This window comes from Bos javanicus, chromosome 9, assembly GCF_032452875.1.
Source record: "Bos javanicus breed banteng chromosome 9, ARS-OSU_banteng_1.0, whole genome shotgun sequence".
NCBI classification, from domain to species: domain Eukaryota; kingdom Metazoa; phylum Chordata; class Mammalia; order Artiodactyla; family Bovidae; genus Bos; species Bos javanicus.
Window position 1 is genome coordinate 38,854,556 of NC_083876.1, and position 67,375 is coordinate 38,921,930.

The 67,375-nt window shown below is 45.2% G+C and overlaps 1 protein-coding gene across 3 annotated transcripts; it reads left to right on the top strand.

Moving 5' to 3' along the window:
- Positions 1–28,089: 28,089 nt before the first annotated feature.
- On the top strand, positions 28,090–59,945 carry TRAF3IP2 (TRAF3 interacting protein 2). 3 transcript variants are annotated; one of them, XM_061428665.1, is made up of 9 exons: positions 28,824–28,912; positions 36,192–36,298; positions 40,916–41,108; positions 44,550–44,728; positions 46,902–46,990; positions 51,415–51,483; positions 52,545–52,661; positions 56,812–56,886; positions 59,386–59,945. In XM_061428665.1, exons 2-9 carry the CDS (start codon positions 36,283–36,285, stop codon positions 59,530–59,532), a joined length of 885 nt encoding a protein of 294 aa, XP_061284649.1. In that variant the 5' UTR covers positions 28,824–28,912; positions 36,192–36,282; the 3' UTR covers positions 59,533–59,945. The 3 variants fall into 3 exon arrangements, with proteins under 3 accessions (XP_061284647.1, XP_061284648.1, XP_061284649.1); XM_061428663.1 differs by lacking the exon at positions 36,192–36,298 and having other exon boundaries at positions 28,090–28,912; XM_061428664.1 differs by lacking the exon at positions 36,192–36,298 and having other exon boundaries at positions 28,090–28,912; positions 40,916–41,102.
- Positions 59,946–67,375: the final 7,430 nt, after the last annotated feature.

The following is a 67,375-nucleotide window of genomic DNA, read 5'->3' on the forward strand; positions in this document are numbered from 1 at the left end:
ACTTCCCCAGGAAGGGGGTCAGAAGGCTGCTAGTAGCTAATAGCCAGCCAGAAGCTGCAAGGAAGAACTGTCCCTCGTGGGGTTTAGCTGCTGGCTGATTGTCAGCTGAGAGCTACAAGTTCTGGTTTGATAAAAACCAGCTATAGATTTCAAACCTTCTTTTTTTTTTTTTTCTTTTTCCATTTGTGCTCTGAAATTGTCGCGCACTCCAAATGGAACTCAGAAAGCACGCGGGCCTTTGTTCTGCCTTGTTAGGCGCCAGCAGTAGACTCCTCTGCAGTCACTTTGCAGGGTGGCTGGTCGGGGTGAGGCGCAGTGGAGGGGTGGGGGTGGGCTGGAGAAGCTGCACCATGCCTGCTGGCCCATGTGTGACCCTGGGCGAGGGTGGGCCCGGCACAGAGGGCTTCCTGAACGCTCTGAGAGGCAGGCTCAGACTCTGGTGAGGTTTTTTTTTTGTGACAGTAGGGTAGGATGCACTTGTCAGAGTCAGAATTTATTGACTGAAGCCCCCTGAAATGAAATGAGCCACAAGATCCCTGCACCAGGCATGCAATCCAAATCTTAAACCATCCCAGGGCTCCCACTCTTCCCAGAGGCCAACAGTCAAGGATTCTCGGAGACACGGTGAAACTCAGAGTTCTGTGGATTTCAGGGGGTCGGGCAAGAGGAAGGGGGGCAGCAAGAATTCTGCACAACGGTGTGCTTTAAATTCAGATGCTTAGGGGCTGTCATGTGCAATGCATCAATGATGAAAAATAAACACCCAGCAGAAGCTGGCTTGGAGTTAAGGCGAGTGCACAATAAATTTCAACTGGTTAAATTAATCGCTTGCTGCTTGTTGTGAATATTAATCCCAGGGAGGGAGCTGGCTTCAACCCAATCAAAAGACAGGTGAAAACTGCAAACAGAAAAACATTTGGGATCTCCAGGAGGAAGGCTTACCTGTGAGCCAGGCATCGATGCTGAATCCCAAAGAGAAGCAGAGTCTGTGAAACAGCCCCACCTACTTCACAGGCACAGCTCTGCTGCAACAACCAGCCCACCCTGCCCTCGGCCCTCACCTGTCCCCTCCGGGGCTCTTCCGGGACTTGTATGAGAAATGCCTGGCCTGAGGCTGTGGAAGATGAAAGAGCCAAGACTCCTAATTTGCTTTTTTTTTTAAATTGTACTAAAATATACATAACATAAAATGTGTCATTTTAACCATTTCCAGTTTGGTGGCATTAAGTACATTCACAATGTTCTACAATCGTCACCACTGCCAATTTCCAGAATTTTTTCATCATCCCAAACAGAAACTCGGTACGCATTAAATGATATTTCCTCATTCTCCCCACTCCCCAACCCCTGGTAACTGCTATTCTACTGTCTGTCTGTATGAAATTGAGTGTCTAGGCATCTCATATCAGTGGAATAATGTAATATTTGTTCTTTTGTGTCTGGCTTATTTCACTTAGTATGTTTCCAAGGTTCATTTGGGTTGTAACATGTATCAGTACTTCATTCCTGCTTAAGGCTGAATAATACTCTGTCTTATGCTATGGCACGTTTTGTGTATCCATCCATCGAGGACATGTGGGCTCTTTTCATCTTTTGATTGCTGTGAATAGCACTGCAATGAACATTCGTGAATAAATATCTGTTCAAGTCCCTGCTTTCAGTTCTTCAGGGTATATACTCAGAAGTGGAATATCTGGATCACTTGGTAATTCTTTATTTAATTTTTTGAGGAATCACCAAACTATTCCCTAATTTTTTTTTTAATATTCCCCTAATTTCTCATGGAGCAGAAAGAAAAAAATCCTTACAGATAAAATGATGGTCTCTTTTTGTCATTTAAGGAATAGGATTGATCTCTGTAGTAGAACTGTGTTGTTGGAGAAGACTCTTGAGAGTTCCTTGGACTGCAAGGAGATCAATCCAATCAATCCTAAAGGAAATCAGTCCTGAATATTTATTGGAAGGACTGATACTGAAGCTGAAGCTCCAATACTTTGGCCACCTGATGGAAAGAACTGACTCAATGGAAAAGACCCTGATGGCTGGGAAAGATTGAATGCAGGAGGAGAAGGGGGCGACAGAGAATGAGATGGTTGCGTGGCATCACTGAATCAATGGACATGAGTTTGAGCAAACTCCAGGAGTTGGTGATGGACAGGAAAGCCTGGCATGCTGTAGTCCATGGGGTTCAAAGAGTCCAACATGACTGAGCGACTGAACAACAACAACTATAGCAGATGGCTGTTTACAGAATGACTTTGATAGGACATGGCTGACTGTGAAAGGTGAGAGCCCCTTCAGGTAACCATCAGGAAAAGGAGCTAGATAGTGCTGGGCTGGTAAAGTTGCAAGAATATTGTCTTCCCTGGGTGGTGCTAAGACAGAAGTCCAGGGCCCTCAAAAGAGAAGTCTCTGGAGGTAGACGGGGGCAAGTTTTGCACCACCAGGGTCCAGATGTCCTAAGGTAAAAGATGATCAGTGAGATCTTTGCCAATGAACCTAGAATGCCTTGTAGTTGGCTCTGAATCTCTTACTTGGTCTGCCCTGAACTGTAATTCCCCTCCATTGTCTGAAAACCTTCAGCTAAAATCTGTTCTGTGCAATAGAGTTGCAAGAGTGGTCCTGTGAGCAAATTTGAGGGAGACAGAGGTGGGGGAGGGGCCCTCCAAAGTTGGGGGAGATGGGCTGCACCCTATGTTGAGTGGAAGCAGGAACTCCAAGTGTGGGATGGCTGTGGGGCATGTCAGAAATCCCGCAGAAGATGAGGTGGGGGCTGCAGCCACTTGGAGTAGAAGTTGAAGGAAAAGACAACTGCAGATAATGGGAAGACTTGGGGCTTTCCGGACTATCCCAAGAATATGATACCTTTGAGCAGAAAAGCCAGAGCCACCTGAGGTGAAGCCCCAGCCTCATTTGTGGGCAGAATCTCAGCGAATGTTCTACCAGGCCAGAAACAGAGATTCACCCACTTGGAGATAAGCTTTGGTAAAATAAACAGCCTGTGAAACAGCTCTGTGGCTTTCAGGGAGCTGGGTGACTTTGGGGCAGCTTCGTTTAGATCTAAATTCTCATCACCAGGAGGAACATCCCCTAGATGAGTCACTCTAGGGCGATGCGGAGCAGGGACTGGCCTGGGAAGGTGAACTTGCTCAGACAAACACACCTCACACTGAGCCAGGAACTTGCACAGTGCTGTAGCTTCAGTAAGGCCGCCATGGTTATCAGGACCCTGACTCTGATGACTGGACTGGGTCATCTCTGTCCAGAGATTCATCTGTAGAAACACAAGGGAAGTTGCTTTCATCAAGACTGTAAGCAGCGAAAGACTTGTTATCATGAATGAACTGGCACTCTGGAAGAAGAATGAGGTATTGTTCTCATTCATCTCCAGTTACACTTTTACACAACAAACTGAAAGACTCGCTATCATTTTAGTTCTGAGACAAATCCCATGTTTCTCTTAGCTAAGGGTCTGGGGATAGGAGCCCATGTGGTTAAGGGATTACCCTTGGGGCTCCTTGGACTGGTCCCTCTTCTGCAAGTCCTGCCTTATTCTCATCCCACATGGTTTGCTCCGCTCTGGTCGTTCACAGCTGCATCAGGGCCCTTGCCACCAAGTCTCTGTCTCTGCTGATGTAATAGGAAAGGAAAGCAAATGATACAAAAAATAAACCTCTATAGGTGCATGTCTGAATTCTAGAGATGGAGGGTGTGTGGACAGGGTGGGGAAGGGAGGAAGCAGAAGAAAAATGGCTTGATTGTTTAGGAAAACACCTGTTTGGTTATCAAAGGGGAGCATCACAGCATCGTCAAGAAGGAGAGCTCAAGTAATCTGTATAATGAAGTGGCAGGAATTAGGGGATTCCCTCAGGCATCAGGGCTCCCCCAGTGGCTCAGCGGTAAAGAATCTGCTTACAGTGCAGGAGTTGCAAGAGACGTGGATTCAATCCCTGGGTTGGGAAGATCCCATGGAGGAGGACATGGCCACCCACTCCAGTATTCTTGCCTGGAGAATCCCATGGACAGAGGAGCCTGGCGGGCTACAGTCCATGGGGTCCCACAGAGTTGGACAGGACTGAAATGACTTAGCATGCACTCATGCCCCAGGCATCAAGGGAGACTTGCGTCCAGTTACCAAGAATAGCATACAAAGGATCAGATTAGGCTCCAAAAATGGCTACGATCAGGACTTAAGGACAAAAGCAATGCCAGTGAGAAAGTCTCCATGCTGGACAAAGCTGAGGATCCTCAGAATAGTGGTACCTCCCTCAGACTCTGCTTTTGCTATTTAAATTGTGGTCCATAGAATAGCAGGGTCAGTAGCACCTGAGAGCTTGTAGGAAAGCAGAATCCCAGGCCTCACCCCAGGCTTCCTGGACCAGACTCTCATTTCAAAGATCCCCAGGCAATGTATATGTACACTGTTTTCATAAGAGATGTTTTAAAACATTGGTCTCTGGTATGGACAGAGGAGCCTGGTGGGTCCATGCGATCACCAAGAGTCAGATGTGACTGAGCAACTAAACACACACACACTCTGCAGCTTCAGCTGTGCACTGGAATTACCCAAGAAACTTTTAAACACACTGACAGCCCACCACCAGAACTCTCAGGTGATTCCTAATATGTAGCAAAATCTGAGAACCACAGCCTCTAGGACTCCAGTCTGGCTGTGCCCCTGTGCCTGGCGGGAGGCATCCATGGGCCAGTGGTGCACTGACAAACAGGCTCTCCAGGGAAAAAAGTTTGTTTTGTAGATTGAAGTGTTTGCTGGCTTCCATTGTGTAAACATTCCCCCACACAATAGCTGATTTCCAGCTACCAGTTCGATGCCCTGAAAGTGGAGATAGGAAGCAATGATTTGAGTCTCAAGAGCCTGTGCTCACCTGTGCTCATCCCACGGCGTGGGGCCAGCGGGGTATGTCCACACCAGAGCTCTCCCCCTCCTTTAGGACCTTGCAATTCCCTGGTCTGATGAGGCCAAAAGGGGGTGGTATAGGGTTTAAACATGGGCCAGAGTGTTCACAGCTGAGGTCCCTAGTGTGTGGGATATAGCTGGTGTTAGGAATGGTGTGAGAGAAAAGGTGAGGGCTGGGCCGCCAGTACTTTCTTGCCCCTTCCCTGAAAATATGGGGGAGGGCCTGCAGGATAAGCATGCCCCATTTTGAGTTTGCAGCTCTTTCCTGAGCTCTGCTATGGCATGGTGACCCTCCGTTATCACCAGCCATCCCCTTTTCCTAAGAACACACTTAACATGCTGGTTTTGGCTTAGGTGTGCTTTGGGGAGTCAGGGGGAAGATGGTGCCCTTGCCTGAAGACCCCACATGCTGGAGGCAAGAGGACAAGAAGGATTGAGAATTTAATTTAGGGATTATCCAGGAGGATATGACTCACCCTCCACCCCCCAGGAGCCCTTGGAAATGTCGGGGAGGCACTGGACTTCCCACCGGAGGCGGGAGATGGAGTTAAGGCGTTTTGTTTATGTGTTACAGGAAGGCTGATTTCTAAAGCCTGGAAGATTTGGGATGAAGAGTCCAGAGCCTGCAGCTGGATTGCAAGAGTTAAATTCCCAGCTCTACCTTGGACTAGCCGGTGGCCTTCGAAAAGTGGCGGATATCTACCTCCTCAGCCTGGAGAGTGTTGGAGGAGCCAGCGTGCTCTCAAAAGGCAGAAAGTTGGCCAGACCTGGGGCAGGAAAGGGTCAAGGAGGGCAAAGGGCCAGGAGGCAGTCATGCTGGGAGGCCTGGAGGAGACAGCCAGGGAGGAGCTGAGACAGAACAGTCAGCAGCCTCAGTGAGAGGAGCCTCGTGGGAAGACGGTCCCCTGAAAGAAGGGCTCCCAGAACTGATGAAGGGAAATGTTCCATGAAAGGGGGCCAAAGACAAATATCATCTCCTCCCCAGGTTGCTAGCACCTGCCTTCTGCCTCTCACCCAAACGCCAAGCAACATTTCCTTTGAAACGGTCCAAGTGTGAGAGCTTGAGCCCCACCAGTTGCTGGAAACCAAGCCTCTCAGACGTCAGAAGGCTGATGTTTTCATCATGTGCACGTGTGTGTGTGTGTGTATGAGAGACAGAGGAAGTCTTGTGGGTTGTCAGGGTCTCGTGGTTTCCTTGTCAGCATCAGTGACAGTCAGAAGCAGCTTCTTTTTGCTGGTTTCCAACCCAGAACTAGGCCACCTTCAGGGAGTCCCAGCCAGCAACTTCCTCCCTTAGACTATCTTCCCTTCCCTCAGTGGACGTGCCCCGAAAGAGGAAGAGATTAGTATCCCATTCTGTTCCAAGGCCTGTCTTAGTCCTCGAGTCCTTTCTATGGTTGAGCCCAGCGTGATCCTAAGCCTTTGTCCTCACCATAGGCTCTCCTCTACCTCTAGATCCTATGCCTGAGAGAAAGAACAAGAAATGCCGAAATGCTCAACAATTCCCAAAGACAGACTGAACTGAGAGAGACTGAATTATTCTCAATGGCAAACATGTGGCCTCTTCCCCATAATTTAGTGGGATGGGAGTTCATAAAGAGAGATAGGAAAGCTCTAGAAAAAACATTGTGGGTTTCGGGGGGGTTTTGGCATGATCTAAAAGTTAAAACTCTCTCCTTTCTCTCTTCCTCCCTCTCCCCCTCTCTCTCCCTTTCTCTCTCACACACACACATAAAATTTACTGGCCTATTGTTTTTAAAATGAAATTCTAAGAACATCTTTCTTACAGAAAGCACCGCTGTGCCTGTTTACACTTACTTCTATATGCAACCTGCCAGCCAGGAAAAGCTGAAAGGGAAGATATTTTAAATTAAAAGAATACATAATTTTTCTCCTACCTGGAAGGTGTCAGCATCAAGGCAACAAGCTGAGCGAGTGAGGACAAGTCTGCCTGTACAATACGTAAGCTTTCATGTGGCCTGAGAGGTGAAGTGGTCAGTCTGTCCCCAGAACAGAGCCCAGAGCAGAGCTGGCAAAAGCCCTCAAGAAGCACGTGGTTTGACCATTGGTTTTTGCTCAACTGGATCCTCACCTGTGGTTGGATTCTCTGATTTGCAGTGAATTCTCTAACATACGGTACACCCTTATTTAATTGTTAGCATAAGAATGTCTTATTGCTACATATGCATTTTTAATATTATTTACTATTTTGTTGAGTTTTTTCCTTTTCCAGTATTGACTGATCACTGACTCTTGGTATACTAATTGAGTGACATATTATTTAATAGTTATTATTATAACAGTTGGAGAAGGAAATGGCAACCCACTCCAGTGTTCTTGCCTGGAGAGTCCCAGGGACGGGGAAGCCTGGTGGGCTGCCGTCTATGGGGTCACACAGAGTCGGACACAACTGAAGTGACTTAGTATAGTATAGCATAGCATTATAACAGTAGCTAATATTTATTGAGCACAATGCCAGACACTGCACAGAGGTCACTTTATCTAATCTTCATAGTAATCTCAGAAGGCTGCTGTATAGGCAGTTGATGCCTGGCTGAGAAGGCAAAATCAGCCCTGGTCCCTATCCACTGAGCTCTGTGTTCATGCCCCAGGAGGAAAGGAGATGTTTTCTTTACACAAAAGCAGCAACCAGAATCGGTGCATTTGTTCCCTTCATCACCGATGAAAGAGATATTTTATCCCATTATCCAGATTAAGAAACCGAGGTGCAAAGAAGTTACGAACTTCCCTGAGGTTACACAGCTGGCAGGAAGTGGTCGAGGGATAGTCCACAGCCAGACTTGCAGCCCAGGCTCTTATCCCAATGCTGTCGGTGTAATATCTTTTTCCACTCCTGGAAATGCTCAGTCCTAGTCTGTGAGTGCCCAGAAAACAGGCATTTCCATCCCCATGGGCTGCCTTAGGTCCTACACAATAGGCCATGTCACTGAGCACAGACATGCGGGGCATTCTTGACTCTAAAGGAATGATTGCTCAGATCTTTAGGCAGAGACCTCCAGCTACCACACCCAGTTGCTTTAGACTGGAATTTCACGATGCAACAGGAAGGGAAGAGGCAGTGAGAACTGTCAGGGAGACAGTACCCTAGGAAATCAACCCTCTAGATTCTCTTTTCTACGGTGTGCCCAGTTCTGGTGACAAACAAAAGCTTAGAGTCTGGAGGTCAGGCAGCTGGATGGGAAAAGCTTAATGAGAACCGCCCATCTATCCCCCTTGCATCCACACCTCACATCTTCGTGCAGCCTTGAAAGATCAGTCTGTCCGTGAAATACACCTGCCTTCTAACTTTGTGCCTACAGTTTCCACCGTTTAGTGCATTTCTCTGGGTTATAGTGCTCCTACCTGCCACCACACCCTCCAGTTTCTTCCTGCTTGCTCCCTGATGCCTGAAATTCCTTTAACATGGAACAAAGGCTTTCATTTCATAGAGAGTGATGAGGCTTAAAATGCAAGCACCCCTCAGAGAGGTAGCACAATGATTTAAATTCACACCGTGTAACTGAAGTATAAATGAGTGATCAGGTTTCTTTTCCTGAGAGCACCTTTTTATGAGGAAAAGGCAAAAGAAAGAAAAAGCATGCTAGAAAAAGCAGTGTTGAAGAAGGAAGGGTAATCTAGAGAGGTTAAGGGGCATGAGTCTGTGGCTTTAGCGTCCACCTGCCCCAGTGGGTCCTGGATAGCATGGTGCAGGGAAGAGATGGGGCCTTCTCAGGGAGTTGGCTCCGGTTTGAAACCCAGCTATGCAGCCCTCACATGCTACCTAACTTCGTGCATCCTGATTTTCTCACCTGTAAAATGAGGGAAATAAAACCCACCATGCCCACCTGCTTTGGGGGTTATTTTATTTTAATTGTGATGAAATAACATAAAACTTACCATCTTAACCATTTTTAAGTGCACGGTTCAGTGGCATTAACTACATTCATGTCATTGCGTAACCAGCATCACTATTTATTTCCAGAACTCTTTTCATCTTGCAAAACTGAAACTCTGTACCCGTTAAACAGTAACTCTGCATTCTTCCCTCTTCTCAGCCCTTGATAACCACCATTTTACCCTCTGTCTGTGAATCTGATCACTCTAGGTACCTCAGCCAAGTGGAATCAGACGGTACTTGTCCCTATATGACTGGCTCATTTCACTGAGCAAAATGTCCTCCAGCTTCATCCATGTTAGTGTGCACGTCAGAATTTCCTTCCTTTTCTAAGGCTGATTCATATCCCATTGTAGGTTTATGCCACACTCTGTTCATCTGGTCATCCATCGATGGACACTTGGGTGGCTTCTACCTTGGCTGTAGTGTATAATGCTGCTATGACCGTGGTGTACACATTTCTCTTTCAAACTCTGCTTTCTTATCTTGAGGATCTCTCTGAGACCCTCACTTCTTCTGGGTGTATACCCAGAAATGGAATTATTGGGTCATATAGTAATTCTATTTTTAAATTTGTGAGAAATGGCCATACTATTTTTCACAGAGGCCGCACAATTTCAAATTCCCACCTACTGTACCCATAGCTTCCAATATATGTATATTCTCCCGGAAACTCGTTACTTTCTCTTTTTTTATAGTAACCATCCTAATTTTTTAAGTTGAGATATGCTTGATTTACAATATTCTGTTAGTTTCAGGTGTCAGCAAAGTGATTTCTATTTTTCTGTTCTTTTTTCTATTCTTTTCCATTACAGTTTATTACAAAATATTCAATATAGTTCCCTGTGCTATACAGTAAGTCCTTGTTGTTTATCTATTTTATACATGGTAGTGTGCATCTGTTAATACCATGCTCTCAATTTATCCCTCCCAGCTTCCCCCTTTGGTAACCGTAAGTCTGTTCTCATGTCTGTGGGGCTATTTCTATTAGATTCTATTTCTATTAGATTCCACATATAAGTGATATCATAAACTTGCCTTTGTCTCACTTCACTTAATTTCTAGATCCATCCATATTGTTACAAATAGTATTGTTTCATTCTTTTCTATGGCTAATATGCCATCACATATATGTACCACAACTTCTTTATTCATTCTTCTGTTGATGGACGCTTAGGTTTCATCCATGTCTTGGCTACTGTAAACAGTGATGTTATGAACATTGGAGAGCATGTCCAGATATATGCCCAGGAGTGGGATTGCTGGATCATATGGTAGTTCTATTTTTAGCTTTTTAAGGAACATCTATACTGAGAGTTGGACTATAAACAAAGCTGAGCCCTGAAGAATTGATGCTTTTGAACTGTGGTATTGGAGAAGACTCTTGAGAGTCCCTTGGACTGCAAGGAGATCCAACCACTCCATCCTAAAGGAGATCAGTCCTGGGTGTTCATTGGAAGGACTGATGTTGAAGCTGCAACTCCAATACTTTGGCCATCTGATGCGAAGAGCTGACTCATTTGAAAAGACCCTGATTCTGGGAAAGATTGAGGGCAGGAGGAGAAGGGGATGACATAGGATGAGATGGCTGGATTGCATCACAGACTCAATGGACATGGGTTTGGGTGGACTCTGGCAGTTGGTGATGGACAGGTAGGCCTGGAATGCTGCCGTTCATGGGGTTGGAAAGAGTTGGACACGACTGAGTGACTGAACTGAACTGAATACTGTTCTCCATGGTGACTATACCAATTTATATTCCTACTAACAGTGTAGGAGCGTTCCTTTTTCTCCACACCTTCTCAAGCATTTATTATTTGTAGACTTTCGATGATGGTCATTCTGACCAGTGTAAGGTGATACTTCAATGTGGTTTTGATTTGCATTTTTCTAATGATTAGTGACGCTGAGCATATTTTCATGTGCCTGTTGGCCATCTGTCTGTCTCCTTTGTCGAAATGTTAAATTAGTTCTTCTGCCCTAACCATCCTCTTTTTTAACTGGAACCTGAATAAACTCCCCATGTACATGTTCAAAAGTCAAACAATTGAGTACATCCAACTAGAGAAGACTTGGAGAATAATGTAGGATTATTAATTACAGACTTCCTTGAAGGGTGGAGGATCCCTCCTGCTCTCTCATTACCACACTGAGTCTCCTCCATGTCCTCTGTGGACCTCATGCTACTTCCTTATCATCCCTTTCCAAACATCCCTCTCTCATCTGACTTGCCATACTGTGTCCAGCCTCCACAGGAAGCAGAGTCTGGTTTCTATCTACTTTTGTCTGGAATTCTGGTGAGTAAATCTCTTCATTTGTTAGACAGTGAAAATCACTTGGCACACTGTAAATAATAAATGGTAACTAATCTTCTAGTATCTACCTCATAGGGGTATTGTGAACATTGAGTACATAAATGCACACAGAGTTCTTAGAACACTTAAGTGCTATCTGAGGTTAGCTGTTATTATTGTGTTGGTCATACTGGGGAGCCTAGTTTGTCAGGACTTAATCACTTTTGAGCAAGAGATGCTGCCAACAACTTTGGGTCCAGGTGACCACTTTGAGGAAAGTCACCTTGAAGCAGATAATCTTTGGCTTTTCCAGAACTTTAAAGTGTTCCCTTTTAAGGATGTAAATGTAAGGTGAATTCATACCATCGCAGTGGGGAAAGGGAATGACAGAGCTTTTGTAGGCTGACAAAATCTTATACCCTTCATAGGAGAAGGAGATGAACAAATCTATACAGGGCTCAAGGAACCTCTTTTTTTTTTTTTTGCCACACAACATGTGGGATCTTAGTTCCCTGACCAGGGATCAAACCAGCATACCCTGCACTGGAAGTGCAGAGTCTTAACCACTGGACCACCAGGGAAGTCCTCAAGGAATCTCTTAAAAAGAAAAGGAGTGAGAGAGAATCCTTTCCTCATGAGAGTCTGTGTTACTAACAGGACCTCTAGGCTGGATGTGTGAGGTTCTGACTAAATCAGCAGACAGAATCTGAAACGGTTGTAGAGGGCAACTGTCTGAGAAGAAGGGCCCCCTGGACTGGTAGGGGAGGGTCCAGGGGCTCAGTGGGGGTCGGGGAGGAAGGCAGTGAAGAGTTCTGGCTTCTGCCTGCCTCTGGCAGCCCCTCTGAACTAGAAGCATCCCACCGCAGCAGTGGAGAAGAAGTAACCAGTGACTCTACAGCCATGTCTGGTGGCTAGTTTGTTTGGAACTCCCTGTATTTCCATAATTCTTTGCTTCTGAAAGAGACACAGAACCTGAGCATCTTTCAGTTTGCGTGCCTAGCACCCAGCACATGTCCAGAATGAGGCAAGTACTCACTAAAGATTGCGGGACTGGAGTAAGCCAGAAGGGTAGGCAGGACCAGGCGCTGGGAGCCGGGGCACCTCTTCTCTTCTTGCCTCGGTCCTGGAACCCAGTTGTGGGGAGAGTCACCAGTGCTGGGGACTCTGTGAGTGAGGACTATCCTCTGGGAATGAAGGATAGGAGTTTTCTTCTCTTCCTCATGGTGTATCATAGTTTCACTCTGCCTTTCCAGCACTTAAAATCATAGCGTTTAAGAATGGAAAAGGTTTGTCCAAGGAATGAATCTTTTCATCTTTGCCTCTCTTTTCATGGGTTAAAACCATAGTATAGCGAGTCCAGAGCATTAGGTCCAAATGGTTTTGCTTACGAAGGTGGGAAGAGCTGGCCTTTATCTAATTATGCAAGAATACTAAGCGACTCTAGAACCTGGCAAACACCTATCCTGCCTCCTGGACCAGAACAAGAAGGCTGGTCTGCCTCCTGAGTACTCTGCCTACTGTGTGTACAGCAGCCGGCATCGCATAAACACAGCACCATGGTAACTGGCACAGTTTCAGATCCATCCTTTTATTACTTACACCTTTATCCCCCCTCTCTTAAATTGTCAAGAGTTGTGCAAAGAAAGCAAGTTCAGTGTGCTCCACCCAAACACATAGGAAGGGCAGACTTCAGCAGGGCAACCAAGGAAGGGGAGGTAATATCCACCTATTGGAAGTGAGACAGTTCTGGAATTCTCCACAGACTAGCTGTGTGACCTTAGAAGTGACTCTCTGTCTCGAGCTCCAGATTCCTTAAAGGTAAAGTGGGAATGACAGGAGTAAACTCATCTCCAGGACTTTTTGGAGGATTAAATACACTAACAAGTACTGTATGGTGGTTCCTGGGTGAAGAGTTCCTCTTCTGTGGGGGCAGCCAAAGGGCTGTGTGTATCAGCCCGAGAACACCAGTGGGGTCTCCTGCAGGGCTGGAGGTATTCATTTCCCAGGTGCTCCCTGACATTTCCCCTGTCATCCACATTTGACTAACGGCCACAGGCATGTTCAGACGGAAGTTTCTAGTGTTCAGGACCTCCTCTCTAAACAGTTTACATCCTCAGGCTGCTTTTCAGTGGGGCCCCAGCAAGGGCTCGTAGGTAGGACCCATTAACTCCTTCCTCAAGTGCTGCTGTTCTGCTCAGGATAAACTGAGCCAGAGGAAGGCCCAGCTACCAGCAATTATGAGCAGCATTGCAGTGCTTGGTATCTCCCCGCAGGGCCCTTAGGCTCACATCTGGGGAAACAGTTGGTGGGAGAACTAGAAAAAAAAATTCCTCTTGTTCTTCCTGATGGGCTGTATTCCAAAGGCAGTAGTTGACAGGAGCGTCTTCTGGGCTTTTCCCAATCCATTTAAAGGCGTCTAAAAGAAATGAAAACTGTCCTCACCCCACCCTTTCTTTGCTCTCCCTCTTTTTTTTCTCCTTTTGTTGCTCTTTTCTATTCTCATTTCCTAACAGTGATAGCTTTTTCAAAGTATCCTGGTACCAACAGCTCCGTACAAAAAAGCACTGCTAAGCTGCTAAGTTGCTTCAGTCATGTCCGACTCTGTGTGACCCCATAGACGGCAGCCCACCAGGCTTCCCCGTCCCTGGGATTCTCCAGGGAAGAACACTGGAGTGGGTTGCCAATTCCTTCTCCAATGCATGAAAGTGAAAAGTGAAAGTGAAGTTGCTCAGTCGTGTCCGACTCTAGCACCCCACGGACTGCAGCCTTCCAGGCTCCTCCGTCCATGGGATTTTCCAGGCAAGAGTACTGGAGTGGGGTGCCATTATTTTCCCCTAAACTAAAAAAGCCTGTCATAATAATAGTTTTGAGGCAGAAAACTCAAGGCCAAGGTAATAAGTGCAATTTTTAAATCTTTTTTTTTTTTTTTTTTTTTAATGAATGAAGTACCACACACTTGTGGGGAAAGGAATCCAGTACAGACATGTGGGTGTTTGTGTGCTCAGTCGTGTCCGACTCTTTGCGACTCCATGCACTGTAGCCCACTAGGCTCCTCTGTCTATGAAATTTTCCAGGCAAGAATACTGGAGTGGGTTGCTGTTTCCTCTTCCAGGGGCTCTTCCCCACCCAGGGATTGAAACTGCAACTCTGGTGTCTCCTTCATCTCAGCTTTTTTACCACTTTTTTTTTTTTTTAAACCACTTTTTTACCACTGAGCCACCAGGGAAGCCCCAATATATGTATAGTATACATATTTTATGCAATGAATAGGATAAAAGCCTTCCATTCTCACCCCTTCCCTCAACCCTCTTTCCTGGAGGTGATCACTACTTAATAGTTTGATACGCATTCTTCCAGACATTTCTGTCATTTTTTGGTCATTTGGCAGTTATGTCATGCTTGCCTGCTATGTTCTGGGCACAGTGATAAGTGTTAGAAACAACAGTGAATAAATGTATATAGATATACATATCTTTATCTGTCATATCTATTGGCAAAAACGAGATGACCAGGGTAATGGGCTGACCCTCTGGACTCAACTGGCAGGCAGAGCAGCTGGAGCACAGTACACCTGCCCACACCCAGCTGGCCAATGGGCAACTGAGGTCACACCCTGGCCACCACAGCTCCCATTGCAGTCTGCTGTCCTGGCCATCCTGTTTCTAGTGTCTCCTTCAGCAACAAATTCTGTAGGCACCGGTCAAACAAGGAGAAGGAAAGATGAAGAAATAAACTTGAGGACATGAAAAATGCAGCCAGAGGAAGACTGTGTGTGTTTGTGTGTGTGTGTTTTCTTAAAAATAGTCACTTTTTCATGCCTGTGGATGGGGTAAGGAATGTGTGTGTTGGGGTGGGGGCGGGGGATGGGCAGTGAGTCCTCCCTTTGTGATTAAGAGCAGTAAATGCAGTTAGAGAATCTGCCCCACCCCGGTTTCCTGCTCTGGAGTTGCTAATGAATAACCCATCTTACCACCCCTCCCCGGGCACCGTCTCAGGCCTGGGTGCTTCGACAACCGTGAGGTTCAGGGAACATTCCTCAGCAGTTACTTAGCTGGGTGATGGAAAAAAAAAAAAAAAAGCAGCCTAATTGGCTAGTGGCCTTTTCTAGTGAATGAAGGTTTCTGTTTTAAGAAGTAAAGTGACTTCTCAGCGGCTGTTGATTCACTGCCCACAGGGAGATTTTTGAGCAGAGGCTTCCTAGCCTCGGTAGAAATTTGCATACAGCTTCCACTTCCTGCTTCGGAGCCTGTTCCACGGCTTACCTGGGCCGGGAGAGGGTGCAGGGAGGCCTGGAGCGACCCAAGGTAGAGTGGCCCCGAGAAGGAGAGAGCGTGACCACCCGTGGCCAGTCTGTCTGTCCTTGGCGGCTCTAAGGTAAGTGGTTCAGTTGTCACCTGACTGACCTTACGTCTTAACTTCTGATCCATTTTCCAAAACACTGCTTTCTCCTTTACCGAAAGTGCCGTCTCGCTTTCCTCCGCCTGCCTCTCCCCACCTTTCATTTGTTGGTTCGAGTATAGAGAGACAGCTCCGGCTTAGAACATGACAGCTATGTGTCGGCTGTGAGACAGGGCCAGTGGTTTAGTATTTCAGAGGGGAGAGCGAAGATTAACTCTTTGAGGAATAGACACACACACCCACACCCCCACCCCCCCGCCGTGTTTGAGGACTTAGTGTCCCCACAAGTTTTGATGAAGAAGACTTACCCCCCTCCCCCTCCCTCACCCCCCTTCTCCAGGGAGGGAACCGGGTAAGTCAAAAACGAAGACTTTGGCTTCCAGCCCGCGGACGCATCAGCGGCAGAGGTGGAAGGAGAATTCCCGAGTTTTCTTGATCCCTCTTTCACTCAGGGAAAAAAAACCAACACCCTGTTCTTGAGCCAGGAAGTCCAGCCCTGTTCCGTGCTGGCTGTGGCTCTGCCAGCCCCTCTGCCCCAGCCCTCCACCCTCCCACACCACCCAGGCATTTGCTGGCAGAGACAGCCGGCCTGAGCCTTTAGGAAAAAGAAGGAGAGAAGTGCTGTTATTTGATCTTAGAAGCTTATCAAGCTTCATGTGACTGTAAAGTTCAAGATAATCTCTTAGTATAGGGGGATATTTTTAAATGAACAGGAAAATAAATAATAAAAACAGAGGACCTGAAACTTGGTTTCAGATTCTTCCTTCTCTGCTTGCTGACTCTACGCTGCTGCTGCTGCTAAGTCATTTCAGTCGTGTCCGACTCTGTGCGACCCCATAGACGGCAGCCCACCAGGCTCCCCTGTCCTGGGATTTTCCAGGCAAGAGTACTAGAGAGGGTTGCCATTGCAACTCTGTGACTTAGGCAATTTACTTTATTTTTTTTTACTTGGGCCTGGATTTCTTCATCAATAAAATGTGGATGGGGGTGGTGAGCTAAGATTATGTTGAAATTCACTTCTAAGAAAATAAGGCGAGGGTGATGAGAATCCCAGAGGGGTAGTCATAGTGGGCGGTCTTAGAAGATAGTGTTTTGTTTACTGATGATTCAAATATATTAATCTTAACTCTCCTACTAGATAGTCCCTGGAGGAAAAGGACTTAATCCTTCTTTACCCTCTAGCACTCAGAATACTATCAAACACCTTGGGGGCGCTCAGGTTTCTTCCACATAAACTGCTCTGATTCGTTTCACTCATCTATAAAAGGTGAAGCCTTAGTCTGGGTGGAAGGCTGGGGAGGGGTAGGGGAGGGTACTGGGCAGCCACATGCTCTGTGGGAGAGCTGCCTGGAATTTAGGTATTATTTTTGACTCTAGTAAAATAGGAGAACACAGGGGGTTTCTTGAATTAGTTTATGTCCCATTTGGGTTACCCAGGAAGAAATGGCCTGTGCACTTGCCCACAGAGTCCAGGCAGCGCCAGAGAGCTGGCACACAGGCCTGGCTCCAGAAGGCTGTGTTACTGACTTAGCTGGAGCTGGAAATGACTCCTTGGCTAGACCAGTCGCTTTGTGTGGGGCCTTTAATGGGAGGTGAAAGGAAGCTGTGAAGCACGTCCTGATACCATGTAAGGGTGATGACTAGGATCGGACACATTACTAGATGGTAAACACCCTGAATTCTTAACCTTTTCCAAACCACTACTTTGTTAAAAAAAAAAAAAAAATCATTGTTTCTTTTGAGCTAATTCTCTCCCTCCATACAGTTCACAGGGGCCCTGGTTGAGTGGGATGGGCTGACTCAGGGCTTTTGGTATTGCTCAGCTGTTTCTGTGGAATATGAAGGCCCTGGTATGGTCCTCATCATGCTTTCAGATGGCTCTCTCTCTCATTCTGGGATGAGAGGACAGGAATTTCAAGATGTTTCACCTGTGATGCGTTAACTGATTTTTATTTTCAAATAACATGCACCATTATCTGAAATCAAGCCAACTGTAGTTTGCTGCCAGCCAAGCTTTGACCCAGAAAGACCACCCACAGACATTCTTCATCTTGTGTCGTTTGTGATGGCGGCCCCTGCTTTGCTCTGTGCTTGGGGTGAGCTGACTAAGCGTGAAGTCTGGGCGTGTCGGGGAGAAGACTGTTAACTCAGGGATACTCACTTTGGGAGGGTTCAAAGATGGAAAATATTTAAGCCTGCTTCTCAAAATTAAGGAGCTAGTGACTTTCAAATGCTCTGAAAATAAGGAGAAGGCAGTCATAGCTGCAGAAATTCAGAATCATAGTTGCAGGCACTCAGAAAGATCAGCTAGTGCGGGTAGTTTGCCTAAATTAAATCTATGTTTTAAAGAGTTGAAATCTTGGAAATACCCTGAATTCAAATCATTTTTCCATGATGGACAATTTTCGAGTAGCCTTTCAAAACACATATGAATTGCAGGCAACTGCTGTATGGGAAAAAAAAGAGCACACAGATGAGGCATATTAAACTGTAAATTCCTTTCAGATCCAATGAAATGACCCCTAATGTTTGATCATATTTCCTTATCAAAACAACCCTGCAGTCCTTCCGTGAGAAAGCATCTGAGGATTAGAGTCCACCAGCTCTCTCCTGGGCCCCTTCTGCTTCTTCTAGTGCATTGTCACCGAGGTATTTTTAGTTCATGAAGCCCAGGCTGTCCTTCTCCCTCAGACATTCGACATTCTTTGCGTCTCTTGCCCAGCAGGCCTCCTACTCACCCACGTGTACGATGATGCCTGAGAGTTAAGCTCACTCTCTCCCTCTGTGCATGTGTGTTTGTATGCATGTGTGTGTGTATGTGTGTATACACACAGAACTTCCTGGAGACTTGAAGCTATAAACTGGCTGAGGGAGGAAGGTGAGCTTTCATCCCCCTCATGACCTGTGCCAGTCTGGAGTGATTTCCTGATAAGGCCGCTGAGATCAAGTCGCTTGGGACTGACAGGAGCCCCCAGCCCGCATGACGCCCTTCCTTCACCCTGAAGACCCAGGCTGGCTGAGGTCTGGGCAGCTCCTTCAGTGATGATGGGAACTTGGCTTTTCCCACCTCCCTGTTTCCTGCACTAACGGTACCAGTGTTTTTCCTTCTTCCTCTCCCAGGCGGGGTTCCCAGGTCTCCCTCCTGTTGCCCTTCCTTCTCTGTGCTGTTGGCCCAGACTCTTCTGGGCTCAGCAGCTCCCCTCCAACACTCTTGCCTTTTACCTGCACTCATTCTCTCCCTCCCCTTCCAGCTGCCCCTTGTCTTACCCAGCAACACGTCTAAATCACAATTTAAGTGAGCCTCTGTCCTCCACCAATAAAGGACAAATTTTTTTTAACTTTTCCTTCAAAGTTTCCCACTCTTCTGGCTTCTCTTCCATTTTCCTTTCCTCCTTTCCATCCCTTCTTCTCCCTCTCCAGATTTTTTCCTTTCTGCCCCTTCTTCTTCACTCTGGGGTCTGGACTGAATTAAGAATCACAAATGTGTGTTTAGAGAAACCTTATCTGAAACAAACAAACAAAAGAACCCATGGGCTGGTTTGAGGTTGTTCTCTAAACGGTTTTTACTAGCTTCCAGCACAGTGGAGTCAGTCCATTCCCATTAGCCCCGTCCGCCAGTTGAGCAGCTCAGAGGAGTTCCAGAGCGAACTTGTAATCAGGTCGGGTCACGCTGCACTGCCTTCGGCCTGCTGTGAGCTGTACTGTGCAGGACCCGAACAAGGGCAGTAAACGTTCCCTCATCTCCAGGGCTCACCACTGCTTCCAGTCCTCTGGCAAACCAAGTGGAAGAACTTCTCTGTCTGGGAAATTCTGCAAGTAAACTTGGAAATATTTACTCACTGGAATTTGAACCTGAGCCACACAGTTCACTCAAAACCAACTTCCACTAAGCCAACTGACGTTGGGAAAGTTTGCATGCGTTTGGGTAGTAAATGAAGAATGTTAATGAGTTTAAAGTCTTGTTGTTTTTTTAATCCAGAACTTTCAAACACTTATAAAAAAAAAAATTACTCCCTGGAGAATGAAGTAAGACCTTGAGAATCTGCGATTGCAAAGATCTGATCCAAATTGGATCTGAGGCTCTTCCTAGCTGTAAATTTATATATTTATTAATATATTCCCCCCAAAATATTCATGCTGTGTCTCTAGGGCCTTTCAACCCTTTGGGTTGACCCAAAGAATGCTTTAAAAAAAAAATCCAAGCAGTTGGTAACAGCAAGACTTGATCATTTAGGAGCTAGTAATGTGGGTTATTAATTACTCAGGCTGCTCACTCCTGCCCTTCCCCTGCTTCTTGCTCTGCTATTTGTCTTCTTCCAGGGACATAACACCTTCATTAAATCCCATCCGTCCTTGCCTCAGAGGCGTCCCCTGGAAAATATCCCCTCTCTAGATGCATCGCCATTTATCATCACCCTTTGTTTGTGCTCTGTCAACAAGTTTTCAATTTATTTTGAATTCAGTTTATGATTAAAATTTAATGAGATCCAATCAAGTGCTTTTCTCACATCAAGATGCCTCGGCAGTCTCACCCATATCCTCTATTGTAGTGGCATGAAGGAAAGCCATCACAGGTTTCCAGCCTGGCCATTCTTCATAAAACACAGGTGGCAGGTACCCACGCCTCCTTAGCTTCAAGGTGAATGGTTCTGAAACCTATTTATTCCAGAAGCTTCTAAGGTTTACTCAGCTCCTGCCATCCCCTTTCTCTGCTGCCCCCAAAAGCTGTGCAAGTCCATGCTTCCAACCAAGAATCAGGAGGATTCGGTGCACAGGCTCTGCTGCTGAACTGCCTGGGTTTGAACCCTAGCTCTGCTCTTTACTAGCTCTGTGGCCTTGAGAAAGTTACTTAACCTCCCTGTGTTTGGTTTCTCCATTCCTAAAATAGGGCTGACGCAGTGCCTACGAATAGGGTGTCTGTGAGGATAAGGTAATACATCCAAAACACCTGGAACAATATTTGACCTGGAATTACATTTGAACAAAACAGAAGTAAACATTTGACAAATATTAACAATCATTGTTAGAAAGGGTCAGCTTTCTTAAGTATATCCATTTCGTTGAGTGTATATTGATTTATCAGCATAATGTATATCAGAGGTTGATAAACTACAACCCTTGAGCCGAAGGTGGCCCATGGTCCATTTCTATACCTGCCTATTGCTAAGAATTTATTCTTTTAAAGGGTTGTGTACAAATGAGCTAACCTAAAAGCAGAGTATGAGACAAAGACAGTTTGTGCCACAGGAATGAACTATTTACTGTCTGGTTCTTTACAGAAAAGGTTTGCCAGTGTCTGATCTATGTGGTTTAATGGAAAGAGCTTGGAGGTCTATAGGCTGGAATTGGCTGTGACTTTGAAAAAGCTGGGCCTAAGGCTGTCTATAGTAGGAATGGTAGTGATACCACATATCCCTCCTCTGACCCAGCTGTTTCAGGACCAGGTGAGATGATGTGTACCAAATCTGCCGAAAATACACGTTGGTTAAAAAGATACAGACTCCATACACTTTGTTGTTGTTCAGTCACTAAGTCTCATCTCTTTGCAACCCCATGACTACAGCACGCCAGGTTTATGTAATAGTTTTAGCATCCAAGTATAAAACAAGCAAACATGGTCTAGAAAAACAGTTCCAAAGCCAACTATTTGTTGTAAAAATAATAACAAAATAACCTTTGTTTTTGGAGAGCTTGATATGGGCCAGACTCTACAGTCAGCACTTTATTTACACCTTCTTCCTTTATCCTCGCAATACCCTCCTGTGGGGCAAATGCTGTTATCTCCCCTCCACACACTTTACAGATAAGAAAAATGAGGCCCAGAGAAGATCAGTAATTTTCTCAAGGTCACACATCTAATCATGCCACTTCAGTTTAGTTCAGTCACTCAGTCGTGTCCGACTCTTGCGACCCCATGAACCACAGCACGCCAGGCCTCCCTGTCCATCACTAATTCCCAGAGTTTACCCAAACTCATGTCCATTGAGTCGGTGATGCCATTTAACCATCTCATCCTCTGTTGTCCCCTTCTCCTCCTGCCCTCAATCTTTCCCAGCATCAGGGTCTTTTCAAATGAGTCAGCTCTTCACATCAGGTGGCCAAAGTATTGGAGTTTCAGCTTCAATCATGCCACTAGCAGAGAAAGAATCCAATCATAGGGAGCTTGACTCTAGAGTCTGTACATCTAAGTCCTGCATATTTTCCACATCATAGAAATATGTATTGATTCAGGATAAGACTTTCTGGATGGCAGAAGCCATAGTTAACTGTGAACATGGACATCAGATCTGAATATGTGTGCTGAAAGAGACTTGTGTCCTGTGCACAGCAAGGTTAGGGTCTAATCGTGACAGACCTGCAGAAAGACAGGCAGACATGATGGGAGGAAAAGAAGTTTTGGATGAACTATGAGGTGAGAAATGTGGGACTATGAAATCAGACAGATTGATCAGAGGCAGAATGTGCTGGAGGAAAGAAAGTTTGCTGGGAACAGACGTGAGCAAAGACTTAGAGGCAATGAGAGAGAGACAGACAGACAGACAGACTGAATGGGAAATTCTGTGACTGGGACACCAGGGAGCATCGCCACAGGGGATGTCAAAGCTGCTGATGTCTTGATAATTATCTGCAAACCGGACTACTCAGGAAGGAGAGAAAGCAGAGAGGAAGCCAGAGAGACTGGGACAGAAAAACTGACAGATTTGAAGAAAGATGCTGGTCAGAATCTAAGGGCTAGAACCACAGCTCACAGTCCAAAGGGCAGTGAGATTCCAGAGAAGGAAAACTGCTGTCTCTTGAGTCAATCAGATCCAAGAACCAGACCCACATGCATTACTGGTTCACCTAGTTGTATGCACTTGGCGGCAGGGAGCGGCTTTCCAGGTGGCACGAGTGGTAAAGAACCCACCTGCCAATGCAGGTAGACATAAGAGACTTGGGTTCGATCCCTGGATTGGGAAGATCCCCTGGAGGAGGGCATGGCAAACCACTCCAGTATTCTTGCCTGGAGAATCCCATGGACAGAGGAGCCTGATGGGCTACAGTCCATGGGTGACAAAGAGTCAGACACAACTGAAGCGACTTAGCACGCACACACGTGGATCTGGGGCTAGTCTTCCATTCCTAGCTCGTGCCACTCCAAGTCCACCCATCCCCACTGCGGACAAATGTCTTCACCCTCTGCTAAATGGTCTTTTGTATTTTAAGGAACAGTTTACTCTCTCCTGGGTGGTCTCAGCAGTGCTTCTCTCTCATTGACTCTTAATCTTTGTGGACATCAGAATCACTGGTGGAGCGTTTCCTTTTCCGTTTTTATCTTGTAAGTAGATATACAGGCACTTGGTACAAAACTTAAAAGGTAAAAAAATGCTCTGAAAAGCAAGTCTCCCGCCCGCCTCCACTCCCAGTCACACAATTCCCTTCCTGGAGGCACCCTCTGTTCCAGCTTTCTGACCACCCAGCGTGGGCACAGACAGACTTAGATTGGACAAAGGATAACATATACTCTACACACTGTTCTGCTCCTGCCTTTTTTAACTTCACGATAAATTTTGGAGATAGTTCCAAATCAGTTCACACAGCACTTCCTCAGTCTTTTCAAAAAGATGCGGAGTATTCATTGCAAGGCTGAACCACAGTTCTAAAAAAGCAGAAGCTTTTTGGATGGGTGAGTCCTTTGCAGTCTTTGCTGTTACAAACCTTGCTGCATTGCCTATCTTCAAAGCCTCTTTGTTTTTACCAAATAAGTGCATCTCTCTATAGAGGAAATTCTTGGAAATGAAATTATTAGGTCCAAGGACATTAGATTTAAAAATCCCGATAGTCATGGCTAAATCGTACAGATGACACTTCCCTTGGTAAAATATGAGAGGACCTATTTACCTGTGGGACTTGGTGGTGGTGGTTTAGTCGCTCAGTTGTGTCCGACCCCATGGACTGTAGCCCGCCAGGCTCCTCTGTCCATGGGATACTCCAGGCAAGAATACTGGAGTGGGTGGCCATTTCCTTCTCCAACCTGTGGGACTTAGAAACAAAAGGGTGCTCTGGCCTTCTCAGAATCTCAAGGGGTGGGGCCTGGGCATCTGAGTTGTGAGCCTCAGAAAGCGCTTCTGAGTCAGAAACTCTTCTGAGGTCCATGGCTGGCCAGCCCCTCCCTGTCCCCAGGGATCTGAAGCCATGAGCTAGACTTATCTGTCGGCTGCATCCCCAACAGCCTCAGCCTCTCCCGGCTTTCTGAGCTCAGTGTCGTGCTGATGAGCTGAGACTGCCCAGACCACGGCCACCAGTGGGGTTCTACAGGCCCTAACTGGGAGGTCTTCTGTCCTCCTTGGGATCACAGACTTCTCTAGATCATGGCTAGAAAACAGCTTTTTTGCTTAAAGCCAATTTGCACCCTCTGAGGGAGACGGGAACACAGGCTGTGCCAGGGTTACAACCACCTGCATAGCATATAGAAGAGGTCTGGAGTAAAACAGGGGAAATGGAAATGGTTAGGAGAGATGGGATACTGAGTTAATTTTTTTTAATGTCTAGTTATCTTTTTTATTACAATATTGACATTAAAGACCAAAAAATAAAACTGCTACTTCCGACCCAACCCACTGATCTGCCCATGGCCCTCTGATGTGGCATTGTATTCTCTGTGACACCCTCAGGAGGGTGGCAGGGTTGTTCTGTCAGTTCTGGCTGAGGTCTAGGGCCGGAGGGGCCCTTGTGGTGGGCGCAGGCCTGCCCCACCCGCTGCTGAGGATGTAGGAGGAGGCCGGGTACTCCGTGTCTGAGCAGATACCCCATCATGCTGTGGGATAGGCTCACTGTTACTCTGCCAGCAAGGGTTGAGGTCAGCCCCGTCTTGGATGGGACCTCTTCAGGCCTGGCCTCAGGGCCTGACACTTACTGGAGCTTAATACATATTTGAGAGGAAGAGGGAAGGGTACCCATGTGGTCTAATTTCAAGAACTCGGAGGACTTGGCACACCAAATCCTCCCTGTCACCCTTCACGGACCTGATTTCCTCACAGTCAGGGATTCTTCCAGCTACATGGATCTGTCTCCTCTCTAAAACAGGCACTGGTCCTTCATTCATTCAACAAATAGTTATTGAGCGCCTGCTAGGTACCAGGTATAATTCTAGATGCTGGGAATACAGCTGTGAACAGAAGAGTCGAAAATCACACCCTCATGAAGCTTACATCCTGGGGGGAGAGGAGAGACAATACATAAGGAATATTGTAGTAGGTATTAGAATTGATTATGTCTCTTTTATAGTATATACAATGGTGACAACTGCTGAGAGAAGGATAGAGTAGGAAGGGGAGGCGGAGTGATGGGAACATGTAAAATTTTAGAGGGTGACCAAGGAGCCCTCACGGAGAAAGTGAGAGCTGAGTAAAGACTTAAAAAAGAAAGATAGCAAGCCATGCAGATATGTAGGGGAAGAGTGTTTGAAGAAGAAGAAATGGCAAGTGCAAAGGCCCTCAATTTGTATTAGTTTGATTTCCTGTACTAGTCATTTACCTTCAGCTGGATTACAAACCACCTGAAGGTAGGAATAATGTTTTATGTCTCCAGAAATAATTTTGTTTACCTTTTAATAGATATCCTCTTGGACCTCTTGAGTTATGTGTCACTTGTAGGTATCAACTGTAAAAGAATTTTAATTAAGCTTATGCTTCAGAAGAAGGGGTTCACAGCACAGTGTCAGACACACAACAGGGATCAGTAGTCATTTGCTGTTTGAATATTTGTAGTGACAGATTTAAAATATGGGTGTTCACTGTGTTTGTTAAAAATTACTAATCCCATAGTTTTCCTGAAAGGCTGTTCATTGCCATGCCAGGTTTATTCACTATCATCCAAGGAACCACTTGTTCCTTTTCAGACCAGTTTCAAATCTAGAATTCCCTCCCTAGGACACGACCTCAGAATTCCAGTTATGTGACCACACTCCAGAGATGGCCGCCCTTGTCACCCTTTTTATTAGCTTCCTCCAAGTCCTTGAAATCTCCTCAGCTGGAAGAGCATTTGCAACTTTTTAAATTTAATTTTATAAGTTTTAGGGAAGCACTTCTAAGGCATTCACATTTGAAACCCAGGGATAATATAAACAATTGTACCTGAAATGTAGAAAGTGAAAATGAATCGCATACCAAGAAACAGCCGACAGCATTTAGTTCTTTTGTTGGCTGGTTCTCTGGCAGCTTCTCCACCCTCCCCCCGTCCCCCTGCCCGACCCCCATCATTCAGCTGTGGGTCCACAGATGCTTGCTGAAGATTATGTAACATGCAGCCAGTCCTTTGGAAAATACTTTTGCTTCCTGACCAGCTGAAGCGCATGTTGTATGGCATATCCAATTTCAGAGCTGTAGAAAAACTGTGAGAAAGAAAGGAAAACAATGGTGAACATTTTTAAATGCTCAGAAGTTGAAATATGTGTGTTTTGGGTAGGTCTAATCAACTGATATCGGTTGAAAGGTGTGTGTTTTTCCAGGGTCTAATCAGTTTCGGTGCTGAGGTCTCTTCTCTGCAGAGCCGTGGGGCCGGAAGCACACCCAGACTAGACAGCAACCTAGAAAGCCCACGGCAAGGAGGGAGGGAAGGCTGGGACTGGGAGCCTGAAGAATTTTCTCTTGTGAGAAAGTGGTACAGAGGTTGTTTGGAGCAGATGGTAAGTCTGATACCAAGTGAGGGTCAGAGAAGTGTTAGCGGACATTCATTTGGCAGAGTGCAAGGAAAACTCGGGCTTTCCTGATGGGTCAAGCGGTAAAGGATCTGCCCGCAATGCAGGAGACTCAGTTCAACCCCTGGTACAGGAAGATCCCCCGCAGAAGGAAATGGCAACCCACTCCAGTATTTTTGCCTGAGAAATCCCGTGGCCAGAGGAGTCTGATGGGCTACAGTCCATACAGTCGAAAAAGAGTCAGACACTGCTGAACACACACGGCAAACTGACATCTCTTTTTATAGGCCAGGAAGAAAAATGTGGGAAACCACTGATCCCACTTCTGCTTCTGCGGGGCAGCGTTTTAAAATGCATGTGCCTTCCCTAGTGGTTCAGGGGCTAAGACTCCAGGCTCCCCGTGCAGGGGGCCCAGGTTCAAACCTTGGTCCTCGTCAAGGAACTAGACCCCACATGCCGCAGCTAGGACCTAGTGGCAACCAAATAAATAAAAATATTTTCTAAAGTATGTTGCTTAAAATGCATGCTGTCATGGTGCCACTGGGTTGGGTACTAGGCTCAAGAGAAGGGGAATTCCTATTTTTCCAACTTGTCTTAGAGCAGTAACTGATGGGCATCGTGCCTTGGGGCAGTAAGCCCTCAGTGAGTGAGTGTGGTTGAAATTCTACAGGGATGAAAGAGGAATTTAAAGATCCAACCACCAGCACCACTCCTTTTCTCTGTATGGCATTTGAGGCATGTTACGTACGAGGCCTTCACAGAACAGACCGCTGGGGTCTTTTCTCGTGACTCCTTCACTCCCACTGTCCCTGCTCTGGCTCCCCATCCTCACTTCAGAGACATCTTCTCCCCTGACCTGCCTCCTTGCTTCCCCTGGAGCCTAAGTATTCTGGGGCATCATTTCAACCAATCTGATGATAAGGGGAGGCCAATTTTCCTTCCCATTCTGTCATGTTGGTTAAGAGTTCTATTTCTATGGGTAAAACAGTATTCCCTGGACTGTGGGCTGACTGCTGTGGGCTAAAGGCTAGTTTATTGAGCCTTGTCCATGGAGCTGCTACATCACAGGCCAGATGGTCGTGCAGGCATCATGCAAGAGGGAATTAAGTCCTCCAAATAACCTATAGCTGTAACTGGAAAATGTCACTATGACCTTTTTTCCAGTGCTTTTTAAACTCGGGCTTTAAAATTCTTTTTTTCTTTCTTTCTTTTTAAATTAGGCAATAGGTCACATGGAGCAATAGTTTAAAAGCTCAGAAGGTGAAAATTCTCCCTCATCCTCCTCTCCCTCAGCTTAGCCCCATTCTCAAAGGCAACCAATGCACCAATGTCTTATGTGTCCTCCATACACATTTTATACATGTGCAAGCAGATATGCACGCACACACACACATACTCACACATTCCCCTCTCCTAATTTTTTCCCACAAAATAGCAGCACCATTTACACATTGGTCTGCACCTTGCTTTTTTTTTTTTTTCTTATCACTTAACAGTATATTTTGGAGGTCATTCCACATCTGTTACTGATATTTCTTTCATCATGGATTCCAGACACACGTGAAGCAATCCACGTACTGATCGTTTCTCTTTCCTCGGAAATTGGCCGTTGGTTTTCATCTGTGTCTTCCCCTTGCTGGTGTATGACTTCTACCGCACGATGGTCCAGTCACATTCTTTGAATAGCCTTCCAGAAAAAATGATCTTCATAAGTCTTAGTGCCTTTCCCTGGAGGATAAGCAAATGATTTTACGTGACTGGGGGCTCTGCCAGCACGCTGGTGTCATTCTACTGTTAATTTAAACCACATCTTGAATGGGGTCCCTTAAGGTCATGAAGTGGGGACTTCAAGAACTGACCTGACTCCTGAGGTTGTGGCATGTTTTCTCTTGTTCCAGACACTAGAATGAACCGAAGCATTCCTGTGGAGGTGGATGAATCGGAACCATACCCAAGTCAGTTGCTGAAACCCCTCTCAGAATATTCCCTGGCAGAGGAGTCAGAACTGGCTGCTCCAGATGCAAGGAACATGGTGCCTAACAACTTGTCTGCATCCCCAACTGCTCAGTCTTCCTCCAGAGACTTTCCTCAGGCTCACCTGCCCCTGCAACTATCAAATCTCCAGCAGCCTGTGTCCCCGAGGGTCACCTGCCTGCGCGCCAAAGTCTTGGCAGAGAGTGAAGACAGCTTGTGGAGGAGACACATGGATCCCAGCAAAGACTTCACCTCAGGCTCCTGTGCAGCCGGGGAGCCCGAGACTCAGTCTGTGGCTGGAGCCCTCCCCCAGGAGCATCAGTTTTCCATTACGGAAAAACATAATCAATGGCTGGGATCTTGGCTTTCAGCAACTTCCCCTGACACTGGCCATGACTCTGACAAATCTGACCAAAGTGTACCTAATGCCTCAGCAGACCCCCAAAGTGGTAGCCAGGAGATGGTGCCCCGGCCTCTCAGGAACCGAGCAGCCCCAGACCCACCTACAATAGACACGGGGTATGATTCACAGCCTCAGGATGTCCTGGGCATCAGGCAACTGGAAAGGCCACTACCCCTCACCTCCGTGTGTTACCTCCAGGACCTCCCCAGACCTCTCAGATCCAGGGAGTTCCATCAGTGTGAACCTCAGAGATACCCAGCATGTGCACAGATGCTGCCCCCCGAGCCCTCCGTGCAAGCTCAGTGGAACTATCACTACTATTGTCCTGGAGACCCTGACCACCAGGTGCCATGTAAGTGAGTTGCTCTCCTCTGGATGTTGTGGCCCGGGTAACTGAGTAAACGGGAATCTCGCGTCAGTGTCTCCCATCGCTACACCAGCACAGGCAGGTCAGAAGGCAGGGAGGGCATTCTGCTTCCTATGGGGCCCTCCATGTGCGTTTGGATTTGCAAGGGGCTTTAGAAGAATGCTTTATCTTGGCCCAGAGCCCGTCTCACTTGGAACCTGCCTCTCTAGGAAACGTTAAGAAGAAAACAGACTGCTCTCTAGGGTAGCTGAAGTGAAACTTACCTAGAGGCAGGGAGCCATCCCAAATGACTTCTAGAAAATTTTGTTGTCCAAATTCTTGGGCATTCTTTACATGCTTGTTCTCCACCTTAGATTTTTCAGAGAAAGAGGCCTTCAGTCAAAAAAATCAGAAGGTGCCCAGAATGTCATTGAGACTTCAAACTATTACATGAAGGTCCCATCATTCCTGTATTTCTGTTGCTTAAAGCCCTTTGGAGGTTGAACCATCCACACCTACCCTACGATCTAGCCACACTCAAGGACTGGCAGCCCCCTAACATGTAGAGCTACTTCATAGACCCCTGCATTGTCCACGTTCTTCTCTCTACCTAGGATTTTTCCCCTTCTTGTATACATTTGAACCAGTTCTATATCTTTTAACTGTTTTCTCAAGTTCTAATGTGTATACTGTAAAGTTTGCCCTTCCTCATTCATTGAAGGGTAGTATATTTAGTGTATGCAGCCATCACTCGGAGAAGGCAATGGCAACCCACTCCAGTACTCTTGCCTGGAAAATCCCATGGATGGAGGAGCCTGGTAGGCTGCGGTCCATGGGGTCGCTAAGAGTCGGACATGACTGAGCGACTTCACTTTCACTTTTCACTTTCATGCACTGGAGAAGGAAATGGCAACCCACTCCAGTGTTCTTGCCTAGAGAATCCCAGGGACAGAGGAGCCTAGTGGGCTGCCATCTATGGGGTCGCACAGAGTCGGACACGACTGAAGCGACTTAGCAGCAGCAGCCATCACTATATATATCTTTTAAGACTTAGCTCAGGTGTCCCTCTGACAGCTTCCCCAGATCACTCCCTTCTTCAGGCTCTCTGGCTCCTTATGCTCTGCCTGTTGGCACACCTAATGCCAGTATGGCATCTACTTTGGGCCTTTTTTACTTCTCTTGTCAGACTGTAAGCTTTTGCACATCAGCAACTTACGTATTTTCAATCCGTAATTCCCCAGCATTTAACACAGTGACCAATATATACAAGACTCTCAACAAATTATGTCCAATGAATGAATAAAATGCATCAGTACAGTAAGCATCTCTGAAAGTGATAAACTCTTAGACTGAGGTAAAAGGTCCATTACAGTTCTTGATGTCAAGTCTCCATGAGGCTGCTGGAAAATAGCAATAGGGCTTTACAGATGAAACACTGGCTGAGAGGCTGGGAGATGCAATATTTTTCTTAGCAAATAAATACCATATCAAAAACAGTTTGAAGAGTCTGACCAAATCTGATGCCTAGCTTTAAAATAAATTATGGAAATAATCACGAATCCTATAATCAATCACAATTTATTTATTTGTACATGTACATTTAATATAAAGCTTCCTTTTCATAGTTTAAAAAAAGAAAATGTGAGGTAAAAGAATTTAACTTAGATGATGCCTGAAAGAAAACAGGGAAGAATGAATGAGTTAAGAGTGAGGGTAAGAGATGAGGCAGCAGCAGGGCTCTGGGAGAAAGAGCCCCTGAGATCTACAGCTGGGACTCTGGTGTTGGTGTTGGATGCTGGGCAGTCAGCTGACTGAAGCAAGAACATCACTGGTGCTCCAAGTGTTCAGGAACAGGGTGAGTGTGCTGACGAAGTTCCTTAAACATAAATCACTGAACCTTGGCAGGGTCAGGATTTGCATTTTTTTTCTCAATGATTTCTTAGGTTAAAAAGGAATCCCACAATACTTTTTTTTTTTTTTTAAGATTCTACTCTCTGCATTTAAAGGTAGTTTTTCTGATCATAATAGTAATATTTGTTCACTTTCAAAACTCAAATATGCCCAAAAGCCTAATTCATGTTTCTGTCACTCAAATATAATTCCTTATTGGGGTTTGACATATTTACTGGGTGTTTTTGCATGTATGTATTTACTATGATATTAAAATAACTTCAGGATAATTTTCTAGCATTGTTTCAAAATGTTGCATAGTATTTCATCAGATGGATCTATCAAGTTGTTTTTAAGCTATTTTCTGTTGTTGGCTATTTTAGTTTCCCATTTCTGAGCCAATAAGCAATTATACGATACATCATGTACCCATGCTTTTATCTGCATTTCTGGTTAATTCCTTAATGTGTGGAAGTGTGAATGCTTCGTCAAGGGCTTTGTGATACCAAGTCTCAAGCAGTTGCCTTAAACCACTAACAAGAGAAAGCTTCACTGTGATAGACAGAGAAAGCGTGAACTATTATCATTTGAGGGTCCCAGGAAGATCTTCCCACTTGAAGATATTTTTCCTGTTGAACCCTGAAATGTCATCATTAGCAATCTAGTCCTTGGAGGTAAGCATTGCCCTCCCAGGGCAGGCTCTGTTAAAATGCAAACGCGCCCGCTGGGAACACTCTTAGACTCTAACACCTGCTTTCTTTATTCAGATTGCCTCCCCTTGTTCTCTGTATTATTTCCTTCTATTGACTTGGGGAGGAAAGGGGGGCCTTAGGATTCTGGGAGTGAAGACAAGCAATGAAAGGCAGAGAGGAGAAAACTGGGACAGGAGAAGGGACAAATTTACGGAAGGTGTATAAACAGCCAATAAGTGTATGAATCCAAGCTTCACACTGAATTTAAGAAATGCAAAATTTTTAAATATATATTTTTCCTAATCAGATACACAAAAATAAAAAGTCTGGGACAATATCTAGTGTTAGTGGGATTATGGGAAAATGAACATTCCCATCTACTCTTGGTTTTTTTTTTTAATATATTTTGTGATTTTATCTATTTATTTTTGGCTGTGCTGGGTCTTCGTTGCTATGCTAGGGCTTTTCTCTAGTTGCAGGAAGCAGAGACTAGTCTCTAGTTGCCGTGCTCGGACTTCTCATTGCAGTGGCTTCTCTTGTGGAGCACAGGTTCTAGGGCACTCAGGCTTCAGTAGTTGCAGCTCCCAGACTCTAGAGTACAGGCTCAATAGTCATGGCACACAGGCTTCGTTGCTCTGCGGCATGTGGGATCTTCCCAGATCTGGGATTGAACCTGTGTCTCCTGCATTAGCAGGCAGATTCTTTACTGAGCCACCAGGGAAGCCCCCATTTACTCTTGATAGGAGTATAAATTGGTACAGTTTTCCAGGAGGCAATTTCACTATCAAAATTTTAAACGTGTCCTATTTGGTCCAGCGTCTCACTTATAAGAATCTATTCTATAGACACATTCAATTAGCATGTAAAAATACATGAATGAGGACGTTTATTAAAGCACTGTTGCATTAGAGTAAGAATAAAAAATCTAAAATGCCTATCAATAAGGGGGAAATTATTATAAATAATTATCAAATTATGTTATAAAGGATATAAATTATTGTAAATAAGTTGTGATTTATTTATACAATAGACTATTAAGTCCCTGTTACTACACTCTGACATAAAAAAGATTAAAAAAGCATGCTATGTGGATCCCATAAGTGCTATTTTTTAAACTATATATGTTTAAAAATGGCTTGAGAAAGACTGGAAGATGGCCACAACCATTAACAGTGATCGTGAAGGGGAGGGGAATAAGGAATTAGGAGAGACAGGGAGATTTTTCTTCTAACTCTCTATACTTTTGTTAAATTTGTTATAGCAAACAGGCATAACTTTTATAATGTAAAAAATGAGTAAAAGTTAAAAAGAAAAAGGAAATGAGAACATGTGGGCTCACCCTAAATCACCCCACATGTGCCTTGGCCCTGGCCTCCAGGGGCCTCTAATTACAGGGAAGAGGGTCAGGGTTGGGCTGGTTTTGCCTGGGAAAACCAGTGCTTATATTTTGTCCTCAGGGCACTGCAAACCCAGAATATTTCTGAAGCCTCTGATAGCAATGGCTCCCAAGAAGGTTGCTATGAGGATTAAATGAGATAATGTATTAAAGACACTAGGAAAGTGGCTGGCTTGTAGTAAGCTATCAAAAACTAGCAGCTTTTAGTTATTATTGCTATTATTTAAATAGAGCCTGCAGCCCAGCCCTGTAGAGTGCCCCTCTGCTTCTAGATCCCTCTTGCTGGCACAGATTTTAAGCATTCAAAGCAGGTGTACAAATGCTTAGTTTTGTGTCAGGGCTATCACTGCACTTAATTGCCAACAGAACCGCTTCAAAAGAGCTGTTCGCCTAAGCAATGCTCTTGCAGTTGGAAACCATGGCTACATGATTCTACTTGGCTTTAGAAGATCATTACTTCCTCATCTGTTAGAGAAAATATAAATAAATGCTCATCATGCAAATGGCACAGCTTTGCCCCTGCAAGTTAAAGCACAAATGGTTACTAGTCACTCCTTTCATGTAAAAAAAAGTTATCAAAGTAGGTGAAAACAAAAGGTGGAAAAATCTATTTCTTTCCTTCACCATCATCCCCCAGAGAAGTCAGCCTCTTACTGCCTCAAAATCCTTCCTCTGAAGGTCACCAGAATGGAGGTCATGGCTCTGCAATCAAATAAAACCCTCGACGCAAATAAATTGGAAAAAAAAAAAAGAATATATTAAGTCTAAAGTGCTCTTATCTTACTGTAAAATTCTTGCTTTCTATACCAAAGAGACTGAATAAAATAAACCTGTGGACACATGCCCACTATTGTTCATATAGACCCCCAAACATGATTATTTGTGTGCTAGAATGCATGCACAGTTAAAAGTAAGGAAAAAACAAAGCAGATGGAAGAGATGATAAAGAAAGGCAGTCCCTTTCAGGAACTACAGCTGTTTACAGCTGGGGGAGTTCCTGTAACAGTTTATGTTGGCCATCTTGTCTTCCTGGCTAAACTAATTGTGTTATATCATCATGTTTTTTTTGACAACTTGAAAATCACATTTTACTTTCTCCCTCATAAATTCTTTTAATATCATTCTTAATAAGGAAGAAAAATGTTGAATGTTTTGACTGATAAGTGGAAAACCTCATTTAGGATTTGGTTTACAAATTCCAAGTGGTCAAAGCCCAGTAACACGAAGACCGTGTGTAACCCAAGCCAAGAGGATCATAAGATTGACGAGCAACATACAGTTCTGGGCACCCATGCATGATTGTGCAAGATTTGTATTTTTGTTCTGTGATGAACACTGCGTCAGAATGTAGGAGTTACTCTGCTAACAAATCACTTGTCCATCACATCCCCCACCACCTTCTAGACTCCATCTTCTTGATGGAATTCTAGGCACGGAGCACAAGTCTCTGGGGGAGATATCTTGGGGAGTGGTTCTTAAGTCTATCGTGTAGGTGGCTGCTGGCTTGCATGTCTCCTACTTGTACACTAACGAGTGTGGGTTTATATTTCAAAACAGACATCCACAGACAAACAGATTTTCTCTTTCTCTCCTGATTTATTTTGAGCAGCTCAGAAGAACTATAGCCTGTTTATCTCTAGTCATTGCATGCTTAGCCATAGAAATTCAGTAATATTTGTTGAATGAATAAAAAGAAATCTGTTCCCTACTTCCTAGAAAAAGAAGTGATTCCCTAATTATGAGTAGAGGCTTTGTGATCTCAAGCCTTTGAAAGGCTATCTCTTTGCTTGTCTTATGGGAGGGCAGAGGAAAGAAAGGAGGTCACTTGGATTTAGAAACAGACCTGCTCATTTGTTCATCAATTTATCCAAATATTTGCCCAGTTCTATGCTAGGCACTGGGTGTACAGTTGTGAATACAACATCCTGTCTTTGTGGAGTTCATAGCCTACTGGAGATAAGTCTACTGATAAGTAGAAATCAGCAAACAAAATAACAAAGAGTACATGTTATAAAGAAAATAGCCAGGTGTTAGAGGAAGCATTAACAGCATGGTGAGAGGAGGCCTCTTTGAGGAGGACACTGCTGCTGCTGCTGCTAAGTCGCTTTAGTCGTTTCTGACTCTGTGCGACCCCATAGACGGCAGCCCACCAGGCTCCCCCGTCCCTGGGATTCTCCAGGCAAGAACACTGGAGTGGGTTGCCATTTCCTTCTCCAATGCAGGAAAGTGAAAAGTGAAAGTGAAGTCACTCAGTCGTGTCCGACTCTAGCGACCCCATGGACTGCAGCCTACCAGGCTCCTCCATCCATGGGATTTTCTAGGCAAAAGTACTGGAATGGGGTGCCATTGCCTTCTCCAGAGGAGGACACATTTGAGCTGAAATCTAAAAGACGAGAAGGTCCAGGAAGCAAGGACTTTAGTATTGTTAATGTACTGAAAGCAAGTGAGTGGAGATACAGCAGAGTGAGCAGTGAGAGAATGATATGCTAGAAAATGAAGGAGGCAAGGACTGTGATATGGAATTTGGATTTTTTACTCAGTTTAACTTCATCTTCAGGAAAGCAAAAAATTGAACTCTGTAATCCTGAATAAGGAACTTAGAACAGTACTTGGCATGTAACAAGTACTCAGTAAATATTAGCCATTATTACATATACCGTACCCAACTAGACTAGCAAGCCTTGATCAAAATAGCAGAAGGAAACTATCAAAACTTGAGCAATGAAAAGACGTTCATTTATCTGAAAATGTAAATTTTATTTCGCGACTTCTTCACACAACCAGCCAAATTCCAGTGGAACCAGTCAAGTTCCACTAAGGAAATCTTCTTTCTTTGTTTTAAACAATCAAAAGACAGCATAGAGAACTCTTTTGTCAGTACCCTAATTTTAAAATTGAGGTGGATCATTTTCATCTGCTCATATAAACCATTGTAAGCTTTTATCACAGGTGGCCATTTCAGAAACAAGAGTCACAGCTAATCAAACACTTAGTCCTCATGCCTTAGTGATTTTAATGATATGATTTGTTGCTATGAGACAAAAACATGTTGTGCGAGGAATAATCTGTTCAAAATCATATGACCTTGCTTCAAAGGCTTTTGATTAACAGCACTAACATACACTTTCTGGAAAAGAAACAAACCCTATGATTAGAGCTTGGTAGTCCTTTTAAAGCAAATAAAACCTTATTAGCCATTTATTAATGGACATGGGAAGCAAGAATGGCTCCAAGCATTAAAAACTTTCAAGGCCACTAGCAAAGTTGCTCCTCTTTCACCTTTTCTTTCTTCTTCCTACCTCTAAAGGAGACACTGAAAAATATCCCAGATGGAGAGCAGATGAGAAATAGACTCCCTAGAAGACCCAAGACCTAGCAGGCAGACTGTGCCCTCCCACATGGCTTTGCTTGTGCGTATGTATCAAGTTGACTTTGTAACTTTCAGTCTTCATTCACAGATTGAGCATCCCTCAGGTATTGGCACTGTGCTTTGAGGTATGGTGGCAAACAGACACAGTGCATGCTTTTACAAAGCTTGGAGTCTAGTAGGCAAGGCAGGCAAGAAGTTGACAAGTAGGAGTCATGCTTACTTACACAAACATGAAAAGTGCTAGGAAGAAAGTAAAGTGATGAGATGGGATAAGTAACTGGTGAACAGATGATATCTGAGCTGAGCCCTGAATGTCAAGAAGTTGATCTGTAAAGATACAGGGCAAAACACTCTGAGCAGAGGGGATGGCAGACTCAGGCTCCCAGAGGTGGGGACCAGCTTGGCATTCAAGATGAAGAAAGACAGCCAGGGTAGCTAGGGCTTGCTGAACTTTTGAGAGTGTGCTGCTGCTGCTGCTGCTGCTAAGTCGCTTCAGTCGTGTCTGACCCTGTGCGACCCCATAGACGGTAGCCAACCAGGCTCCCCTGTCCCTGGGCTAGCTCTTGCCTAATGACCTGATGGCAATGGCACTTTTTGGTCTGTTCTAGCTGGGAAAGGGCCTTTCCTGGTGGCTCAGTGGTAAAGAATCCCCCTGCCAATGCAGGAGACATGGGTTCAATTCCTGGGTCAGGAAGATCCCCTGGAGAAACGAATGGCAACCCACTGCAGTATTCTTGTCTGGGAAGTCTGTGGACAGAGAAGCCTAGAGGGCTATAGTCCATGGGGTCTCAAAGAGTCAGACAAGACTTAGTGACTGAACAACTGGGGAAAAGAGCACCAAGAGAGACCAGTCCTATAGCCCTGAAACTCCAGCTGGTGAGGTGGACCCCTTGGAAATTATCTGACCTGACCCAGGATGGCCATAAAAACAAAACCTTGTTTTATCTTGTTCTAGATCATAGGGGTCTCTGTGGTCCTGTCTCCCCATTCTTAGAGATGCTATCCAAGCCCTGGTCTTTGTCAGCCAGGGGGTAGGCACAGACATATCCTTTTATCCCCCTCCCCTTCCTTAAGCTCCAGATATCATGACCAGGCCTAAGCAAGAGCAGGGCAAAGGTCATGGTCAGGGCCTCAAGACAAGCTCTGTTCAGAGGGATGTGGTCAGTTTTGCCAGAGGAAGCATGACCTGGTGTCATGGGTCAAAGCAGACAATAGACTAAATCCAGGGAATCTGACCAAGCTTGAAAGACTGGCTGGGGCACATTTCCAGGGTCACCCAGTCAAGTTTCCTGAGCCCACACCGTGGGGACCCGGTAGTGGCCACACTAATGAACACACATATTATTAGTCTTCTGTACTTGAGGCCATGTTCCTCTAGACGGTTCTTGACTACTTAGCAAACCAAGAATAAAAATCTTAACCACAGTCTCACCCTCCACATCCTGGTGCTGCCGACCTGCTTCTTCTGTTATTTCTTGCTCGCTTGCAAGTTTTGTTTCACCCTACTTCCCTGCAAGTATCCTACCTACACGACAGGCAAATTGGGCATTACTTTTATAATCAGAAGAAGAATAAAGACCAGTAAAGACCTTTTGAGTATCAAGGTTCCTTCTTGCCTTAACTAGCTATGCCTGCTTGATCATCCAAGTTCTTACTTGGGCAGAGGTGGCAATACTTGGATCCCCAGGATGTGCTCGTGGGGTGATCCACGTGGCTCTTTTTGCAGGGTTATACGTGCCTCTCTCCAGTCCTTCTGCAGGCTGAGCTCACCCCAGTGTGCATCCAGCCTCTCAGACTTCCCACACTCGAGCCCCGTTGGATCTGGACAGTCCCCTCAGAGCCTTCCTCTCCCACCCTTCCTGGGTTCCTTGCATCCCTCCTCTGGCCCTCACTTCTCTTCTCTCACCGGGTCAGGCTGGTTGCCTTTAATCCTTTGGGACTGTTATTCCTATGCCTGGCTGGGGTTAACTTTCTCCCAGGTTAGAAATTCATATAAGTTGATGCGAGGACTGGCTTTGCTCTAAGACCTGCCCTCTTCTAACTGCCTGGTCCCAAGTACTCATGGCCTTTGGCAAGAGGGTACTGAGACAGTTGTGAGGTGTTGCCAGCTGCTTGGCTACTTCCCCGGGATATGAGCCAAGTTTTCATTCATTTACTTCTTCCTAAGAGGGATTGAAAAAGCTGACTTGAAACTCAACATTCAAAAAACAAGGATCATGGCATTCATTCCCATAACTTTGTGGCAAATAGAAGGGGGAAAAGTGGAAGCAGTGACATATTTTTTTTTCCCCTTGGGCTCCAAAATCATTGCAGTTGGTCACTATAGTCATGAAATTAAAAGATACTGTTCCTTGGAAGGAAAGCTATGACAAACCTAGATAGCACATTAAAAAGCAGAGTGGGAAGATTTGGGAGAATGGCATTGAAACATGTAAAATATCATGTATGAAACGAGTTGCCAGTCCAGGTTCGATGCATGATACTGGATGCTTGGGACTAGTGCACTGGGATGACCCAGAGGGATGGTATTGGGAGGGAGGAGGGAGGAGGGTTCAGGATGGGGAACACATGTATACCTGTGGCGGATTCATTTTGATATTTGGCAAAACTAATACAATTATGTAAAGTTTAAAAATAAAATGAAATTTAAAAAAAATAAAAAAATAAAAAGCAGAGACATCACTTTGTCAACCAAGGTCCATCTAGTCAAAGCTATGGTTTTTCAAGAAGTCCCATACCAGTGTGAGAGTTGGACCACTAAGAAGGCTGAGTGCCGAAGAATTGATGCTTTCAATCTGTGGTGCTGGAGGAGACTCTTGAGGGTCCCTTATATGCAGAGTACATCATGAGAAACGCTGGGCTGGATGAAGCACAAGCTGGAATCAAGATTGCTAGGAGAAATATCAAAAACCTCACATATGCAGATGACACCACCCTTATGGCAGAAAGTGAAGAAGAAATAAAGAACCTCTTGATGAAAGTGAAAGAGGAGAGTGAAAATGTTGGCTTAAAGCTCAACTTTCAGAAAAGTAAGATCATGGCATCCAGCCCCATTACTTCATGGTGAATCGATGGGGAAACAGTGGAAATAGTGGCTGACTTTATTTTGGGGGGCTCCAAAATCACTGCAGATGGTGATTGCAGCCATGGAATTAAAAGACACTTACTCCTTGGAAGGAAAGTTATGACCAACCTGGACAGCATATTAAAAAGCAGAGACATTACTTTGTCAACAAACGTCTGTCTAGTCAAGGCTATGGTTTTTCCAGTGGTCATGTATGGATGTCAAAGTTGGACTCTAAAGAGGGCTGAGTGCAGAAGAATTGATGCTTTTGAACTGTGGTGTTGAAGAAGACTCTTGAGAGTCCCTTGGACTGCAAGGAGATCCAACCAGTCCATCCTAAGGGAAATTGGTCCTGGGTGTTCATTGTAAGGACTGATGTTAAAACTGAAACTCCAGTATTTTGGCCACCTGATGTGAAGAGCTGACTCATTTGAAAAGACCCTGATGTTGGGAAAGATTGAAGGCAGGAGGAGAAGGGGACAACAGAGGATGAGATGGTTGGATGGCATCACTGACTCAATGGACATGAGTTTGGGTAAATTCTGGGAGTTGGTGATTGGCAGAGAGGCCTGGCGTGCTGTGATTCATGGGGTTGCAAAGAGTCGGACACGACTGAGCAACTGAACTGAACTGAACTGGACAGCAAGGAGATCAAACCAGTCAATCCTAAAGGAAATCAATCCTGAATATTCACTGGAAGCACTGATACTGAAGCTAAAGTTCCAATACTTTGGCCACCTGATGCAAAGAGCCGACTCATTGGAAAAGACCCTGATGCTGGGAAAGACTGAAGGAGAAAGGAGAAGGGGGCGGCAGAGGATGAGTTGGTAGATAACATCACCGACTCAATGGGCATGAATCTGAGCAAACTCTGGGAGATGGTAGAGGACAGAGGAGCCTGGCATGCTACAGTCCATGGGGTCACAAAGAGTCAAACACGACTTAACAACTGAACAGCAGCAAAGAAGGACTGGTGTGTGTGTTGGGGGGTGGGTGGGTGTGGGTGTGTGTGTCCAGGGAGGGAAATGAACAAGTAGTGATTCTGTAGCTATCATGAGGATAATTTCTCCTAGCCTTGGGTTTTAAAACTTGGGGAGTTATGGTAGGAATCGTGGTGATCTGGACCCCTTGGAGTGTATGTGGCCTGACCCAGGAAGGCTGTAATAGCAAAACCTGGTGGTAGAGCTCATCCTAGGCCAAAGGGTTCTCTGTGGTGCTACCTCCCCATTCTTAAAGATGCCCTCCAAATCCTCGTCCTTATCAGCTGTGGGGCTGGAATCAGCTCAGTTTGGATTGTTTTAAGCATCTAATTTAAATAGGGGCCTATGTTGAGCTCTGTGTTTCCAATTTAAAACATTAAACTCATGATTTCACAGATGTTTTTGTTTATAAAAACAATAAAGACAATGACTCAGTTTAATGAAAACTATCAAGTAAATAATAGTACAGAAATGTGGCAAACATCTCGGAGGTGGTAAATGATATATGGAACCCTCAGTTGGTATAAACACAGAAATTTGCACTGAGCTTACCTCTCCTTTCATGCAAAGGAGCCACAGTCAGTCTTTCCTGTTTTCTTTGCTGTCTTCACCTACAGATGGCCATAACTACCCTCGAGCAGCCTACCAGCAAGTGATCCAGCCAGCTCTACCTGGGCAGGCCCCACCTGGAGCCCATGTGAGGGGCCTGCACCCTGTGCAGAAGGTCATCCTGAGTTGTCCCAGCCCCTGGGACCAAGAGGAGAGACCTCCACAGAGAAACTACTCTCCCCCAGGTCTCCCCAGGTATCAGTAAGTACAACTGATGGGGCCAAATTTCAGACAATATTAACATGAAAAAGAATGACACCAATGCAATCAATATGCATCAGAACTCTATTCCTTTGCCACGCAGGCTGGTGACCAAGTCACACAGTTGAACACCCCACACAGACTTTTCAGGTCAGGAGGAAACGGAAGCTGTGTGATAAGAATCTCTTCACCAGACACATGAAGACCTTGAAGGAAAGGCTCTTAAGATGCTAAGTCACACCTTTTACTTCCAGATCTCTTGGCCTTTTGGATCAAAAAATAGGTTTTCATTTTCACTATGACTGACTTTCAAGGCTACAAAATTCTTTTTTATATCCCTAGTCTCTACACCTGTTTAAGTCCATTTCTTACTTTGAAACTTTAAATTCAATTGGTTCTCAATAGAAATTTAAAACAACTGTTATTTTGTAATAAAAGCATTCACTCATGTTTAACACCATTATTAGGTCTTTCCAATATTTCTTCCAGAAAAATAATTTTGGCTTTTCTTGACTTTTATTGTCTAATCTTTTAATCGTATTTCTATTCATTGTTCTTTTTTGACTCCTCAAGTTTTTTGGTTTTTGTTGTTGTTTTTTTTCTCTTCATTTATAGATCTAAAATATACAGGGAAAACTCATGTAAATGGAGCTTCCTAATTTATGACAAAATTGGAGAGAGAGTAGATAAAACATTTGCTCTTGCTCAAGCACAACTTTTATCTATCATTCAAAGTAAATCTATATTCCATTTTGAGAACGGAATGAGATATGAACCTCTTATTGAAGCAGTTTTTTTTCAGAAATGGAGAAATAGGTAATCAGCTCAAAAAGTGTATTGAAAAAAAGGCCTACTCTATTTACAATGGCAAATAAGGTGCCTTTCCTCTTCACTCAAAAGCCAATAACCCTCAGATTTTCTTTGCAGACAGATGCCTTATTTTTTTTTTTTTACAAAAAAAATAGAATGGAATTTAAGTAATGGAATTAAGTAGTGAGTTTATAGTCAGATCAGCACTCTTGCAGAAAGCAATCTAAAATTCCAAGAAAACAAAATTTAAGCATCTCTATGTGTAGTGTTGAATAGGAGAAGCAATAGTAATTTTTTAAATGAACTTTTATTTTGAAATAATTTTGGATTTATTTATTGTAAAATAGTACAGAGCAATTGCTTTTATAACATCAATTAAAGCCTACTATGGTCTCCAAGGATTTATCATTTTAAGATAATGAAAAGTAAGTTCAGGTAATGAGATTAATTCTCTTCTTACTGATCTTTGGAAGGAGAACCTTAATACAGAAAGATTACTCTGTCATTACTCTCCATTATATTGTTTATATATGAAAGTTTTTTTTAATAGTATCAAGGCCTTAAGATTTTTTTTTCAAATGAGCATGCATGCATGAAGTCACTTCAGTCGTGTCTGACTCTTTTTGACCCTGTGGACTGTAGCCCTCCAGGCTCCTCTGTCCATGGGATTCTCCAAGCAAGAATACGGGAGTGGGTTACCAAGGTGCGTTCTTTACCACTAGCGCCACCTGGGAAGCTTTGTCAAATGAGCAATCATCTTTTGTAAACAACTAACTTTGGGTACAAAGGCACTAATGCAAAAAGAATATGGAATTGGATCCCCATTAGATGAAGGCATATTGTGTAGAAATTTTTTCTATAATAATATAAAATAAAAATAACTTCCTCAAACACCAGAATTAGAAATGTATTAATAGCATAGTTGAGATTTTGTATAATTTTAAATCTTGTTACATAGGACTTTCAGAATTTTTTGATTACTCTTTTGGGTAAAAATATGAAAGCAGAAGCAATAATCCACTAAAACTAGGCCTATACACATAGATATTACATTCAAAACTTTTTTTAAATTTATAATATAAAACAATTGCAAACACATAACAAGTAACATTCCTGTTCCCGCTACCTAGATTTTTTAAAATGTTAACAATGCCACATTTACTTCATTTTTTTTGAAGAAATAAAATATTATAGATACAGTTTTAGTCCCCCTTGCAGTTAGAATTCAGTTACAGAAAACAGAAACAACTCTAGCTGTTGTAAACAGAAGGGATTTAATATAAGGAATTGGGTGCTTATGACATTGGAGGCTGGAGGTTTTAGGTTGGGCTTCCAGGAATGGTCCCCGCTCAATATCACAGAACTGGGGAACAGAGGGGCCGCTTCCTCTGGCCTGGTCAGAGAGGCAGAGGGCCAGAAAGCCACCACAGGGCTCTCCAATCTAGGCCACGCTGCCAGCACCAACCAGAATCAGGAAACTGCCACTGCAGCTATTGGAAACATTCCGTGCCTACCAGATCTGCACTGGCAAAATACCGATGCCCATGCCCTTCCCTTGAAGCTGTACCGGAACACTGGGAGGCCTCCTCAGCACCCCATGACAGCACTTAGCAACAGAAACCACAGAAGTGGCAGAAGCATGGCTTACATGTCCTTCTACCTTCCAAATCTCACACAAGTGCACCTGATCTTTCTTCTCAGCAGACTGTTCATAGGAATACTGGTGACCAAAATAATAATAAAGATGCCATATGATAATGTGGTAGACATGTCTTTAGTAGATCTTCAAAATTGGATGTTCATTTGTGAAATATTAGCAGCATAGATACTTTTTTTTTCGGCTGTGCCATGCGGCATGAGGAATTTTAGCTCCTGGACCAGGGATCAAATCTGTGCCCCATAGAGTGGAAGCAAGGAGTCTTAACCACTGGGCCAGCAAAGAGACCCCACAACATAGATACTTTTAAACCTACATGGTCTTTTCTATCTTTTAATACATAAATAAATGTTATCTGTTGTTGTTGTGTTAATTGTGACTCTTTGAGACCCCAGGACTATATAGCCCACCAGGCTCTTCTGTTGATGGAATTCTCCAGGCAAGATTATTGAAGTGGGTAGCCATTCCCTTCTCCAGGGGATCTTCCAGACCCAGGGAGTGAACCCATACCTCCTGCATTGCAAGCAAATTCTTTATTGTCGGAGCCACCAGGGAAGCCCAAATGTTATCTATTATGAGCTTAAAGTTCTGTCGTTTTATCTGAATGCCTAAACATCAAACCTTCTATGTCACCCATTATATTACTTTGTTTTGTTGGTGGTCTTGTCTGATCTGAACATAAGAATCATCTTCCCCATTATACAGTCCTTAAATTCAGAAATCAAATCCTGCTTCCCTCTTTGACCCCAAGCACAGGCCCTTACAAATGCCAGCTGGCTGAACTGCTTACTGACAAAAAGTCTGAGGAAAAAAAAAAACAAAACACCAAACCTTTGTCCTTCTGGCTCAGAAAAGAAATGGAGGCAGAAGAAAGATAGCTCACTGGTATTACCCACAGTCATTAAAGGCTTTCTGTCCCTCTAGGTTTGCCTTTATGCAACATGAACATTTACTGTGAATGTATTCCTTTCCAGGGATCAGCTGTATAACCAGCCACCTAATAGAGGTGGTGCTCCTGAGGGGTCCTTGGAGTGTCCTGCCGAGCTGAGGCCACAGGATCCCCAGGCTCCATCGCCAGCTGCTGTCCCCAGACCCCCGAGTCACCCTCTAGCCAGAGGAACTCTGAAAACAAGCAATTTGCCAGAAGAATTGCGTAAGTTGTTTGCAATGTGGTTTTTTCCTCCTTCTTGGTCACGTCTTACACTTTGAGAGTACTTGATGATTCTTCATCTATAATCTTGGATATTTCTCACATACTCCACAGTGAAATGAAATATCCTTTTTTGCTTTTTGTTTAAAAACTAACCAGGATTTTGTGTGAGTGTTTGTAGTGATTCTGACACCACCTGCAATACTCCCAAAGTGCTTACCACTAGATTTTCTACAACTGTACTGCAACAACAAATAACCCCCATGCTTTCTCCCTCTTCTAAATGATTCTCTTGAGTGGACTTGTCCCTGGATAAATTGATTGGATGTCCATGTGGTATTGGCCAGGGACCTAGTGTCTCACCATAAATTAGCAGCAGCCTTCAAGAACGAGGTCATTTCCTGTAGGAATGAGCAATCGTGTTTGGAAAAACCAGTCTCACATTCTCCATGCTGCTGTACAACCAAATGCAAACTAAGCCTTTTATTTAAAGAAACATTCGACTAAGTGTCAGGTGATGATGCTTTTTCCACATTTTGCAGCCAGAACCAGAAATGTTGAAATATCACCAAAATGTTCTCATATGAAGGTCAGTCAGGACTGTAAGTTCCAGAAATCTTAAGAAAACAGTCACCCCTTATGAAATTGTTATATTCTGTTGTGCTTGCCATAATTCCAATAAGCCCTTTCCAAATCTAGGTACTGCTTTGAACTAAACTTAAAATTAAGCCCTTTGCATTTGTTAATTCCAACTGGGGAATCAATATTCTTTAGTCATTTAAGGCTCTGAAAGATTTCTATGACAATTGTTTTTTATTTAAAAAATTTTGTTTTAATCTTAAAATCTTATACATTTAAATTTTGAACATTTCTGGAGAACAGATAATGTTGGGATATAGTCTGGATATCAGTGTATAGAGCGTATTAATTTTACCATAACCTATAAAGGGAGTCCTAAAATTCTTACAGAGGAATTGGTTGAATATTATGTGTCGAGAATAAAATATATTGAGTGCCATCAATATGCCTGGCTGCTTAAATGAGTCAATATGACCACTGAACATCCTCTCATTTGAGAGAGGTGCTTCAAAAACAAGAGCCTAGGTCCCCTAGAGGACGGAATGGCTACTCACTCCAGTATTCTTACCTGGAGAATTCCATGAGTACAGGAGCCTGGTGTGCTACAGTGCATGGGGTTGCAAAGAGTTGGACACGACTGAGCAACTAATACTTTCAAGCGTAGTAAGTGGGTTCCCTCCAACCCCGCCCCCACTGTCTTCTCCACCCTCTGCCCCAGAGCTTCTTGAGATGTAGCCAGTTGATTTCAGACTAAATGCCAACAGAGAGAGATTATTCATCTACTACATTAACACGCTAGCCAGATAATTTACCCAAGACATTAGCCTGGGAGAACACTGGTTCTTATCCTGACTGGGTTAAGCTTGTGGGCACAATGCCATCTGCAGCTCTAGACTGACTCATGGACAAGTAAGGGAGTCAGTGATGCTGGACTGCCCAGAGGCAGGGTCTCTGCTTCAAGCTACTGAAGTTCTTAATAACATTTCTGAGCTGCCCTTTAGTCTACTCTAACTTCCTTGCCAGTCCCCGACCAATAAGTAGTGAGGGGAAGAAGGTGGTGGAGAACCACTTTCTCCCTCCCCTCACTTGCTCTCATCAAGTTCAGGGTAGCAGAGAGCATCACATCATGAGATCAAAAGAGGACACGGCTGGGTGGCCTCTTAGCAGGGCTCAACTTCCAGGCCTGCTGTGAGAGTATTTTCTTGGGCACAGTGCCAAGTGCGTCTCATATACCCGGGGTGGCCTAACCTTAAGGCCCCGCAGATTCTGGATGGCGGATTTTTTGTTGTTGTTGTTAATGCATCATGTGGTTTTTCAGAAGACCTCCTCTGCTTCTCTCAGCCTGCCAGCACTCTCTCTGACGCACCCTGAGCAGTCTGCACACCCTGGGATGGACCCCCTGCCCCTTTGGGCCTGTAGATCTATGTCTGAGGACAGTTCACTCTGCTGCAGACATAAGCCCTGAGACCGCCCCCTCATTCTGAGGAGTCCCTTCACTGTTCTAAAAGGCCAAAAGACACTGCATGCGATTTGCAAGTGTTGTTTAGAGTGGAATGATTTGACTAGTTTCTAATAATTGACAAAAATCTCTCTTTAGGGAAAGTCTTTATCACTTATTCTATGGACACAGCCATGGAGGTGGTAAAATTCGTGAACTTTTTGTTGGTAAACGGCTTCCAAACTGCGGTAAGTATTTTATCCAAAGAGAAGACTAAACAATTAAAGTGAGTATAATGAAAACAAAAAAAATAAGAGAAACGTGTCAAAAGTTGTTGATGGCTTAAACTCTATTATTTGATTTATGTGATCATGACCCAAATGCTTATGGGTTTAGGTAATTGTTTTCTAGAATTCAAACTATCCAAACTCTCCAACATGTTTTTCTTGCATGCCTTTTGAGTGACCCCAAGTGCCTCTGAGGACTTCCCTGGTGGCTCAGACAGCAAAGAATCTGCCTGCAATGCAGGAGGCCAGGGTTCAATCCCTGGGATGGGAAGATCCCCCGGAGGAGGGCATGGCAACCCACTCCAGCATTCTTGCCTGGAGAATCCCATGGACAGAGGAGCCTGGTGGGCTACAGTCCATGGGGTCGCACGGAGTCGGACACAACAGAAGTAACTAAGCAGCAGCAACAAACAAGTGCCTCTGAACAGCTAGCACGGTGTTGATGCCCAGCATGCACGCAGCTGGTGCTCAGCCTAAAGGAAAGCCGGGCTCTCACTGCACTTGGCACCTTTGCCCTTCCTCACCAATCATGTCACTTTGGTTGTGCTTCTTGCGGTGCAGGAGGCTCACCAGGTCACCTGCTCATTTGACAAGATCCTTGCATTCTGCACTGGGTTGCATGGTTTGAGGTGGAAGCCCGGCAGCCTGGGGCCCCCCACCCCACTGTGCACAGCTGGCAGTCCAGCACCGACAATTCTGAACAGGGAGCCAGGTTCTGCGACCCAGGGCCGGGTTCTCAGTTGGTCTAGGCTAGTTCAGGAAGGTAGACACCCCAGCCCTGCAGTCCACTGTGATCGTAGGCCAAGAAATTTCAGGAAGCACACACTCTTCAAGTGCCCTGCAGTGCCTTGGAAAAGCACAGCTTACACCCATGTAAGTCTTCCTTAGGATAAATAGAATACCACAGGAGGCTACTCGGAGGACTGGCTTTCCTCAAACACTGATATCACTTCTCTTCCTTCCCCGAGGCCTCCTCTGTGTATTTAGTGACAGTGGATGCTAAAGAGTAGTGAAAAATTAAGGGAAATATCTACAAATACAAATGTTGAAGAATAAAGAAAGAATACTTAGTAACTAAATGTCCATTTTAAGGATTATTTAGCATTTCTAACAGGAGTTTTATTCAAATATTTCTTTAGTCTGTAATTATTTTTAAATGGAAGTATACGAAAATTTTTACAAGTATACACTCTACACCCCAACTTCATGACTATATAGATATATGAATATATACAGATCAGCATTTCAATTTCTCGTTTCTGGGATAAGAAACACTGGGGCAACTCATATAAAATCAAATTATAGGACATAAGGCCAACATTGTAGAAAAGATCTTATTTTAGTCCTTTCCACATAAGCATACTGATTGCCCCAGAGAAGAGGACAGGTTTTTATGACCTTAACAATTAGGGGCTGCTTAGGCCCAATTTAAATTTGTCCCTAAACCCTAATCCTCATCATTATGAAGTGAAAAGTGAAAGTGTGAGTTGTTCAGTCATGTCGGACTCTTTGTGACCCTGTGAACTATAACCCACCAAAGTCCTCTGGGAATGGAATTTTCCAGGCAAGAATACTGGAGTGGGTTGTCATTTCCTTCTCCAGGGCATCTTCCCAATCCAGGGATCGAACCCAGGTCTCCTGCATTGCAGGTGGATTCTTTACCATCCGAGCCACCAGGGAAGTCCTTAAAGCTTGTGGTAAAATCCCAGAGCCTCATCCTGGATAGCTAAGTTATTGTATCGCTACATCAAGATCCCCTTAGTGGATAAAAATTAATTTAATGGGTAATTTAATAAATGGATCATTTTCGAAGTTCTAGGTGAGTCGAGGAAACCCATAGAGAATGAATAGTGCAATATCCCAGGACTAGCAAAAGCAAGGAGAGTCTACCACCCTGAGGCCTAAAAAGGCAAGGGACCCGTGACTCCTACAACCTAAAGGGGGCACTATATTGGTTTGCTGGGTCTGCCACAGAGTACCACAGGCTGCTGCTGCTGCTGCTGCTGCTAAGTCACTTCAGTCGTGTCTGACTCTGGGCGACCCCATAGACGGCAGCCCCCAGGCTCCCCCATCCCTGGGATTCTCCATGCAAGAACACTGGAGTGGGTTGCCATTTCCTTCTCCAATGCATGAAAGTGAAAAGTGAAAGTGAAGTCGCTCAGTCGTGTCCGACCCTCAGCGACCCCATGGACTGCAGCCTTCCAGGCTCCTCCGTCCATGGGATTTTCCAGGCAAGAGTAGTGGAGTGGGGTGCCATTAGGGAGCCTAAACTGTCCTTTATTTCCTCAGTTGTGGAGGCTCATAGTATAAGATCAAGGTTTCAGCAGGGTTGGTTTCATTCTGAAATCTCTTCCTTGTCTTGTAGAGGACCGTCTTCTCCCTCTGTCTTCTCCTGGTCTTTCCTCTGGTCTTTCGTTATAGTCTCCTCTTATAAGGACACCAGTCATGCTGCATCAGGGCCCACCTACGAAACCCCTTTTACTTTAGTCACCTTTTAAAAGCCCTATATCCAAATACAGTCATAGTCTGGGACACAAGGGGTTAAGACATATATTGAAACATGAATTTGGAGGGACACAATTCAGCTCATAACAGTAGCTGGGTGGAAAAGTTGGCCTGACAGAAGCTGTATATTTTAGTAGATGTCTGGAGAGACCAGTGGAAGACCTCCAGCACATTGTTCCTTCCAGAATGTCTACCTCCATAGCAAGGAAGAATTGAGGTGCTGGGATAATAATAAGAATGACCATTTACTGAGGACTTATTTATGCCTGGCATTATGATATGCCTTTTCCACTCTAACTCATTATAATCCTCACAAGCACTCTAGGAAGTAGGTTTATTAACCACATACTACAAATGAAAATAGTAAGACTTAGAGAACTTCGGGAACATTTTCAAAGTCTTCCAAGTGGAAAGAGGAAAGCCATGCTGCCCGTCTCTTGTCAGCCCTGACATACATTGCTTCTCTCTTGTAAAACAGAAATGGATAACTGATGCAGTCTCAGAGAACTGGAAAGCCTCTCTCAAGGTTACCTAATGTAGTCATTGGCCATTGAACATTTTAAAGCAGGAATCATCCAAACCAAAAGGAAAGCCATTCCATCTTTTATGTTCCATCAGTTTAAAAATACATATTCTGAATTCATATTCTATATGTATCTGAGTTTGGTGTAGAACAGGATCTTGTTCCATAGGAAGCTTAGAACCTGGCTCAGGAGATAAGCCAGGCATCCTTGAGACATTCAGTAAATGAAAGAATGCCCTAATAATATGTTCATTGTCCAGTACCATCAGTAGTCACAGTGGGGTAGAGTTCATTAAGGGGAGGAGGAGAAAGGCAGTGTGTGGGGAGGATTCACAGAGAGGGGGGCTTGCACTGTGCTTTGATGGTGCAGGGAGCGCAAATGTGGAGAGTAGAATAGATGGGACATGTGTGGGGAAAAGACGTGACACTGGATCATGGACGCATGGAAAGCTTGCTGAATGGCTGGAACTTGACTGGCCCTAAACGGCAGCATGACACTGAGGACAACTGACGTGGGAGCAGTGGGGCTGAATCAGATCACCCCTCTTCGGGACTCTCTCCCTGCATCACCATCCCTGTACACAACCCATCTTCCAATCAGGAGCACCTTGTGCAGACACACACTCCTCTCTGGCTGCAGGACAAGCCTGAGCCCAAGAAAGGGCTTGTTTGGGCTTCTGTAAAATGGAAAATAACTGGTTTTTCTCCCCTTCAAAAATTTGATATTTAATACCAGTCTTTTCAAGGCCCAAGAGTTCTACTTCCCAACTTTCATCATAAACCTTTCCCCCACTATCTCAGTAATTGTTTTTGTGACTGTTTCTTGGATTTGCTTCAAGTTTCACACACTTTTTAAATATATAGGTCAAAACTGGATATAATACCATAATAATGACCTGGCTAATGCAAGCAAAGTGCCATGTTGTATCTCAGTACTTGCATACAACACATCCATTAAAATCCTCCAGAATCATGTTTGCCTTCAAATTACAGATATATATATATATATATATATATATATACACACACACACACATATATATATGTGCATATGTTTTGTGTATATATATAATGCATATGTTGCTGGCTTACATCCAACTTGATGGTCTACTATGTCTCTCAAATTTTTAAAACATAATTACTAATATTAAATACTCAAATGCCTACTAATCTTGAAATAGGAAACATTTTAAGAAAATTACATCTTGATTTTTAGACTTTCAGGCTCTTCTTTGCAAAAACACATTAGTGACTTTTTCAGCCTTAAATGTATACAGCCTCTTGTGCTTTCTCTTGCTTTGCATCTAGACAGAGCTTCTCATTAAGAGCCACTTTCCACATCTTTTTTTTCTTGTAGATTGACATATTTGAAGATAGAATCCGAGGCATTGATATCATTAAGTGGATGGAACGCTACCTTAGGGATGTAAGTACATTCCAAAATTCTGAGCTTGTTTGCTGGTGAGAAAGACAATTAGCTTGTGGAGTTATTTTATGAAAGAAGCACTGGCATACCCACCACGGCCAAAGCTGACCAAGTCCCAACAAAGCTTCCCTTGTTGGCAGCCGTGCAAAGACCTGGAAAGGATGGGGTCACCCTCCTGGACATGCACAGGCAGGAAATAACTGTCGAACCAGACACAGGTGGTTGATAATAATCAGAGCAAACAATTTTTTGACCAGAATAGGGAAGGAGGAAATGAAGGCAGGGAGTAGGGAGGGAGCAGCAGAATTCAATTTAATCTGAGGCCAGCACCAAGTGTTCTGCAGGATCAGACTGAAGAGGCTTCCTGGGCAGCCTCACAGGCAGGGCAGCACACTGCCCACCCCCCACCCCAGACGCCCCCTCACAGCCTTGTGATTTGTTTTTCACGGACAGAATCTATACCCGCCACTGGGACACGTTGTGCTTTAACAAGATAGAAATTGATTGCCGCCAGCCTGTCCGCGTCAGCCGGTGGGGGACGGAGTCTGAGCTGGCTGGGGTTTTGAGGCTTTTCCTTTTGTCTGCAGCCTGATGTTTGCTTTGTGCTGAAGGGTCTGCTCCTCCCGACTGGGCTAAGCGTCAGCAGCAAGCAGGGCAGTCAAGGGTGCAGTAACTGACAGCTTAGATCCCGCTGCTGGAGGGAGGCAGAGCCTCTCTGCCACAATGCAGAGTTACTTAGTCATTCCGGGTTTCATTAGACCTTTATTAGTGATGGTTGTGGAAGATGGTGGGCAGAACCGCGTCCATTTAGGAGAGACTCTTGTGTTTGAAGGGAGCTGGGGTGGGAGACAGGGCTGTGGGGAGGGGGAAAGCGGGTGGGGAGCCAGGAGTCTGCCTGGGTTGGGGCCTCGCCTGTCACTTTCCGTGGATGGGGGCCGGCCCTCCACCCTGCAGTATATCAGAAGATGCTCACAGTCTTGCTGGCCGGTTTCCAGCCTGCCTTCCCCAAATGGACCACACGCCACACTTCCATAAACATGCTTTCTCCCTCTCATTAACAGAAGACAGTGATGATAATCGTAGCAATCAGCCCCAAATACAAACAGGATGTGGAAGGCGCTGAGTCGCAGCTGGACGAGGATGAACATGGCTTACATACTAAGTACATTCATCGAATGGTGAGTGATGAAACCACAGCACCTTGCCAGCCCTCGGAGTCGGGCTTCTGCTTCTGTGAAAGCCTGTCCTTCACTGGATACCCACTGAGGGTGGGGGCTGATGGTTGAAGAATGAGGCAGGAGAGGCGGGTGTTGGTTCTGGCTCCATCTACCTTGGGGACCTGGGGCAAGTCCCCACGCCTCTGGGACTCCGTGTTCCTTCTCAGTAACAGGGAGATTAATCTGTGATCTCTAAGTTTCAAGATTCGGGAAAGCAGAACTCTGCTGGTTTAATTGTTTACCCACAGATGTGAAGTCCTGGGAGGGCAGGAGACAGGGCTGTAACGAGAGCAGGCTCCCTGCATCTGTGCCCAGTTCTGTCCTCTGCCTTTTCAGAGAGCCAGAGCAGCACATCCGAGAGGACACAGTGTAGTGTCAGGCAGCCCGTGTTCAAACCTGCCTTCCTCCTGTATCGGGTGTATGACCGTGGAAAGTGAAAGTGAGTCGCTCCACTGTATCTAACTCTTTGTGACCCAATGGATGGTAGCCTGCCAGGCTCCTCTGTCCATGGAATTCTCCAGGAAAGAATACTGGAGTGGGTTGCCATTTTCTTCTCCAGGGGATCTTCCTGACCCAGGGATCAAACCCAGCTCTCCTGTACTGCAGGAAGATTCTTTACCATTAAACCTCTTTGTGCTTCCATGTTACTATTCAAAAAATAGGTCACTAAAGAGGAGTGAAAAAGTTGGCTTAAAGCTCAACATTCAGAAAACGAAGATCATGGCATCTGGTCCCATCACTTCATGGGAAATAGATGGGGAAACAGTGGAAACAGTGTCAGACTTTATTTTTCTGGGCTCCAAAATCATTGCAGATGGTGATTGCAGCCATGAAATTAAAAGATGCTTACTCCTTGGAAGGAAAGTTATGACCAACCTAGACAACATATTGAAAAGCAGAGATATTACTTTGCCAACAAATGTCCGTCTAGTCAAGGCTATGGTTTTTCCAGTGGTCATGTATGAATGTGAGAGTTGGACTGTGAAGACAGCTGAGCACCGAAGAATTTATGCTTTTGAACTGTGGTGTTGAATAAGACTCTTGAGAGTCCCTTGGACTGCAAGGAGATCCAACCAGTCCATTCTGAAGGAGATCAGCCCTTGGATTTCTTTGGAAGAAATGATGCTGAAGCTGAAACTCTAATACTTTGGCCACCTCATGTGAAAAGTTGACTCATTGGAAAAGACTCTGATGCTGGGAGGGATTGGGAGCAGGAGGAGAAGGGGACGACAGAGGATGAGATGGGTGGATGGCATCACCGACTCGATGGACATAAGTTTGAGTGAACTCCAGGAGTTGGTGATGGACAGGGAGGCCTGGCGTGCTGTGATTCATGGGGTCGCAAAGAGTCGGACATGACTGAGCGACTGAACTGAACTGAACTGAACAGTATTGTTGTGAAGATTAGGTGAAATAAAGTCTGTAGAGCATAAGGCCTAGATCAGATGCTCAGTCAAGGGAAGGTATGGTTCTAGTTCATGATAGATCAGCAACACCTGAACTCTGGGGGCCTGGTCAAACTAAAACCAGCAGAGGAACCAAACAGGAAGTTAGACTTAGCATCTGACAGAACATTCTGGCTGAAAATATCATCCAGCTTTGAAACGGACTGTGTTACGGGCAAGCAGCCTCCCTGCTTTCTGTGATCATACTGACCTTTGAGGAGACAGCACCTGCTTGACTGGGATGCCAGACTAGGCTTGTGATGGTCACACTCTCCTGTGAAGCCACCCTTGTGCCCATACCTGCTGGGCACCTCCCCCAGAGCTGTCTGCCTTTCTCGGGCTTGTTTACCAAGGATTCTGAGACTTAAAAAGGCTTGAAACTCACTGGACTAGAACTTGTAAGCTCCATTTCAGCTTGAACATTCCACAAGGCGGGGAAGGCCCCTGGAATGGGCATAAAAGTTCCCTGATTAAGACAGGAAGATGGGACAGGAAGCAAAAGTGGCTCAGATGGAATAAGTAAGCAGCACAGGGTCAGGAGGGGCAAGGACATGCAGCTTTAACTCAAGGGAAGTGGACTGAAATCCTGTGGCTCAGGAGGAGCATAGGAAAAAGGCAGGCTGGATGCGTGGATATCCCCATCTGGTTCTTCAGAGTCTCTGGTTCCTCTTCTACCAAGTGCTGACCCCTTACTTGAGCTCACAATCAACCCAAAGTAAAAGCCAAGGCAAGGTGGGGAGGTCAGAGAGTAAGATGAGTATCCCTCTTATTTCATTCTTACCCAGCCTGGCAGCCCCCGGGTGGAGCCCAGAGAGGGGTACTGTTTCTGCCCTAAAAGGTCACAGCTGGCTCTAGGTGCTATCCCCCTTCACTGTCTGCCAAAGCACTTCATGGCCCCAAAGCACTCCATCTCCAGGAACTGCCAGTCCCCCGGCCTTCAGCTCGTGTGTGTGTTGAGGGCCCCAGGTCGCTGCCAGTTCCCCAGGAAACCTGTCAAGCTCTGCTGGTGTGTGGTGTCGCCTGGCAGTAATAGGCAGCTGAACCTTGGAGCTTGTCTGACAGTGCCCAGCCATGAACCAGACTGTCTCCAAACTCCGTTTCTTGCAACAACAATGTCTCAGGCCCTTCCTCATCAGTGGAGGGGTCGAAGAGGCCAGATAGGAAAGTGCCTTTCTGCCCAGCTGGCTGACCTCCTGGTCCCCTCCAGCAGCAGAAAACTCCAGGGCAGAGGGGTCAAACAAACCCCGGAATAACTGCATTCTAGAGCCAACAGCTTCCCAGAAGGTCTATCTCTGGAAACATGAGAGAGAATGAAAGTGCTGTCACTGGGGTAGCCTAGTAGACAAGCAAAATTTTACAGGATGCAGTGTCCTGGGAGTCAGAGACTGAGTCCAGTTCTTCACGTTTATCTTACAAGCGCTGTGCCCTTCCTCTCGTTGGTGCTTTTAAGTCCACCGCTCTAGCGCCCTTTTAAAATAGGCTTTTGGGGTCTTCTGATTTTTAGCAGGAGGTTATTCTGAGAAAACACCTCCTGGAAGGTGTGTGTGTGTGTGTTTATAAGGGGGTTTCTATGGTGATTTCAGTCGTTACCACTGTCACTTTCCTCTCGGTTTTGTTTTTATTCCCACGCATGGTGAAGGTTTCTCAGTTATAAAATTCAGTTGGAAGATGAGATAGTTGGGAACACGTAATTCCTCATCTCCTTTGTCATCAGATGACTGAAAGCTTTGTGCTGGTCACAGGATTCGGAAGGCTCTTAACTCCTCTCATGCTGAAATTTCTGGTTTTGATCGAGTTCTTGGCAGCTAGATCTTTTGGGGGCCGCTGCTATGTCAGAGTGGTGTGGGGAACCTAAGGCTTGGCAGATGGAGCTCATCTTATTGACCTCCAGCTTCGCTTCCCTCACCCTCCCTGGCCCCCTGCATTCCTAACCAGTCCCAGCCCCCAAACATTCCTTCACACCTCCAGACATTTGCTCATATACTATTTCCTTTGCTGAAGCCGTCCTTCCCCCACCTCCCTCCATTTTCCCTACCTGAGCAAATTCTTCTTTGCTTTTAGTATCCAAATGACACCTCCCTTGTAACTCCTTCAAACCACTGATGTAGAAAAGGATGGCCCCCGTTGGGCTACCACAGCAATTTGTTCATACTTTTCACACTGTACTGTGGTCGGTAATTTTCCTTTCTGCCTGCTCAGTAAGCTGCTGGCTTTATAGCTGTGGTACCTGGTAAACTGGTCCTCAGGAAAAAAAAAAAAAAAAAGGAGGGGGAATCCTGATTTGTAGCATTTGTCCATTTCCATGGTACAAATACGCTTGCAGGACTGACTTCAAACTACCACTGTGAAATCACTGAACACAGACTTGGGAAGAGATGCACACCAGGCTTCTGTGAACTGCTGTGCGGCAGCTCAGCACACCTCGGAAAGTATCCTAGTCCTTGAAACCCCAAGTCTAACACAGAGCTTGACTCTTAATAGGCTTTCAATACGTGATTGATGAATGGGCAAAAGGCGTGGATGTGTGATGGACAGCTTAAAATTAGGAGTGTGTGGCACTGACAGAAAGCAGAACAAAAATCCCATGTGGGCTTGCATGATGGTGAGAACCATTAATTTCTCGTCCTCAGTCCTGAAATTAAACCTTCAAGTGTGTTCTGTTCCAGATGCAGATTGAGTTCATCAAACAAGGAAGCATGAACTTCAGATTCATCCCTGTGCTCTTCCCAAATGCCAAGAAGGTAAATGAACAAACGAGTCTTTAAGTCCAGCTTTGGTTTAAAATCTCCAGGATTTTAAGTGGGAAACCCTGTCAGCTCTTTATCAGTCCTTCGAGATAGCAGTGTTGCCAGAAAGATCAACAAGTTGTAGCACTCGGTGAAGAAGCCTGAATCAGGAAGATTTTAAAGCTTTATCTGATAGACCATCGCTGTCCTAATTGTTCAAACAGCCATTACACACAAAGAAGTAGTTTGTGTTTTTAGCCCATGAGATGAAAAGAGGCTGTTCATCTGATACTTCTTATCTCTTGTACATAAAAGTCAAGATGTGAGCATTTTTGGCTGGCTGTTGCACGGAAATGTTTTGTTGAACATAGCTCAGTGCTCAAAGCTGTAGAATACAGGAATTAAACCTACACAGTTACCAAAGGGAACTTTGCTGTGGCTCATAGGAGGGATTGTGTTCACTAGAAGGGCAGGCCAGCGGATTTGGAGAACAGGGACGAAAAACATCTGAGAGCCTGTGCCAGGCTTGGAGAAGTGATGGCAGCTGTGTAGTGAAGGTCTTGGGAGCCAGATCCCAGCACCCTGAGCTCAGGCCCAACCCTACCCTGGAGTATCCCTGGATGTCAGGACTGCATTGAGACTCCTGCCCTGGATAAAGGAGGGACCAGTTTATGGGACCAGGACCCCTGGGCTGGCCCAGTTCACAGCGTGCCCGACAGCGTGCTCCTGTCCCTTGCCCAGCCTCTGACTGCTCTCAGTGCACGATCTCCTTCCTCATTGTGCTGTGTCCACTTTGACTCTGTACCAGCCATCCTCTGCTCTGCCATCAAAGAGGAACATCCGAAATGTAGATCTGATCTATCTGTCTCCGGCTTAGAAGTTTTGTGGTGGGTTTCCTACCGACTACAGATCGTGTTCATCTTCCTTGTATAGCATACGAGGCCCTTAAGAAGAGGGCTCTGCCTGCCCACTCAGCTTTCTGCCTTGCCACTGTGCACACAGATGACACTGCGCCCTGGTCACTGTGGGCCGTTTCAGGTGTCCTGCCACATGCCACGCGCTTACTGGGTCTTTGCACTTGTGTTCTCGCTGCTTGCAGCGCCCTCCCCTGACTTGTCTGTCTGGTGAGCTCTCACTTAGCCCTCTAGCACCCAATCTCTTCTTAGCCTTTCCTGACTGCTCCCCCTTCATGCCCAAAATATTGAACAGTCCTTCTCTTGAGAGTACCTGGAGTCAACAACAGTATGTGGCTGGGGGTGGGAGTGTTGGGAGTAATTGTTTAGAATTACTGGAGCTTGGCGACAGAAAAAAGCAGACCCACTTTTAGCTGGTTTTGTTAATGTTTTTTAAACTTCTTCCAACAATCCTCTTATTACCCACACTCAGGGCAGACTGCTCCCGTCTACCTGTCCCCTTGGCATGCTACTGCCTGGAGAATAGTTACATTTTGACTCCGTCATAAGACTATGAACTCCTCAAGGCAGTAACTGTGTCTTTTTTTAAGAAAATGTTTGTTTGGCTGCACTGGGTCTTAGCTGTGGGCTCAGTAGTTGCCCTACGGCATGTGAGATCTTAGTTCTCCGACCAGGGGTCAAAGCTGGCTCTGCAAAGCTTCCTCACTCTACTGTTTCACATCTTCACTTGTTTTCTCAGTGAGACCTTTCCCTGTGTGTTCAGTCTCTCAGTTGCGTCCAACTCTTTGCGACCCTTGGACCCCAGGGGAGCCTGGCGGGCTACAGGCCGTGGGTCTCAAAGAACTGTACACGACTGAGCAACTGAAAACATGCAAGGAGAGATCTCACTAGAAAACAAGTAAAGTAGAGTGAGGAAGCTTTGCGGAGACCTTTCCCTAATGCCCGACTTAAAACCACAGCTGTTTTCATCCCTGCCCAGCACTCCCTACCCTTCTTACTCTGTTCTATTTTTCTCCACGGCCTGCATTGCCATCGAACACACTATACCTCTGCGTCATCTGTCTGCCCCCAACAGAATGTCCACTCCCTGAGGGCAGTCTGAAACCGCGCTCTCTTCGATCCCTGGCTAACAGGTTCGGCTTTTGCTGGATTGCTGGGATCTGCGGTGGGGGAACCTCCTTCTGCGGGTCAGACCTGGGGCCGGAGTGAAAGGATAATGAGTTGGATGAATGTCCACAGCCTTGGCACACTTCTGCCGGAGCCACTGGGGAATTCACGTGGCTCTGTGTGACCGCTGTCCTACCCCTGTCAGGGGAGGGTGGTGAAAAGCATGCTGAAAGGCGAAGGGCAGGTAGCCTGGGAGACTGATGGGACATGCCGTGCACATGTGCTTTCTGTAATGAGCTACACAGCTGCACCCGGAGCCAAGAGCATTTCACACGCAAACCCCTCCCGAAAGCAAAACAGCATAGCCCCCAGGAGAGTTTAGCAGGAGATGCCTGCGAAGGGAAAATCGCGGATGCTGGGGAACTGAGCTGGGATCTGGAATCCAGGTTTTTCTCTAATGGCTTTTGCTTCTGTCATTCTCTCCCTGCCCTAGGAGCATGTGCCCACCTGGCTTCAGAACACTCACGTCTACAGCTGGCCCAAGAATAAAAAGAACATCCTTCTGCGGCTGCTCAGAGAGGAGGAGTACGTGGCTCCTCCCCGAGGGCCTCTGCCCACCCTTCAGGTGGTCCCCTTGTGACCCCGCACCCCCACCCCCAGATTACAGCTCCTGTGGCTGAGGCCGGCTGGCAGCATTCAGGGCTGTTGTTTTCCGTCCTTCCTCGAGGGGCCTTCCAACCCCAGGAAACCTGTTCTGCAGGGGCCGCTTCCTCCTGAGACCTTGAAGGACCTTGTCTTTGAGATGGAGGCCATGACTGTTCTGCATTCCCTGCTTCTTAAACCCACCACTGTGCACGTTCCCCCAACACTCTGAGTATCCAGAACGGGCCCTCAGCACCCAGCACGTAGATAATACAAGTGACATGACTGTAAACACCAGCGGCCGCAAACACTCTCCGCTTAGGGCAACGTTTCTGAGTTTGCCAGACGCTGTGTGTCCTCAGACCAAACTGATTCATGTACAAATAATAAAAGGTTTGCTCTTTTGTAAAACTGTGTTTCACTTATCTCAAAGGAGACAGATGTATATTAATTTTTATGGGCAGTTGCTTCCGGGGACATCGATAAATCTACTTCAGTATAACATTAGACCAATGTAACAGACTGCTTTGTACTGAAAGATGAAGGCCAGATAGTTAAGCATCCTCTTTTAACTTCATCTTGAAAGTTTTTTTCCTTCAGTAGAACTTTATAAAAATACGACTTTGTACCACATACTACCATGATCCTAAGTAAAATCATAGCTCTTAAGGCCCGGGCTACATTTATCAGAATGTCTGTGAACTGCATGAAGAGACAGGGGGACGTACAGTGCAGGCTAGAATTGTGGTTTGGGAGACCTGAGTTCCAGTCTTGGGTCTGCCACTAACTAGCTATGGTTTCATGCCACATGGCCTGAGGGATGGTTCCCTGTTCAGGGATCAGACCTGTGCCCTCACAGTGAAAGTGCCAAATCCTAGCCCCTAGGCCACCAGGGATCTCCCGTGACACTAGCTGTGTGACCTTAAGCAAGTCCTTTTCTGAAAAACCAGAGATTCATTTCTATAATTATGTGGACAAAAATATTCCTAATGATCCTAAAAGGTTTAAAGCCTAGAACCTAAGTTATAAATACTCTTGAGGAGTGACCGAGTTTTCATTTTCATAATAATCTCCTAAGGGACTGAAATTACATTTTCTCAACAGGGATATTTTCTTCTTTTTAAAACACCTTCAACAGTACCTTCACATGAATAATACCTTGCTCATCTGGTCTCCGGAGAAGGCAATGGCACCCCACTCCAGTACTCTTGCTTGGAAAATCCCATGGACAGAGGAGCCTGGTAGGCTGCAGTCCATGGGGTCGCTAAGAGTTGGACACGACTGAGCGACTTCCCTTTCACTTTTCACTTTCACACATTGGAGAAGGAAATGGCAACCCACTCCAGTGTTCTTGCCTGGAGAATCCCAGGGACGGAGGAGCCTGGTGGGCTGCCGTCTATGGGGTTGCACAGAGTCGGACACGACTGTAGTGACTTAGCAGCTTAGCATCTGGTGTCCACAGAAAGCATACGCAGCACACCCATATATGAAATATATATATATACATATATGTATGTGTATGAATATATATAGTATATATAGTCTACTACACAGAACAAGGTGAAATTAATTATGGTCCAAGATAATAAGCCGGTATGAAGACTTTTGGCAGGGCTGAGAGCCACTGCTTCCTCTTCTCTGTCTAACCTCTTTGTTGCTGTTGTTTAGTCACATAATCATGTCCAACTCTTTGCAGCCCATGGACTGCAGCATACCAGGCTTCCCTGTCCTTCACCATCTTCCGGAGTTTGCTCAAACTCATGTCCCTTGTCGATGATGCCATCCAATCATTTCATCCTCTGTCATTCCCTTCTCTTCTTGCCTTCAATCTTTCCCAGCATCACTGTCTTTTCCAATGAGTCGGCTCTTTGCATCAGTGGCCAAAGTATTGGAGTTTCAGCTTCAGCATCAGTCCTTCCAATGAATATTCAGGGTTGATTTCCTTTAGGATTGACTGGTTTGATCTCCTTGCAGTCCTAACCTCTTAAACAAGGCTAAATTGTATTACAATATAGTTCAACCCTTATATGTCACCATGAACGTGAAAGTCGCTCAGTTGTGTCCAACTCTTTGCAACCCCATGGACTATATACAGTCCATGGTATTCTCTAGGCCAGAATACTGGAGTGGGTAGCCTTTCCCTTCTCCAGGGAATCTTCTCAACCCAGGGATCGAACCCAAGTCTCCCATATTACAGGAGGATTCTTTACCCGTTGAGCCACAAGGGAAGTCCTAGAACACGGAGTGGATGGCCTAGCCCTTCTCCAGTGGATCTTCCCGACCCAGGAATAAAACCAGGGTCTCTTGCATTGTAGGCGAATTCTTTACAACTGAGCTATCAGTGAAGCCCATACGTCACCATAGGAAAGAAAAATATTTATCAATTGGAAATAAGGAATTTTGCTGATGAATTACAAAGAACACTAGTTTTCTTTACATTATAACCTAGATGTCTACTGTGTACAGTGAATGTCTTTGTTTTTAAAACTAGGAAAAGAAAAGCTCATATACTGGAAGTCCTCATTCCTAAGACTCTATGAGTACCTTTAGCATCATAGCATTTGAGACCTGATAAAACTGATGTGCTTGTTTAATTAACTCAAATTGCCTGGAAAACACCCCACACACAAACGTTAAATCTTCTTTCTCTCCTTTTATTATCTTTTTTTTTGGAGGTGACAGCATCATCAAGGATTCTACACACAGTTGTAAAAAAAAAAAAAAAAAGGCATCAGCAAGGATTACTCTGAAATGTTTCTAGTTTGCGGAGGTTTAATAGTGTGATGTTATTACCTTTCCTTCTCTTTGGAGACCTGTCGTGAGCCCTCAGCCACTATTTCTCCCCCTAGGTGAATGATGAGGGAAGGTCCCTCGTGTTCCACGAATAGTCATTAAAGTGTTACAGCTGGTAGCACTGGTAATGAAAACACACACACACACAACAAAAAGGGTGCACACACACACACAACAACTAGCCAAGTGATGGATATTTGACCCCTGGAGTTTCTATGACATCTGATAGAAACATCAGAGGAATTACAGCAACTATTTTAGAGCACCGACACAGAGATTAACACTTGGTTTATTTAGACACTACCCTGGTCGAAGTGGGGTAGGTCTGACTCAATAAAAAAACCTCTTAGCCTCAAGGCTTTGTTCAGACCTGACCTGAATATTTAAAATGTAATATTTAGGGAGTTCCCTGGTGATCCAGTGGTTAGGACTCCCCTCTTTCACTGCTGTGAACCCAGGTCCAATCCCTGGTTGGGGAACTAAGATCCCACAAGCTGCACGGTGGCCAAAAAACAACAAACTTTTAAATATTTTAAATGTAATTTTTAATTTCAGTGACTAGTTCCAAAGCATCTGTTTAACTTCCGTATTATTCAAAGACATCTCAGTTCATGGCTATAGTCAAAAGTATTAGACTACAGTCAAAGTCTTTCTCAGCTCAGTGCTCAGAAAAATTGTCGATACCCTTTTTCTTTGCTTCCTATTAAATAAGTCACCTATTTAAAGACTGGGTTTTTCTCAGAGTCATGTCAGCAAGAGAGGCAAGCTCTCCATTTTGAACATTCCAGAACTTGGTTCATGATGTTTTGCCAATAGCATTCTTCTCAACCTCAGTCACTTCATCAACCTCCTCATCCACTTTGCCAAATGCCCCACTGCCACCATCAAGTTTGCCAAATGAATTGCAAAGCCCTGTGATCACTGGGAAATAATCCAGAAAGTCCCTCAAAACACAGGATCTTTCTGTTTCTTCTTAATTAACCAAGAAGAATCAGGGAGACCCACCTCCTAGTGGCAAATGAAAGAGAAGGAAGGTGAGACTGTGGGAAAATGTCCCACGAAGAACAAATGCTTCTTCTCTTGAAGAATCATGCAGTATTTTTCAAGATAAATAGTTCTGTCCAGGCCCACCAACCAATAAACAACCACCCAAACCAAAAAGGATGAATGAAATCACCAATATAAGTTTAATTCTTGTATCATTTATTCCTGCCCTGGAGTCTTCGGTCTGGAAAGGACCTAAAACTTACGCACCTCTGCAGCTTTGTTTTATGCATGAAAAAAATGGGGTACAGAGAAACCGTGGCTCCACCAAAGCCTCATCCTCAGGCTAGAAGCCAGAGACCCTGGCTGCCCATCTGCAGACATTTATTCTGTGAACCTAGAACTTTTCTAGGGTTTGAAGGTAGATTTATTCAGCAAATGACCCTGTATCTCCTAGAGGTAAACTGAGCCTCAAGAACATAGGAGGCCTGAGGGAAGCTGCACCTCGGTGGCTGAAGGAATAAATGATCACGTTGCAACTTGTTCTGTGGGAAATTCTTTGGGGGATTAATTATGGTTGTGATTACACGGAGTGTGACTTTTCTTGAAGTCGCTTGGCATATTTATTTCATCCTGCTAGTCCAGGAAACTGAGGCACAGTTGAAAAGACCTTGACACCTTCCAGAAGCCTACAGACAAAGCCTGCTAGGAGATTGGTTTCTTTTTGTTGTATCTGTCAATTTCCAAAACAACAACAAAGCAAAGGTTTTTATTTTTTACTACTGTGATAGTCATCTTGCCCTCCCTCCTTTTTTTTTTTTTTTTGCCTCTCCCCTCTTCTGATTCTATGAGTGACCCTGGTTGGAGTGATACATAACTGTTTGGAACACCTGCACTACCTTTCAGATGAAGCAATGAGAAATGGATGGGTCTGGCTACCTCTCCTGTGGGTAGCGGGGAGGCTTTGGGAAGAGATGAACGTCAACAACATAAAGGAGCCCGGCTCATTCAACACAGCTGGCATTTGGGAGGGCCTGGTGCCCAGGCAGGACAGCATGTTCCTAACGTCATACTGATTTGTTTCATTTTCTGTTGCAAAAGGCTTTCAGATAGAATCATGAGATGCTGGTGGGAGGCTTTCAAAGACCCTGGGCAGTCACGTGCTGCCAACCCACCCACATGTGCCACAGCCCCTCCATCTGTGCCACGCTTTTACTCCCAAATCTTTAGCCTCAAGCCAAGCAGGTGGGACCTGCAAGGGGGATGCTCAGTGTAGTTCAGCTCTCTATTGAATTTCTCAAGGACCGTCTGAGTCTGGGGCTCGGTTACACTTACACAGGTGTTTAGGAAGTGATATTTGAGCCTTTGCTAAACAATGGAAGTCTAGGATCGGCATCTACCTGGGCAAAGGTGACCATAGTCTGGACCTGCCTGCTCTTTTCCAGAAACACTTGTATGGAAGGAGTAGTTGCAGCCCCTGTCTCTTAGAACCTGTGAACTAAGACCAGGAGGGCACACGCTTCTTGTCCTTTGCCTGACCTCCCTTGGTTCCCTTCACCAGGAAGGTGCTGATGGTAGATGGCAGCGGGGGAGAGAGAGAGGGAGGGCGAGAGAACTCATGCCTGATGGATCCCATTAGGCTTAGTGTGCAAAGCAAGTTGAGATGAAGTAGCTGCTCTGGTATGCGGCCAAAACTGCTGTTCTATTTTTAGTCCCTCCCGCGTGCTTCTCAACCCCGCATTGTACACCCGGGCACCTGGATCGGCAGCGAGACAGGGAACTGAGCCACTCGTTTGTAAAGCTGGAAGGAAGGAGGCCATTGATGCGGGGCTTGTTTATCGCTGACAGGGAAGGGGGAGCTGGAATGTTAATGAGGACGGCTCTCTGAAGCATGCCTTCATGGTGAGCTAGGAGTTCAAAGGAGGAGGCAGGGTCAGTCCTGTGCCCAGCAAATGTGAACCGTTGATAGAGGGGAGAAATCAATTATGCTGTCGCAGGCCTCATGTCATTGTGCTGGAGTTGTTAGGAAAGGTAGGACAAGGACCAGATCTCAAAAGGAAACAAAGCCACATGGCCTTGAAGTATAACGAGTTTGCCATGGCAACTGATGGAAATGAGCCTCCAGGGCCCTGAGCAGGTGTGTTATCTTACAGAATAAACAGACTTCTCTCACTCCCAGGTTTTTATAATAAAACCTGTGTTTGGATTACTTTCCCCTCCTCTTTGTTACCGGGAGAAGCTGGCTGTTGCTCAATCAGCCCAAGGCTCTGGTGAGCGAAATGTAATCAGTGTTATCAAAAGGGCTGTTTTTGAAAAGCTGGCACTCGGCTTGGCCGCCAGCCTCATCGCTGAGCAGCAGCTGGGCTACAGGTACCTGTCTGGCCTTTGCCACCTTCCAGGTGATGTCTGGCCCAGAAATCTGCCCGTTCACGTGTTCAACGGTATGATGGGGAGGTGGGGCTCTCATGCTGGCGGCGGTCAAAAGCTGCAATCTTCCAGGGAGAGGAGAAATGTGTTTAGGTGAGTCTGGGACCTGACCAGTTTTCAGCATCTTGTATTATCTGGGATATGGGCCAAGGGTTCCTTGAGTTCAGGAATTAACTGATTCTATCTCCCAGTCTGTTGCTATAACAAAGTTCAGTTACTCAGAAACTTGCAGAGAGCTGCTGTTTCTCTGAGCTTTAAATCAATCTGAGATGGGGTCTGAGGTGACAGATTCTCATGTCCAAAATGTACACAAAATATGGAGATTTTGTAAAACCCTCCTAAATCAGAAAGAAAAGTTGACACTGTATTGTTCCAAGGCCAAAACCAACACAGCAGGATGGTCCTATTTTCATTGCTCTCACTTTGTGACTAAAGGAAAACTTCCATTCTGGCTTCAAATTGAGTTTCAAAACAAGATGCTCAAGAGTTTCATAACAGGCTCTTAGGACAGGGACAATTCTATACTGAAAGTGAAGTTAGTTGCTCAGTCGTGTCTGACTCTTTGTGACCCCATGGACTGTAGCCCACCAGGTTCCTCTGTCCACGGAATTCTCCAGGCAAGGATACTGGAGTGGGTTGTCATTCCCTTCTCCAGGAGATCTTCCCAACCCAGGGATCGAACCTGGGTCTTCTTCATTGCAGGCAAATTCTTTACCATCTGAGCCACCAGGGAAGTCCAGTTTTACACTAGGTTTGGGCAAAACATCCAACCCAAGAAGAATTGTGCCACCAGGTGTGTCCAAAACTCTCAGGCAGGAGTTACTGCTCCACAGCACTACCCTGCACCCCCTGCTTCTTTCCTCCAATAAGATGGCCCACATCAGCTCCTGCCCCTCTGTAGAGACCTATCCCCCCTGCTGCCCCTCCATGCATCGCCTGATCTTTAAGCTTGGTAAGAAAAAAATGGCCTGAAGAATGGATTTAAGCTATGGTATCAGTGTGGAAATGATTTCATGCACAAACCCTCTCAGGCAAAGTGGCATCACCAAGGCCAGGCACTAAACCATGCTGGGAGGTAGGCTTAAGGGAGGGGGCATTCCCATATTCAAACATTTGAAATTCAAGATTCTAAACTAGGTCTTTGGAGACCAGCATATACTTATTCTTTGAAAAGACACACAAAGCGGAAGTTTCTGATAACCCAGTGTGAGCATGGGCGTTCTGATGCATCATGTTACCATTTCTAATGAAACTGTCCTGCAAAAGCTAAACCAGAAGGGTCAGGGGTGTGGTGGGGGGATGGGGAGGTTTAAGCAGCAGTCAACAGATCGGCAACCAACCTCCAATTACTTATTAAATGCCTACTATGTGCAGGGGGCTCTGCTTGGCACAAGGATTGGTGAGACATGCTGTTGCCCTCCAACTATTTAAAATCTAACTGAGGAGCTAGGCCATCCTGTGAGAAGAGAAAACCCAAGGCAGCATACAGTAGAAGCTGAGCAAGTTGGACCACCTGGTCCCTTTTCCCTGGTCCTCATATGACCCGGGACTGAGCTCTCACTTATGCAGTTTCAAGGGCAGATCTTCAAAGAAGTGTGAGATTGGAGATTTTTCCTAATAAATAGGAGATGTGCTCA

Excerpts from the sequence above, each read along its gene's own strand:
- TRAF3IP2 (XM_061428663.1), top strand. The coding sequence starts at position 28,090 with ATGAACCGAAGCATTCCTGTGGAGGTGGATGAATCGGAACCATACCCA. Across the intron at positions 46,991-51,414 it reads TAAACGGCTTCCAAACTGCG|ATTGACATATTTGAAGATAG; the intron begins GTAAGTATTTTA and ends TTTTTCTTGTAG. Across the intron at positions 51,484-52,544 it reads TGGAACGCTACCTTAGGGAT|AAGACAGTGATGATAATCGT; the intron begins GTAAGTACATTC and ends TCTCATTAACAG.